Genomic DNA, 72,089 nt, shown 5'->3' on the forward strand with positions numbered 1-72,089 from the left:
ATGAATATTTCTATAAATATTTATATTTAAATAATAAATTCTTTATTTTACAATTATGTATAATGATTAAGAAAAAAATGTAAAGGATAAAAAATATTAGTCTTGTAAGATATTCTACATTTAATTTTATTATGTTTCAAAATATATGTAATAAGCGGATAAACGTACGTTTCTAGGATTGTACTATCGGCAAATCATCTAAACTTAAAAATGTCTACTATTTAATCTTTTAATATATCACGTATGCCAATATGCGATCAGCCAAAACAAATTAATGAATTATATAAACATAACTTATTTTTATATCAACTCACCTGCAAGTAATGATAAATCGCTTATTTAATTATTGCACACAGTATTTCTGAGGTACTTAATACATATGAAAATACCCCAATATATTTGTATTATATGATTAATTCAATAATGCTTCAAGAAAAAGAAAATGTATATTGCAATCGTTGATTTGAACAAAGTTATGTAGATAAAATAAATAAAAATTCTTAATTACCTATGTTTGTGATTATAATTTTATCTTTAATAATATAAGAATTTCAAAGCTAATTGAACTAGAGCTTTAGTAATTAAAATACAGATATAGAATGTACTAAAATAATTTAAATAAATATTTAACAGTAAATATTTAATATTCAATGTTCACGTTAAATTTGAATCAATGTTTGCCAAAAAGAAAAAGAAGATAATAAATTTAAATGAAATGTTGGGAAACAAATTATTATTAAAGACTGTGAAAAAAATTAATAAGCGTCATCTAAATACTTAAATATTAACCTAGTACGATTAATTAACCTATCGCTATAAATAGATAGAATTAAAACTGTTCGTGTTACTATCGAGTTAACTTATACTATATATATATATATATATATATATATATATATATATATATATATGTATTGGTAATAAAATGTCGAAGATCTATTTAGATATATATATATATATATATATATATATATATGTATTGGTAATAAAATGTCGAAGATCTAATTAGTAATGTTTAGTCAATATTAAATAATCAAGGGAAGAGTGATGGAGCTTTAACGCGTTTAAAATGAACGGCAATGTTTATCATTCATTCCAAACAACGCGGTTGAATGTATTGTGTTGTATTGTGGAAGGAAGACAAACGATCTACAATATCGACCAAACGAGCTGCAGATTCTTTCGTTATCGACCTACATAACAAAAACGTTGTCGTGTCGAATAGTCTCGAAGTTTGTTGTATTTTCTACTTTGTCTTTTGCCCTGTCCCACAGAGAGCTCCCAAAGCATGTTTCGAAACATTGAAAGTAACACCAGACGTAAAGATTAATAAAAAAAGCTACTGTTGCTATCCCCTGTAATTGTACCTTGTAGACGTAGAAGGTAAAGTCCTCGTGTGCATATACCCAAGCGCCACCAACAGCAATAAAACATTGATGCGGTGTATTATTACACACACATAACAGAAGAGAGACCAGTAGAAGGGAACACAGTGTACGAGGGTGTTTGTACTTTGAAATGGGTTATTCGACGTAGTCCCTAAATGCATTGAACTAAAATGCAGTAAGGAAAACCATGCTAGCAAACGTCTGGCTTCATCATTAGATGATTAGTGTGCGATAGTGAAAGAATAAGAGAGTGAGAGAGAGAGAGAGAGAGAGAGAGAGAGAGACAGAACGTGGTGTGTAACATCGTGGTCGATTACAACGTCGTGATGATCGAACAATTCGGAGCACTAGGGAACTGCATCCTGATTGCGTGACGATTAACAACGGAGTCATTTATAACCTTACAATTGCTTTTTTTTTTATCGTCCCACAGAGCTTTAAGCTTATGTCCCTTCACAGTATGTCAAAGTTCGATTCATCTAAAATGTACGCATTCAAGCCCTTTGTTTTCATAAAGCACCATGTAGTAGGTCCAGAAAAACCAAAAGCTCGCAGTGGACACAGAGTTGTCTGCGATGAGAGAAATCTATATTCTTATGGAGGTTTTAATCCCAGTATTACGGCTAATGATCCGGATATGAGGAATGATCAAAATTGGAGCATCAGTAGGCCTCTGTTTAAAGAAATTTGGAAATTCAACTTTGTCACCAAGACGTGGAAACGTTTACCTTGCCAAAAAATAATGCCCAATGAACTAGCTTCCAATGCCATTGTATTAAAAGGTGTTACATTAATAATTCATGGCGGCACTGGAGTTCCTTTTGGCGATAATTGCAATAATAATGTATATTTGTATAATGTTAACGGTGGAGAAATGAAAATTATACCTGCAGAAGGTGAATTACCAAGCCCACAGTATGGGCAAGCTGTAATATGTCACGGACCCTATCTATATACTGTCGGTGGGACAACTGGTGTTGAATATACGTGCGATATTCATAGACTCAATATGCAAACTCAAGTGTGGGAGTCCGTTTATATTTGTGGTGGAAGAGATCAGTGCGAACCGAAAGGCAGATATAGACATGAAATTGCATTTGATGGAAGAATTATTTATGTATTGGGTGGTGGTACTGCCTCCGAAGCTTTCAATCTTGAAGTATGACACTATACAAAAAATAAATTTTTTTCTTAAGTTTTAATAAATTCTCTTAAAGCTAGCACCCTAAAAATTAATTTTTTTAATATCAAGTAATGTAAATTATAATTTAAAATTCAAAAATATACAAAACTTTTAACAAATATTATTTTATAATTGTATAATTTGTATGTACTTATTATAACATTAATAAGTGATATTTTAAGATATTGTATTTCTTTACACGTTTTTTAGAATAATTAATTTGAAGATAATAAGCTGTTCCTTCAAGTAACTTAGATAATTTAATAACAATTTTATAGCGATACTACTTTTTCAAATTTTAGGATATCCCAGCTTTTGATACTTTAGCAAAAAAATGGAAAACGTTATGTACCCAAGGTGATTCAGAAAATTATCCAGCCCCAAGGCGATGCCATGGCTTAGTTCAGTATGTAGATGAAATAACAGGTTCAACCTTGGCTGTTATATCCGGAGGATACAATGGTTCGCAAGTTTTCAATGATGTTTGGAGGCTGGATTTAAATAACTTAAAATGGACCTGTTTGAGAACATGTTTGTTACCGCAACCTGCTTATTTTCATTCTATTGCACTTACTCCAGTAGGTCAAATGTTTACATTTGGTGGAATAGTAAAAGAAGAAAATGAGGTGAAAAATATTCTACTTATAATATTTCTGTTTCATAATTCTACATATAATAAATTTCATAAGGTTGATTCACAGTACAGTTTGTATAATTTCATATACAATGCAATTATATTTTATGATATTGTGAATAATAAAAATGTAATTATTTTTTAGTATTGAAAAATTTAAAAACTATAAATAACTATTTTGTAATATGAATCTTAACAAAAAATTAATAATACAATATATTTTTGCAGGTGGCAAGAACAGATAAGGTTCATTCGGTTTGGTTGACCATACCAAAACTTTCAGAGATTTGTTGGGAAGCCCTAAATTTTTATTATCCTCATATAAAAGTAAAACCGCAATCCTATCTGTTACGAATTGGTATACCTTCAAAATTTGTGCAAAGGTTGGAAGATACACACTGATAACAGTAGCTTCAATTTAGTATAATTAAATTTTTTATTTGCTATAAATTTAATTATTTTTACTAGTTAATAATTAAAAAAATATCATTGTTACATGTGAATAAGAAATTTTACTTATATTTTTGTAATGCCTTAATATATACATTGTGATTAAAAGCCAAGATTGTTAGTAATATTGATTAATATTAATGCCGTTCTCAAAAAATAAAAAAAAGAGAACAAAAATCGGCTGTAAGTATTTTTAAAGGTATATCTGAAAAAAATGAAAATGCTAAATATCATCATATTTATTTGTATATACAAAGTTTTCGTAAAAAATTATATTTCAAATGTTATAAAAGTATGAATAACATTTAAACATTTTTATTTATTTTTACATATTTCATATATTATTTACACCTATTTTACAACTATATTACAACTATTTTATAAATAATTTGAAATTAATAATTTAAATATTTCATTTTGTATATAAAAATAGTTTTAATAAATTCATATTATAATTATTTATTATAATTATAAATAATATAAAGTTCTTGTTTTCAATAATTTCGTATAATTTATTACAACTTTATTATCTGTTAAAAATGAAATTACAAATATCTTTTTTTAATTAATATTAACACATTTTTATTTTATATATACTTTAAAATGAACTTATCTTGAACCAAATTAAAACCAATCAAAAAGATTATTCGATAAATTTTTTGCTAAAATACTCTTAAAAAAACATAATGATGTATTTTCAAAAAAATAATAATTGAAAAATATCCATAATATAAATTAATATAATTTAATAATTTTACATGTATATTGACAATAGAATTTTAGGCATTTTAAATTTCAATAAATAAATTATATAAAAAATTAAATATTCTAATGATTAATTAAAATAATAAAAAAAAATTTTAAAAACATAATATGAATAACTTGTGTCTATATTTCCGTTACACATATTGTAATATGAGTTTTAGTTTATATTTTATTATTGTAACATATTCATATTTCATTATATCGTCATACTTTTGTAAAATTTTAACGTTTATTTAAAACAGACAAAATGGCATTTCGAACTAATCCATTCAAAAGTATTTGTCACTCAATAAAAACAAATGGCTTATGAAATATTTATGAATTTCTAATCTCAAACTGATAAATATAATAAATTAAAAATATACTATCATAATTGAAAAAATTAAAGTAATTTATTATATATGTAATAAATTGTATTCGCGATTAAAAAAAAAATACATGAAAACTTTTTATTAGTTAAATGTTAAAGATAAGTGAATTTTAATAATTATTTAAATCTTTGAAAATTTAATATTTAGAATATGTATGATATAAAAAAAATGAATGAAAAACCATTATCAAATTATTATTTATTTATTGATTTGGAAATGTTATATAAATATAATTTGAAAAACTTACGATATAGCATGTAAATTAAGTTTTTTGTTTTATTTTATGCTTATAAGTATAAGTAATTAAAATGTACGTATTAATGAAATAAGATGTATAATTTACTTTCAACAAATTAAAAAATTCACAAAATTGACGGAAGATGTAAGAATAATATTATTTTATAAATGAATCGAATTCTATCAAAATATCAAACTTCTAATTAAAAATTAATTTTAATATTTAATAACATTAAAAATAATTTAAAAAACATATTTTAAACAATATTTTGAAATATTTTATTTTTCAAATAAAATAAATATACATTTAAAGAGAATTTACTACAAATTTCTGTAAATTATATAGCTAAAAAATAGAAAATTATCTAATTTTTATTGAACAAAAGTTTTTCATAAAGGATCTTGATTATAAATACAATACAAACCAATTATATTCATTTTATTTTAATTTTTTCTATGAGAAATAAAATTTAAATTGAAAACTTTTATATTTACTACTTTATTATATTGTTTATTTTTATATCAATATTTCGTATTAATAATCTTTAATTAATAATTTAAATAATTTAAATAATAAATAAACATTTTTACAAGTACACAGAATTTGTAAGTAATCTCTTAATTACATATTTAAAATGAAAATAAAAATATTGTTTTTCTAGATATGTATTTTTTAAAATAAAATATTAATATTTAATTTGTTGAGTCAACCACGTGTACACTGTATTACATAGTTCATAAAAACAAGTTCAAACCTTCATTACTGCTTGGCTTTGATGAAAGTTTCATATAAAAACTAACATGATTTTTATATGTAGATAATTCATAAAAATTTTATTTAATACTTAGAGTGTTATCAAAGTAAAATAATAATTAACAAATTTCTTATAATAAAATACGTAGTTTTTTTGTTAATGAAATGTTCTATACTTAATTTAAAGTAAAAGTTTCAATCTGACATAGTCTCATTAAAATTTTAAATATAAAACAAGATTAAAATTTAACAGATAATATATCAATTACATAATAAAAACGTTAAATATTTACATTTTATTTTTTATAAAAAAATTGAAGTTGGAGGGATTTTAAATAATCAAGTTTGATTAAATTGCATAATCTTAATGTCGATATCATTTCACTGATGCAAATATGTGTATTCAAATTATTATATAGTACATAATATAAAAAGCGATCTTTATTTATTAAAATAATGATATTGAACTTGCTTTAAAAAAGTAAAAATTACTCAAAAAAAAAAATATATATATATATATATATTAAACTATTTATATAATAGACACACTTGTTGCAGAAGTACATAAATATGTATGGAAAAATATAAATTTTTATTAAAGTTAATTAAAATTACTATTTCATATCTAATATCAGCAAATATTGCGATGCACGCATAATGAGAATTACTTGTCAAAATATATTTATTCTACTAACAAAACTATTATACTATGCCTTTTATATTTTTGTTTAATGTAATTTCATCTGTTGTATAAGCAATTGAAAGTAAAAAAACTCTCGGTTTTTATATTAAATATTTTCAGATAAATTGAAAATTTTGTAAAATTATATTTGTTATATTTTTTAAAACAATTATAAATATGAAATTCATAGTATAATTTTTACACATTGTAATTATATGAAATGTTTTTATTAAATTAGTATTTTTTTGAATATAAGAAATTTAAAAAGGCATAATAATGTAATGATTTATATTTTTATTATATTTTATGGATCATTGTTCATTATTTCAATTTTATAATAATGGTTTATTATTACCAAATTCTTTTTTAATTTTAATATTCGATTCTAATATGATAAAAAATAATGCATTAAAAATGCTTAATTGTGTAAAATTAAATGAAAAATTCTAACGATGGTTAAATAATAATTTATCTTGCCTTAAAATTAAAATTTGAATAAAACTCAAATTTTATAATCGATAATAAAATTAATCATTTTTATTATATGCATATTAGATTAGAATTACTGAGCAATGTAAAGATTTCAAATACTTAAGTTTATCTTATGTACACCATTGTATAATACGATTCAAAAACATGAAATAAATATAATGAATTTTAGATAATATTTAGAGAATTATTAAATTGTAAATAATTATTCTACTTGCAATCGATGAAATAATGCTAAAAATAAAATTTTAAATACTTAATAGTAATTGTTATGTTAATATATGGAACATGTGTTTTATTTTTCTTCCTCGTCATAAGCAAGAAATAGTAAGAGTTTACTATTAAAACACAAACAACCAAAAAATAATAAGTTTATACAATACTTAAGATGTTATTTTATATAACTTTATTATAACTGAAAAATAATAAACTATTAAATGATCGTATTATATTAAAAAAAAATTTTCATTAAGTGAAATGTATTCTTCGAAATATGCAATAAATTCGAATATTTACCGTTAAAATATATATATATATATATATATATATATATATATATTAAAAAATAAAAATTGTATTTAATAGAAATTTATTTAGAGTTATAAAATATAAAAGAGTAAAATTGTTGACTTGTTTGTCAAATGGTATTTATGGGTTCATTAAAGCCCATAAGATCTGACAATCAATTAAATATATGTAAAGAATATTTTATATATTTATAAATTGTATTTCTTATATTATTTTGTCAACAACTTTCGTATTAATGATAGAACTTCAATTTTTTTTTTATTAAAAAGATTGAAAAGTGGAAAAAGCAAGAAATTAATTTTGAAATATGTTCAGTATATTTTTTCATATAGGAACTGAATGTTATAATAGTCTTTTTTAAATTATCCTTTTCTCCGGACTCACACCGTCAATCTTGTGTGCTACGGACTTCTGTTCTTAGGTATTTATTTATGTTCCCTCCCTTGTTAACACATATTTTCTCCATTTCTCTACAAGTACAAATTTGTGGCAGTGGAATGAGATAAATCCAATAACAATAGATTATTAGTAGAAAAAAATATAAGTATAGTAGTCTATATATTATAAGTTATAATGAATTTAGAATGTTACATAATATTATGTCAAACTTAGTTTAAAATTCTTATTAATTGTTACTACATCAATATTTCAACGTGTTGCTAAATTACAAATACAGATATATATTTTGTGCGAAAAACGATTAAATCTATCTTTGGAATGAACGTTGCAAAAATTATGCTTATATAAATGTTCATCTATACAACGTAAAATATGTATTTGAACATTTTGAATAATAATATTCAAATTTAAGATGTTAAAAGACAAAATTATAGCCAGATTCAAGCCAGTCAGTTCGCTTGTTGCCACAAGTACTTAAAGTCATTTTTGTAATCTATTTTTATTAAAAATGTTTTAATAACTAACCACATAATTAAAAATTAAAACAATAATTCACGCATTAAATCACTTTGTATATTAAAGAGCTCTTTAAACGAAATTCTGAAAAAAATTATAAATTAATTTGTAGATAAAACATGTAAAATGATTAGAACTACTATATCAATATTTTCATTATAAATTATATAATCATCTCATTTATTTATTACATTATTTTAAATAAAATTTAAATAAAACCGTATAACAAAAATTTAATAAAAATTTACATTTAAATCGATAAAATGCAATCATTAAGATACTTTCTTTATAAAATAACATTAACGAACATTTTAATCTGTAAAATTAGTAAATAGTAATTACGGTATATTATTATCAAATTTTTTTATTGTGATTTTTTATAATTTATTGCTACAATAGTTCACTATTTTTTCAAATCTCATTTTTTATCGATATTGTTGATATACAATTTTTCATATCTTGCCTTTTTTCGAATAATAACTTTTTTATAATTAATTTTTTTAATTTATCATAATATAAATACATGTGTATATGTATTTATACATTCTTTTTAACGTTTTTTAATCATAAGTAGATATTTGCAAAAAAGTTTAATTAAAATCACTTCTCATATAAACAATTAGATAAACTATATAAAATTTATATTATAAATAAATTAGTATTAATTTTTCTTTTGTACCGTTCTAAAATAAAATTATATATAATTGATTAAATAAGATTGAAATATAGATGATAATCTATCGTTAACTAATTAAGGATAACTAAAGCAATTTCAAATGTTAATACCTTTAGAAAATATACAAATTAAAAGACTCACCTTTTAATTGTGCTTTTATTTTATTTATAAATAAATATACAATATAAGTAGATAATGAAAAGTAGTATTTTTGTATAATATAAATTTAAGGAGCTAATCTTAATAGACGTGTATATATACATGCAGAAAGTGATTATTTGTACATTTACAACCGTAGTAATTATATTTTTTTTTCATGCTATAATAAATGAAATAAAATTATAATCAAGCCTTTTCATTGTACTATTGTAACGATTTCTTGCATTTCTTTATTTATTGATAGAGACGGACTTTTGTAGAGAAAAGACAAGAACTACGAAAAGACCATAAATTTTCAGTTGAAATGTCATAATTATTTATTTATTGAATATAATGAAATAATGTAAAAATTTAATGTTATATAAATATAAATAATGTACTGTAAAATACTAATATAATATAATGAAAAATATATGCTTTATATCTGTTAATATTGAATGAATGATTATAAAATTAAAAAAAAAGAAAAACTGTAAATACGATAGTCTAAATTTTATTAAAATTACAATCACAATTGAGTATTTAATATTGTTTGTTTATTACAACAATTAACTAATTAGAAATTATTATGAATTAAAGAAATTAAGCTCAAAGCCCTTTATTTATATAAAAAAAAAACACATGGAAACTAAATATTTTGCTAAAAAAGTAAAAATTATTTCGTACTCTAAAAATATAGGTTTTAAATTAATAGAATAATGGACCATCTACTTAGCAATATAGGATACTAGTATTTAAAAAAATAGTAAATGTTCTATAAATCAATGAGTTAAAAATATCTTACTAAATAATCTCTTTCAATTTTATATAGCATTACGTTTATGTAGCAAAACACAAACAAAATGACAAAATGTAGTAAATTCTTTATAACAATATTTATATTAAAGTCAATTTAATTTAATATAATGGCTTAAAACACCTAGACATATGATCATCCAAAATTAGAAAGCATTGCACTTTCACTTTAAAAATTTTGTTCAAATATATAATTATTAAACATGAACAATTTTTTATATTTTAACCATTAGTCTAGTTTCAATCTTAACAGTTTGTATATTAAAATTTATATTATAGGTAACTTAATTACTATTTTTTATTAATATTAGTGATTATTTCCAAAAGACGATGCTTGAAGTAAATTTATGTAAACTAATTGATCATGAAGCAATAGTTAATCAAATTTCATATGACTATGAACAAAAATTGTATTTTTTTATATATCGCAATGGTTAGAATATCGAAGTTAGAAATCGAATTTTTAGAATAATATATGTCACATTCACAGTGCTAGTTTCTATTTGATATTTTAAAAATAGATCTAAATTTTCAAATTTCAATTGTTTTTAATTATTTTTATTTGAAAAAATAAAGCGCCGTATTTTTTTTCTTTGCTAAGCCCATTTTAAACTTGTAATCTTAATTATAATATACATTTTTAGTTATATAATTTAATTTGGCTTTGAGTCAGATTAAATGTAAAAATAGAATAGCGTTTGAATATTTTAAACACACAATAAATATAAATTTTTCTTATTTGAATCAACAAAGCACTTTCAGATCTGAATGTAAAATTTTCTATTTATGGAAATTACAGTATTTCTCTGGTATATCTAAATCTCAAATTTTTCGTTTCACCTCATAGTCATACATGCCATCAAATACATAACAGCACATTCGACGCGAAAAACATTAAAAATATGTGTAATATACTATATAAATAACCCTCACAAGAAAACAAAACGTAAGTTATTAAGTTTGAAATTGTCATTTCCAGGTTTTTGAGATCCAATAGTTATAGCAATAAAGGCGAATTGTCCATTGTCATCCGGGTCATTTAAAAATAGAACTAAGAAATAATAAATTTTAGTAATCAATTTTAGCAATTATCCATGAATTGATTTGATACAAAAATATCCCAATTTTCGAACCTAATGACGTAAGATATGTTTAGGCGTGCTTATTTACAATGTAGCAGTATTACAAGTTTTTTTATTATGTACGCAGAAAAATATTGCATTAGTTAAACTAAATTAATTTAAATACCATTAACTATAAATTAATTTTTCAAAATTATTTTTAAATATTTCAATAACAATGTATTCTGATAATTTGAAAATAAAAACTGTAAGTTAAAACTGTGGAACTTAAAATATGGGATTGCGTTCACTTTCTTAAAACATTAATTTAATTTTTTTAAATATATTTGATATTTTAATTAATAATATTAGGCTTGTTTATTATATTTTTTGAAAACCTTAACACGTATTCTTAAAAAAAAAGGATTAGAAAAGGTTTGATTATTAATAATAAATTATAGTATTTTAGTATTTTAATCTATATTAACAAGATCGTAGTATTTTAATCTATAAAACTTTTCATATTTAAAATTAATGCATCGAATTTGTATAAAATTTCATTATTAGAAATGATATAAGATTGGTTATGAAAATGTTTATTATTAAGTAATGCTAGCAACATTTGATAATCAGAACTTAAATGATATATAAAACGCTGTATGGCTTAAAATCAATATAAGCTAAAAAAAAATAAAAAATATTCTAATTTGTCTAAAACTATTGAAATTACTTTAAAATGTTTCATAGAAAAAAAGAATAGAGAATGACAAAAAAATTTCTCTGTCGTATATAAATAAAAATTGTTATATAAATACAACTAATGTTTATCTGTATAACAAATGATCAATAATTTATGCACTTATTAAATTGAAAAAAAAAACCGTATAAAAAAATTATTAGAAGATCTGCGTATTTTCAGTTACAGGTTGAGAAATGCGCAGTTGATAACGTTTGTATGTCTATTGCGTCCGTCGCAAGAATCTCGTTATACAATTTTGCGTCTTCCTTTTGCAATTGATTTTCTTAAACGGGCCACGTGCTTTGTATTTAATACGATTCCATAAAGCGTACTGAGCAATAAATGAAATTTAATGGTTACAATAAGTAAATTAATTGACTACGTTTCACGTCGTTTAAATGAAATATTTTACTGCAGTATGATGCACTGATCCATACACAAACATGAGTCAATGCAATCATAGAAAATGCAGGAATGTAGTCAAATAAAATTACAATTATGTGCTTGGAATTATTTTAGATGAAGTTTTTGCTTAAAAAATTCAAGGTGAAACTAATTGGACTTGTTATTCTACGTAAAATGCTTAATAAAAGGAGTATCTTAGTTTAAGAAGTATTATGATATATCAGTATTTAAACATCCGTTTATTATTAATGTTTCCTGTTATGCAAATAAAATATAATTCATTATATACTTTTTCGAACCGAACATTATGATAGAACGTATAGTAGAATGCTGTTACTATTGCTGAAGAAACAAGTATAAACATATATTTGTATCTCTAGGGCCAATTTCATATAAAAAGTACATTACCTATCATTATAAAAATTTTTATAATACAATATTTTATTATTATAAAATATATAAATAATATTAAAATAAATGTTTAATTTCATAATAAAAATTGTAATGATTAGTATACGTAAGTACGTATATTGATATTAAAAATTTGATACAAACGGTTATATCAAATATCTTTAATTTTGCTATTTAATTTCAAAGGAAATTTAGAAAAGCTTCAATTTGCATTTCTTATTATTTAGAATAAGATTGGTTTGCAGGCCTCAAGTTTATTTACTGTTTCTAAGTCTGTAACTTGTAACTCATCAGAAACACAAAGCAAACTTATATGTCATTCAAGTTTAGTCACATTAAATAATACGTTTTGAATTCTAATAAAACATTATGTTTCTCTTTTTTATTTTTATTTTTAAGTAAATTACATAAGTTACTTTAACATAAAGTTATATATATATATATATTTCATTATAAAATTAAGATTTTACAATAATTTACATGTAATGTGTAAATAATAAATGCATATATGCGTAGGAAAAAAACTTTACAACGTTGGAAAGTTGAAAGTTAAATTAAAATAATAATTGCTCTTAAATTTTTATATTCACGCTTAAAAAATTTATCAAAAATCACTCGATTCATATTCTGATAAAATATAAGAAAATTGTTATTACCACAAAAAATCACCCGTTAATATTAGGGATAGTTTAAATATTTTATTGAACATTTGAAATAAAGTAATAGAATATAATATCCTGTTTTTAAACTTTTTTATATAAAAAATATACCTGATTAAGATTGTAAATATTACATAATGATTAAATTAAAAAGATAAATAGCCTCCAATGAAATACAAATGAAAGAGATAATGGAACGTTTTTATTTATAAGCTCAGAATCGCAAGTACATACATGTTTACGCTTGTATTGGCGCGTACTTCTGATTCCTAGACTTAATCCTCCTAGTGACAAGGAGATTAGAAAATCAGAGGTTAGCCTATAGTAATGCAGTATATAGTAAGGCTTTCAATAAAAAGGGTAAATGTCGGGCATTTTAAATCTTTATAAGATCATTTTGAAGGTCGTGTGCTTACGACAGTAATGCTAGTCAATCTCATATTTAACTATTACATGACTGTTCTACCTTCCTAATATAATAAGTACAGTAGTAGCCGAAACCTGAAACTTTCTGGTAAAATGTAATAATCATATTTTATTTTATTATTTCATATTTAAAGAACGGTATGCATAAATCTTTCCTATATACATATTTACATAAGTTCACTCATACTCAAATTTCTTTATCCTGCAGTTTACTATATTTTGAATAACGTGCCTCATAATGTCTTACTCTACTTCGTAATTTCCTTATGTTCGGACACCCCCCCCCCCCCAATCCATCCCATCCAACAAATCGATCTATTTATCTCTTATATACATGTTTTTTTTTTTTTTTTTTTTTTTTTTTTTTTTTTTTGTACAAAATATAAACATTGTTGTATGACTTCATTGCGATAATCTATTATGTGTTTTTAATGTAAGTATTTACTTTATCATACACCAAAGCACTATTCATATATAGCTCATTATATTTTTTAATATTTTACCTGTACATAGGACATTCGACCAAATTTCAATGAGGTTTGCAACATTTACCTTAAACAAATATTATAATTAATAGTCCTTAGCGACTATCATGCAGTAACCGAAATAATCTATAATAGATAAAACGCGATTATCAGGAAGACAAAATGTAGTTTGATATAATTCCTCAATATGAGAACTTAGGAATATTATACGATTCATACTTTTTAAAAGAAAAATTTCAAATTGCATTAAAAATATTTTATTCTATTTATTTTGCTTGCGAAAATTATTTTTAGTGAAATTGTTAATTAAGAATTTTAAAATTCTATAATTTAAAAGAAATCATTTTACAAAATAATGATAATATTCTTTAAATATTTTTTAATAATTCTTAGGAACGTTTTTTCAATTACTTAAGTTGAATTTTATGTATATAACATACAGAATATTTATTATAAAATTTTCTGAGCTAAATGAATATATAAAACAATATTCATTCATGACTTTATTGTAATTAATTGTAGTATAAAAATTGAAAATATTCAAATTATTTATAATAGAGAAGAGAAATAATAATATGTTTATTGAAAATTATATTCAACATGGATCTCGTATATTATAACTTAATTATAACATTACATTTGTAGTTTTATTTATAAATCGATTTTTAATTATGAATGCAGGAAGTGTATAGGCAAAATTACAAGCCACAAGCTTCATAGACTATAAAAATTGAAATAATAAATATCACACGATTTAATAAGTTTATAACGTTTCTTATCTCAATCAATACATATTATCTAATTCTTGTGTTTTATTTTTCAAAGTGATTATTTTTGTTTATTATTTATTTTAAATATTAAAAAGTATCTGATTCTATTTTCCATTTAATAATATAAAAATGCCAATTTTATATATATAAAACGAAATTTTATATTTTATACAAAGAAATATTGTAATTTCAAACAATTTTAAGCGTAATTTCAAGAAATTTTTGCGTATATGTATAAGTCAAGTATAGTCGTCGTTACAAAAAAATTATTATACATTCAGCTAAAATATATATAAGTAAATGTAATTTATACTAAATATATAAAAATTTATTTAGAAAAATAGATATATTTAAGTGTGATTTTCGGTGTAACAAAATCGTATACTTTAAAAATATTCATACATTATCGTTTAAAAGACTTTTATGTTATGTAAATTTGAAATAGAAAAGAAATTTAATTAAACTTGATAAAAACAAGCCACATATATTAATAAGTAAGTTAGTCCCACTGTTAAGTCAAATCAAATATGTACTTTTACTTTACAGATATATTATAAGCTCTAACAAGGTTTAAAGGCGATGAAAAAATATTATATTGACAATAATCGTATTTTTTCTAAAATGTTACAGTTCTTTTTACAATTTATCGAATAAGACAAATTTAAATGAAATATTTATTAGTAAATATTACTCTAAAATATAAAAAATGAACAAAAATGAATAAAGAATTTTGCAATCACTTTATTATTTTTGAATTGAGTTAATACATTTTTTTGTTTTGGATTGGATATACATTTTCAAAATTTTTAAGAATTTTAACGATTAGTCAGTCAATGGATTAATTTCGCTAATGTAACAATTATTCAGTCAATGTAATGTCTTATAAACGAACATTTTTGTAAAAGTCTTAATAATTTTATAGGTACTTAACTAACAATGTTGATACTGCAACTGAGATTTAATTGTTTGAAAATTAATTTCTGTGATAGTAATTAAAAGTAAAGCAAAATGTTACACATAGATACTTAATAAACAATATCAGTATCGCATTCAGATTCAATTATTCGAAAATTAATTTTTGTAATTGGAATGAAAAAATAGAGACACATAGACACGACAAAAGGGTAAGTACATGATTAACAAAAGAAAAAATTTTACAGTCGCGGATGAAAAACGCGGAGAAAAAAAAGAGCTTAAAAAGAAGCGATGGTATTTAAAAAAAATGTTTCAATACATAATGTACTTATGAATGCATGCATTGACATATATTATTTATATATGACATATATATATATATATATTTATATGTAATATACTTTGGTGGCCCGGAAATGCAAAATCGTGAAAATGATAGTATGCGGGTGCGCTGTGATGGCGATTGCGCGCTGGGGGCAGGGGAGGGGGTCGACCGGCGAGAGATAATACGGTGCGCTTGCGCGTGACTTCGTGTTGGTTCGTGGGCAATCGGAGCTATTCGGAGATTATAAGAAGTCTCTCGCGTTATAAGGCTGATCAGTCATCATCGGACAACGTTTGCTTAGTTGTCGTTAACAGCTGAGTGAGTTGCCGGCCATTAGCACGCAACAACGGCAAACGAGAGACTCGCAATAACTTACAGATTGACGAATAGTAAAATAATAATAGTTACTGCTGGGCTAGCAACAGCGTTGAGCCCTTGACTTTGTAATACGAGGACCAGGATCTCGATCGAGGACACGACGCGACGGGCCCGTTTCAAATGCTGCCGTATCGTCAACGCTGCGGTAGTAGAGTCGAAGACGACGACGAGGTCGAGCATCAACAGCAGCAGCAACAGCGCTTTGCAGATCGCAGCGTCCTGAGCGACGAGATCAAGTACCGTCATCGCGTTCCCGCTGCCTCTTAGGGGAAGGATTTTGATGCGATATTGTCCGCCGGGAATACCTGATCCTCGAAGTCATTGGAACGTCGCCGCGGAGGAGCCCGGTGCTTAACTCGCCAAGAAGCAGTGGTGGTCTGTCGTTTGCGAAGAGGGAGAAAAGGCTACCGAGCACACGCGCAGAGGGAAGCGCGAAGGAGGGGCAGAGAGGGATAATACAGGGTGAAGACCGAGACGGAGGAAAGTAGGGTGGGCGAGGGTGAAGCAGGAGAGTGCGGGGGGGGGGCCCAGTTAAAAGGAGATTGAGAAGAAGTTGACGGATCGTGCAAAGATAGTTTTTTTCCAGAGCGGGTTTTACCCCCGGCCGTGGAGAAAATGGAACAGAAAAGGCTTTACAAGCTCGTGCTCACGGGAGGTAAGCCGTTTACATTTACGTTTCAATTTTTGCGCAACGTCGCTTTAACCTCAAATGTGCATTCTGGCCCCAGGCTTGCATGCGCGCGCGCGCTCTCGCCACTGAAGGTAGATAACGAAAGAAAACGAGACGGGAAGGGCAAATAATACAGAGTGTATGGCACATTGTATTGTTAGTTGATATTTGACGAGTAGTGGCGTCGGTATATCCGCGGTCCGACCATCCGGTATCTCGAAATTTAGCTGCATTGTTGCTCCTCGACTTGGCTAAGCCGACCACGTGCTTCTCTTAACAAGAGGCCACGGTCGCGCAGTCGCTCCCCGATTGCACTCTCATCCGCCAATTCCCCCGCCTTCCGTCGCCATTGTATCTTAATTGCCATGAGTCGTCACCGCTAGAGCAATTGTTATCGGTGAGCTCGTGCTTCGGAGGAAAAGCTCTTCGTGGCCGTGAAAAAGCGAGGAGGCGCGTGGGCGTTCGGAGTATTGATTTTCGTCATTCGCGAGTCGTTTCAAGGACGCGAGTGCAGAAGAAAAGTGTCGGGAACGCGCGGCATGTATATCGTCGTTGCGCGGGCCAAACATTTCGTTGTATTACGCGGCTGGTAATAATTGCAAAAATACTGACTGCAAAAATCCGACGTGTCCGACCTTCCTTATCTCGTTATCCGTAATGTCATTACTTTCCCGTCATTTTGAAATCTTATTTTGCGCGCACTATAAGCGTTCGTCCGAGTATTAGAATTAAATGGTAATGTATCTTTGGAATGGTTCTCTCGACGATATAAATTTTAAATTTTAAATTAAACGAACTGGTCAGTTGGATCGCGACATGTTATTTGTCATTTTGGTTTTATATAAGGAAGGTACTTTGTGCCGCGCGCCCGCCAAGCTGGTCAAACTTATAAAATAAAATTATTAAAATAATGCCTTGCGAAAGCATCGGAGTCTCGCTGGCTCATAATAAATTTTTAAAAGATTTGGTTGTGGAATGTTACGTGACCCTTCCCCCCCCCCCTTACCCATTCCCCATGCCCTTCCAACCCTTCTATATTTATCTTTTACGGTAGTATTTTAAACCCATTCTGTAGTCTGGATATAACGATAGTGGTGATGTTTACCAGATATCTCAATAATGGCCAGGATAATGCTTTATCGACACGAACCTTTATGAAGACCGTTCTTGAAAAGCTCAATTCCACAAAGTAATATGAGCCACGAGGCGCTTTCCTCGTATTTTTTGATATTAGAGTTCGTGGATGGTCGTCGTAACAGCCGCGACGTGGCGCTTTATTTTGTCTACTCGTCTAGTTTGTCTTATATCTTCTTGGGTATGGCGTATATAAAAGCAGTGTTATACAATTTCAATCTACGTCCTTTCACATTTCGTTCATCCTTTTACTTAAGTTTATTCTTAATTGACGTTACTATTGACAAATTATTGTTAGTCATTATTAAGACTTTTAATTATCAAATACTTATCATCTTTGATTTCGTAAAAACTGGTCTGAGATATAATTTATCTACCTTTAGTACGTATTATTACGTATTATTTATTTGAATGTCAATCAATAAGAAAAATTCCACGATGCATAATACTCTACTAACAATAATGTAGACAGTACTTGAAACGTCAAATTTATACATTCTAGCTGTTTTCAAACTTAAAAACTCTATGTATTTGTAATCTGCATTACCGTATTAAGCTCGCTTAATAATCGAAATAATTTTTTTTTTTAATTTCACCTATGCTCCTTATTGCACGAGAACTTTCATAATAAATTTTTATTATTTATAAAGTTTGTATTATTAATTTTTTATTAAAATTGATTTTAGCAATTGATTTCGCATTTTGCGGCTCGATCACAATCAATGTTTTAGCAGTGATATGATTACAAAGATAAAGTTAAAGATAAAGATAAAGATTTATTTAATAAAATACCACTATTTAGACAATAATAATAATAATTGCTACGGATAATGCCCGGACGTAAACAGTAGAAAATCTTTAACAATAATTATTAAAATGCAAGATTATGCAATTATCTGAAAAGCTATATTATAAAGTTATTCGGAGTATATTTTAAGCGCATATTCAATAGCGTTAAAAAATCTCACAATGGGCTAAAATTTTAATTAATTGCGTAAACAGTGAGGTTGTTGTTTGGCACAGACAGTGCTCATTTCATGTATCTCAGAAATAAATTTTTCAATAAATTTATTTCCTGAACGATATACAAAGCTGCATTCATATGCAACAATGCTTGGACGCACAGCCGAATTTCCTGTCAATCACTAGATGCATATGCATTAGTTTAAGTAATGGGCGTAGAAAAAGAAAAGGATTAATTAATATCGATAGATGTAAAATCACGTACTCATAGAAAGTACAATTATTTCCAGTAATAAGTACTCAATCCGGATAAATTATTTTTTTTATTACAGATAATTAATGACATTTGTAACGAACGACATTCTACTGCCAGTAGACGATCTAAAGATGAATATTATAAGCATTTTTCGCTTTTATAAGAGGATCATCTCTATTAGTTAAACATACAATTTTTTGTGATACAATAAATAGTGCGTACATTATAAATATCACTTAATAAATCAATATTACATAGTACTCATTTTCATGATATTACAATCATTTTACATTAAATTTCTATCATTGACATTAACATTAATTCTATTTATATTAACAGAAAAAATATACAAGTGTGAACATTAGGAAAAATTGATTATATTGTAATTATCTTTTGTATTTGATACTTACGTTTTGTTATTATAAACATAAATTATTTTATTTGTCACGTGAATATAACGCCTTAATATGTGATAAATTGTGATGTAGTTTTTATATCCATAGCTATTGCATTTGACATATTCTATTATAATCTTGTTCAAGGACATTGGAGCTAGTCTATTATCTTTACACATAAGAAACAGAACTTTTTAATACTATAAGAAAATTAAAAATATATAAATATTATAATATGCGAATGAAAATATGCATTTAAAAATTTTGCCAAAAATTTAAGATACTTCGGTACTTTTATGAATTTCAATATATGGTATATGGGTAATAAGATAAATTAATAATAAGAAATTAGTTTATTAATTGTAGTAAATTACAATCCATTATTAATATGTTGAAGTATATATTGCTATAAACAAATTGTAAATTATATAGTTATATATTTATTAAATTAAAAAAAAAAATTTATCATAGCAATCAAGAAGTATTTATACATTTATAAATATTTCTGGTAAACTTCTATTATAATATATATATAGAAAAATTAAAAATTTTCAATCAATCATATCCCACCAGCAAGATAATTTTTAAATTGTTAAACGACGCACTTGGTAGCACATTTTCATTTTCTATTCATCATAACATAGCATTATATTTATTAATTTTATTTATGTTTAAGTAATAATCATATTCATAATAATATTGAAATTTACGAAAATATACGAAGTACATTTTTATGTTGGAGAATAATGGAAAACTTGGATAAAGATTAGTTAATTTAATGTCATATTAAAAAATCTTTAGATGTAGACTTAAAACGAAGCAGGATGCATACCAATTAAAAATATATTAATTAATAACTGTAGGATAATTAACAAGTCTGTCAAAGCTATTTAATCGGTGTTAGAAGAGAAGTAGTAAATCGATTTATTGATATATGTAACTAAAAATGTAAATAACTAACTGAATAGTAAATGTAGTGTATATACAATATGTAGTAGTCCAATTAATAAATCCCAAATAATTAAAATATTATGTACTTATAAAAATTACAAAATTATCCATAAATTTGTAATAAAAAATTGGCGAATAGAAGATGCTGTGATATGTTAAGATACAAATATCTCAACATAGCTATATTTAAACTCAACGCTAATTTATTAAATTAAATTTATACGAACAACTATATAAAATACACAATAGATTTTATCAATTTCATATTGAAGAATAAATAAAGATGTATATTTAATTATTATACTTTTTTGTTTCGCGTAATAAAATAAATCTATTTTTTCAAGTATATTATTGTTGATCTATTTCCTATTCTCCGTGTATTCAACCTTTTCTGTATTATTATTTTTTGCTTTTCAGGACCATGCGGAGGCAAAACCACCGGGCAAACTAGATTGTGCACCTTTTTTGAAAACCTAGGATGGAAGGTGTGTAGATAATTGTATTTCATAGTTTTTCACATTCCATGGAGACTGTTAATAGCAAAATTTTATATTTTTTAAATTAACAAAAAATGGTCGGTTAAACCATTCAATATAGATTTTTATATTAATTCTCTCTTATATGTGTATGTATGTGTGTGTGTATATATATACATGCATACGTGCACATGTATATACACGAAAAAGAATAATATAAAAAGTGTCATCCTCTTTATTTTAAATGTTGCATTTTCTTCTATCTTCTACGACCCATTTTATTAACGATAAGCCCTTTGGATTTTGCTCAAAATTTCATCTCCCTTAACTTTTCTTGAAATACTTAATTTATTTCACTGATTAGATAGCTCATTTCATTTCGTAAACAAATACGGAACAGGCCGCATAAACCAATAAGACATGTAAACGTATAACGACATGTAAACATTGACATGTAAATAATAATATACAAATTATATGAAAATTAAAATTTAAGTATTTGTTGTTAATAATATAGTCAAAGCATTTAATATGCTATATATATTATAAATACGCAAGAAAAAAGAATGAATGATTCATTATCATTTCTTTTATTCGGTATATACAAAATTGACCAATTTTAATAATAAAAGCTTTTAATTAAATATACTTTATCTTAAGAATAATTTAGATGGAAAAATCATGTTTATTTTCTTCTTACTTAATCGATAAAACATTTCGAAATATATACCTAAAAGTTCTAAAGCAAAAGTCTAAAGCAACTATCAAAATTTTAAGATACTAACTACGAACAACAATATGTTAAATTAGATGATACAAAGAACAAAAATTTTTGCTTTATCTCAGCAGTTCAACAATTCAATTAATATAATATTGTTCACATTATTAAAAATATGACTTTATTTGTATCTTTTAACATAAATATGAAAGAAGATCTCCATTCTATTATAAATCGTTTTAATTCATCATCGATAAAAAAAAAGTGAGTATTTATATTTTTTTTAATTTTATATTGGATGGGTATAATACATTACCAATTTTTAAATCTCTCTGTAATTATTAATTTAAAATCTTAGTTTTATTAAGATTAAATTTTTTTTTAATATGTGACCAATTACGGATATATAAAAACAAATACAAAAAATTACAATGATACTTAATACATTTAATACACTTAATACATTACAATTACATCATATGTAATTAATTAATTGTAAATTTAAAATGTATTGATTTGCTTGACATTATTCTTTCTGGTCTTAAAATTTATTAAACCTGAAAGTAACATTACCTTTTGTATCTTTCACATCTTCAGAGAAGTAGTTACACGGTATGTAATTATAAGAAAGAAATATTTTATCTTTCAAAAAAAGAGAAAAAAATTAAGTTTCACAAAATGATATAAAGAATTTTAAGAATTTTTTTATGTATATTTAAAGTATGTTTATTACAATACTTTTTTGTTAGTTTTATTTTATTAAAATCTTATTCTTAAAAAATATATAATTATTATATTTTATGCGTATTAAATTATATGTTGATAAATAAAATTGGTTACGTACTAAGATATAAAACAAATTTTAAAAATTTTTACTGATCATTAAAGAAAACATGTTAGCTAAACAATTGTAATTTATTAATCTGAATCATTACATTTTGAAAATATGATGTTGTGTTTATAAATATTGTAAATTATGAATTGATACCAATAATCTTCTTTTATGTTAAGTCGTCGAGTATTTCATGGTATTAAAAATTGCTTAAAATTTTATAAAAAATATAAAACTCGTATACTTCCATGTTGCAATTTTTACCGTATTTCTTGCATCTAATATTATTAATCCATAATTTTTTATATTTAGATCGTTTAATATTCCTTAATAGTTAATAATATTAATTAATTGTATTGATGAAAAAATTTTTAATCATGCGGGTTTCGGATAAGAGCCTAATAATATCTAAAAGGAAGAATATATTATATATTATATATTCTAATACAGTTTTATTATAAATTCTAATAGATTCTAATTCTAATACATTTTATTATAAAGTAGCTATTTTTACATTCGCATATTACATACCATTTAGCTTGTTTCATTTAATATGAAACCTAAAATATATTTTCAATGAATAATTAAACTGATAATTATAAAAGTTTAACGTAAAACTTAAAATTTTAATTTTTATATTTTATATTTTAAATAAAATATTGGTTGAATAATTTGATTAATTTTTCTGTTATTTTGAAAAATGAAATAAAATCTCTTCAGTTTGTCATTTTAGAAAATTCAAAATTATTTAGACATAATTTACAGTAATAATAAGTGTGAAGTCACATTATATATTAATGTCAATTTAAGAAATTTAAAAGCGATAATGATATTTACAGAGATTAATGTGATTTATTATTTGCAAGTATTAAATACAAGCAATAGATTTATATAAATTTTTTACAGAAATATAATAAATATATAAGCCTACAGTATTTACTTTGAAAAAACAGTTACCACTATTATGAATAATATTTCAAATCAGTTTTTCAAATATCCATTTTCGTAGTAAAACTGTACAAATTACTCTGAAAGAATAATAACTGGTACTAATGGTAATACATATAGAAATAATGTAGCATTAAAGCTACAAATTACTACTGTACGAAGTCGATGATTTTAAATCTATATAACGAGAAAGTAGCAAAATCGAATTCTTTATTCAAAACTGGTTTAAGATATTGATACTCTGTTTAAATTCAAATTTTCTACATGTATATTACCTACGCATATATTCTATATCTATATATCGAAAGAGGAAGTATTTAATATCTTTAAATAAGCGATAATAATAAATGATATTTACAGTTGACAAAAATGAAAACCGACTAAGAGAATATGCTCTCAGAAAAAGTTTATTTTGTTGTATTGCATCAAGTGTTTTTTAAATTTTCACCGAGGATAAGCATTAGCGATAGGTCAATTCAATCTCATTAATAATTAAAGCTAAAATAATGTAAAATTTTAGTATATAATTGCTTAACAAAGTAGAGATTATTGAAATATACAACTTTCTTTACTTTCATGGTATAAATTTCCAATTCATCTTAGATTCTATTTTATAAGATTATCAATTTCAAATGTTAAATCATATTTAACCCAATAAAGTTTATTACAATTTTTGACAAATGTGTATCATAGTTTTGAAGATTTTTTTTTAAAAAGTAGCTATAAATGGAGATACTAAAATTTTGTATAATACATAAACATAATAGATAAAACCATTTAATATGTTTTATATAGCAAATGTCAATTAGTATTAGGTTAGAAATTTTCTATTGTAATTTCGTCGTTTTAAAAATATCTATATAAATGATATTGAACTTTATAAAGTCTATTGATGTATCTATTGAACAATAGAGTATTGTGGAGGTAACAATTATCATAATGGATCATTTGACATGTATTATATCATATTATGATATAATACAAATATGATCAATTTTTAGTAACTTTACTTCGGTTAACATATATTCAACTTTGTTTCGAAATGATTAGTTTTATAACGAATAAATACTAATTAATATGTAGAAACTGTTGTGATCTACGGTTATAATAGTAATTAGTTGATACGTATTAAATAAGTAATTTACAACTGCATCGTACATTATTAAGTTTAATATGTTTGGACAACCATCATATACCCATTAAATATAGATTCAATTAATTCAATTTCAATTAATTTAATTCACTTGAATTATTCTGAAAGCGACTTAAGACTACAAGAATATAAAAATATTGTGGACTTTTCCATAAATTAATCAAATCGTATACTTTTGCATATTGTGTCACAGTATTAATTTTTTTACTATAACAATTTTAAGTTATAATAGTTTAAAGAATGTTTCTTGTTTATTTTTAATATTCGTTATAAATAAGAAAAAGGACAATTTGTAGAGAATGTGAGAATTCAAAGTTATGAATAATTAAGGTTTGTATAAATACAGCGTATTAAAAAAAAAGTGTTATTCTTAAAGTACTTTTTTTTTTTTTTTAAAGAAAAATAAAATGTTTAATTGCTCGATTTTTCCTTTAGACGTGTATACTTTGAGCATTCTAAAATGTTTCTAATTGAAAAAATCTATCCCGTGTATTTATTATTATTATTATTCACGATAATATTGAATTAAATTCAAAGTTAAATAATTATTCTGGATAAAGTTTATAAAATTTAAACTGCTTAACCATATATCAAAATTATATAATACCACTTGCAAAATCTGTTACATACAAGTTGCTCGTAAGTGAAAATAGATTATTAATATTTATAATATATTTATATATAATTATTTATTTTATAGGAATTCAATTATATTTTAATTATTGTTTATTAGATATGATTAATAGTTTTTTCATTATCAATCTATAATATAGAAAAAATATTGCTGCGTAATGGATTGTTTTTTAATCAAATACAAATTACAATGTAAATAGTTCTTAAAATATGCATATTGTAACAATAACAATAAAATTTATGAAAAATCTTTATTTAACTTATTAAATACTGTTATGTTTTATACATTATTAGCTCATTGTATCATTATAATTATTAGTAGTTGTTCCATTTGTCCAATTATAACAATTTTTTTCTTCTTCAAATAAATGTTTAACAGATCGTGTAAATCAATATTAAGAGAGAAAAAAATTGTGATAGATAATAATATATGAAGATAAAAAATTTATATCTACGAAAATCTTATTGGTTTATGCGTTTTGAATGTTCGACACTATTTCGATGTCATAAAAAGTGTCGGCAACTATGATTTTCTTGTTTTTCTGGGTACAAAAACTATCAAAATAAAATGAAAAAAGTATACTGGTTTTGGAATTGTCACCTTCGTTGTGGATTCGATAGAGTGGTGGTTGTCTTCTTTTTCAGGTGTTCCGTGTTCCCGAGACAGCGACCGTGCTGCTCAGGTATGCCATAATTACACGCTAACAAACTTCGCATTTTCAATAAATAAAAAACTGCAATGAGTATTATCTCCATAAAGCAAATACTAAATTAAACGACGTATTTTTATTATAAATTAAATTTCATTATAAATTATATGACCTAATCTATTTTAATTAATATTTATAAATTTAAATTTAACGTTACTATTTAAATTTCCGATAAACTATTAATGTTGATTAATAATTATTAAAGGATTAAACTCCAACATAATTTAAACTATAATAAATTCAATAGAGCTTCATTAATAATTTGTGGTTTTATGAATTAGGGACTGTAAGCTTATTAATTTATTATCCTAACGCATATTGTTTTCTTGACAAGACAAATTTTTCTCAGATTATACGACTACTCACACTTATTTATCTTCTGATATTTTAATAATATGCAATATTAAGCAATGTTTATTATATCGATAGTTATTAATATTCTATTTATTAAAGACAATTTGCAATATATTCATTTTATAATCTAATTAAAAATTAATGTAACTCAAATATAATTAATACGAGTCTTAAATAAAAAGTAATGAGTAATAATAATATTAATTTCTAATTAATTTTCTTATGTATTTTAATTCAAATATTTTGAAAAATGTTTTAACAAAATTAATAAACAAATAAAGACTTATATTTGAATCCTCGCGTTTTCAAAAAATATTAATTTATTCAATTAATTTTATAAAGGTTGAATATCATAATTAGGGAAGCAGGTTTATAAGGCTACAGTTTCACCCTCGGTCTGCTTTTTTCAATTTCAGCGGCGGCATCAAATTTACAGACCTGAATGCAGAACAGGGTAAGTTGTTTTTAAATATTATTTAAAATGAGCATAAGCCAACAACTTATGATACTATTAAAATAATTTTTAATCATTATCAAATAAAACGTAATTTATCTTAATTATTAGTTTTTGCAAATTATTGAAATTTTTAGATAGTACGATATCGTCAGGTAATCGCTAATGACTATCTAAAATTATTTAAAGTAAATAATCGTAGCATACTTAAATTATGCCAGTTTTTCGTAAAAATCGACAAACTCTGCAATTCTAACAGGCACTTATTTAATTTAACGTTTATCGGTATTTAGATTAATTTTTATTATCATTAATATTATATAAATTAAAAAACGTAAGGGTAGATATATAACAATCAAACGATTATTTTTAATACAAAAGTTTTTCAGTACATTTAAATTCTTTTTACTTTTATTCTTTTATTATTATTATCATTACCATTCATCTACTTATTAAATTATAAACAAAATAATATTTGTTTTAAACAATATATTATAACGCTTATATATTTGTAATTCGTATTTACTCTAACATGATTATTAAAAATTTAAATAACATAATATACTTCTATTATATAAATATGTATTTAATGAAAAAATAATTACTAAGTTTACGATCGCGATTAATCGTTTAAGATTCAAGAGCAAGTAAATATATTTATTTATATCCAAGTATTCTTTTTTTTTTTAACAATTTTTTCTACTATAAAGGGATTATTTCTCTTTAAATTATCTTAATATATAAGAACATAATAATAAATTTTTCAAAGAAATTATTTTTTAACTATATCAAACATCAGTAGAACATGTGTCTTGTATTTAAAATTATTTGAATGTTAATTGAATGGACAATGGCTCCACGCTGGTATAAAAACATAAAATAATGAATGTATATATGAATTATTTTCAAAACCTTTTTGAACAATATTTTTAACAACAGAATTAAAATATCGTTTTAACAAATTGATAATTGTTACATGGATTATATAAAACATTTTACAAAGCACAAGACATATGCTTAATATATTAAAAATAACGGATAATTAAATATATTTAACAAATTCAAGTGCTTCTTGCATTCTCACAATTCAGAAAATATATAATAAAATTTTTTTTTGGATTTATTGTTTTATAAAAAAAAAAGAGAAAATGAAATTTCGTTATTATATATTATATATTATAAATACGGGTGCAGAATATTACTGTTAATTCATGCGTAGGTATTTAAAAAAATAATTTTTAATTTTTTTTTTATTTATAAAATTTATAAAATTCTTTATAATTGTATAATTCATACAAACATGAAGATTTTTTTCACGAATATGTTTATTACTAATATTTTATGTGAAATAGCTTAATACATACTAATTTTCTTATATCTATGTTTTATTTAGAAGTCATAAAGATCTATTGATAATGGATCTATCGAATTATATTAGAAAATCTTCATATTAATTATTTCTTATATTTTATAAAATTGATGTAAAATTCATAATTGAGAATTATTTCAATTATTTATAATTGAAATATAAATAATCACATTATATAAAATTATTATTGAAGGTGCGTTAAATTTTTAAAATATATTAATCTTATAGAGAAAGAGAGTTTCCTTAGAATAGCCTTGTTTATAAGCCTGTTTTCTTTGAGAATAATACTCCAGTCAGAAAAATTGGTGCTTTATAAGCTAAATTATAGTCAACATAAATGTATGTATGTATAAAAACTTATTTATTTTTCTTTATTCGTTCTTTTTTTAAGTAAAAATAAGTTTAATATTCTATTTTGAACCATTGAATATTCTATTTAAAATAAATTAACAGTGGTTCACATTGGTGAATCAATTTAAGTATTCCAAATTCAGAAAGTCAAATTTCATTAAAAACGAACATGCTGAATCATTAAGCAGATTTTGTTTTTTATACATTAACAATGCAAAATTTTATTATGTAGTCGGTGAACTCTTACACGATTTTAATATTACGACTTTCTAATGTAGTATGGTCGACTTCTTAATATTCTATTCAATTAAATGTTATAATCTAAATTGTATATTATTGCTAAACTAAAATTAATTTTATAAATAAATCTAATTAGTTGGAATTAATGAATATTATATGGCGTCTAATTTGATTTATAATTAAAAAAACTACTATATAATAGAACATCATATATACTTCAAATTTGTGTAAATACTTCAATAATAAACTATATCTGTGTAAAATCGTAATTTGTATAACTGAAGTATTAAAACGTATTTTTATCAATTTTTCCTAATAACTATAAATTAAATTCATTTTTAAAGAACAAAATTAAAAATATTTAAAATTTGCAGATTCTTTAATAAAATGTTATAGAGTTGATAAAATAAAAAAATCACAGAAACATTCAATCAAAAAAGTTTCGTTATCTTACAGTTATGAATATTTAATTTATTGTAAACCCTTTCGACCGAAATGTGCATGAATTATATTTTATAAAATTAAAAAATATTTATTTACATATTTGTTTCACTTTTTTAGTTTTCACTCTAGCATAAATAATTTCTTGATAAGTTTTGTGACAGTAAATAAAATTGGAGTTGAAAATTCTTTTTAAAACAATGACGCAAGAAATATAAATTTACGTAACAGATTATTGGATCTCTTCCAATAGGATGGCTAATTACTGAAAGGATTGTTATTTACATTATAATATGAAAATCATCGACTTTATAATTAATGCGATAATAATTGTTCTGACATATTATTGATTACCTGAATTTATTCGATGCATTTATGAATATTAATATCTAATTATAAATGGTTGATTTTTCTACTTATACACTTATTCATTTATTGCTTTTTTTTGTGCATAACTAAATTGAAAAACAAAAATCATTAAAGAACAAATTCAATATATTAGATTTAATAAATAAGTGTTTAATTTTTTTTTTTCGAATTGTAAAATTATGAATTGCAATTTATATTAAGCTATTAAATAGTTCAAATAATTGTGCATAAAATTATAAAAATAATGTGTTCAGATAGTTATGACAAATTATGATAAATTTTTTTAAAATTCTGTTTTAATATATTCAATTTTTTGATTGAAGAAATTTACTTTCTATGTTATTTTTTATTCGATTACCTTATTTTAAAATTTCCCTTAAACAAGTGTAGAAGAGTTATTTTAGAGTCATAAAATTTTTTAAATTAAAGAATTCGATTTAATATTTAAGTAGTTTATATTATATTGTTTCAGTTATGAAAGAAAAATTCTATGTTATTAATTAAATAAATACAAGCACGTTAGACCTTATTACTTATTAGTAACTTTTAAATACTATAAAAAAAGTAAATAAAATTGCATAATTATATACACTTATTTAATTTTACTTTAAAATAAATTTATTTCTATTAAAAATCTGTAGCTATGAAAAATTATACATACTAAAATGCACCACTTTACATTATGTTTATACTAATGAAAAACAATTTTATTTTCATTTTTCTTTTTTCATGTTACAGAAAAAAAAGAAATATACAATTGCATATAAAATATGCCAATATTAAAAAAATATATCTATGAAAATATTAATTTTACTACGTAAAATAATATTTAATTATGCATACAATACAATTTTTATATCACCTTCAATATGTCATTGGTGAATGAAATGTAACATAAATAAAACTGTTCCCGAGTCACGTATTTTCTTAATTTACAAATTATTTGCGTATAATTATGTGGAATTAGTTAACGTGAGGTCAATTTTAATGTAGATGTATCATTAGGTTGGTGTCATTTTATGAAATGCACAACGAAAGAAAAGGCAAATTAGTCTCTTTAAATCGCTTAAGGATTAATCGAAATCTCATGATTCCCTTATTACAATTAATGTCGGGAATCCGAGAATTTCACGACATTGAAGGCAATTTTTTCAGTTTTCTTTTTTTGCATATAAAAAATCTTTTAATTTGTAGAAAAATGTTCACGTTATAGTTTAATTATAGAGGACGAATGAATAACTACTATCAATACTAGAATAAACATGTAAGCTTTCAGAACATTTTCAGATTTTATAATTAATTACAATTTAATACAAATGTTATTTAACATTTTAACAGTTTAATAATAATAGGAATAATGCAATGTAATTAAATGGATCATGTTTGTGAATGTTGATATTCATATTTCAAAAACATATAAAGTAAAATATTATATTAATGAAAGTTTGATTATTCAATGTATAAATAACGTTTTAAGAAATAAATTTTATATTATTAAATTTAATATAGATGTTACAAAACCACAATGAAGTATATTAAAAATTTTCAAATAAAAATTATAATAAAAAACACAAATTCAAAAAGTAAAAGCTGTCGATAAAAAAAAAACATTAATTATTATAATCTATAAAAACATAGATGTGTATATTTTGCTTTGTTGATGAAAAAAATATATGAATTCATAAGAAATATTGGTATTGCATAAGCATAGACATTTTCGTCTTTAATTACTTATAAATAAATATTACAGCGTAATAACAAAAATACTTGATGCCAAGTGTTTCATTTTTGTCGCACAATAGATACAATATTTAAATAAAAAAATATTTAGAAAATATTTTCAATAATCGTGTTCACGTATTATTTGAAAATTGATTAAAAATAATATTTTTGAAAAATATTTTTAAACTCGAATAATTATTGTACTAAATAAGAATTTAATTAATATCACTAAAATAAAATAAGGATTACTGTGAATTGTTATTCTCCGTTTTGTAAACAAATTAAATAATCATATGGATATTAATAGTTGTGTAAAAATTTGAAAGTACAACCAATGTTTGTTTTTTTTTTTTAAATTCTTTAAAAAGAAAATGAGTAAATTCAAAAATATATTCGATATAATTGATTTCACACATACATGAACAGCAATTCTACATTGCTTTATTTATTGATATTATTTTATATTAAATTCGAATATTAATTATGATCTTTCAAGAATTATAATGTTTAAACAAGATGTAGTATCGCATAATATAGTGTTTTTTAGTTTTCAATTTGAAGTTTAAAAATGAATTGTATCTTTCTATTTTATTTTTGCGTGCCTGTACATATATAATTACGTTTATTGTAGTTTGACCGTGATGTGTGCGAGGTTAACTTAGTTTTAAAAAACACCAAATAAAAGTGTTGATACCATTTGAATGGTAAAAGACTAGGGTAAGAATGGGAAGAAGTAACATAAAATTCGCGAGTCTATTGTTCACACTGTGTAGTAAAAAAAAAATGTAAGTGCTTCAATATTTGCACGTGCGTTAATTTATACGTAGAAAAGCGTTTACGCGATCAAGGTTGTACGGCTATTCCCTTTTCCATTCTCTTGCTCCGTTGGTTCATCTTTGATGTATCTGTCACAGCTAGTCAATCAATATTCACACGAAAGCAATCGCTGGCCGATTGTAATTATATTTGACATGTTTGATGGGTTTGCGTTACGTACAAGGTTCACGAGTGTGTAAAAAACTTACTTTAACGTTCTCGTTGATTATTTACTTACATTACTTTTTCCACTTGTCTGGATGTTCAGTAGCAGTCAAGTTCTGTACCCCCCCCCCCACCTCATACATCATCATATATTATTAAACGAAATTATTTTAATTTGTTTTATAGAATCAATATTATATTTGACAAGGTTTTTATTCTCATTTTTTTGTTATATTTATTTTATGTCTTTTACTTGGTAAATGTTGATATTTGTACACAATAAAATGTTATATATTTACATAAGAATCGATTTTTAATATTTGATACTGTAGCGCATGCTTTCATCTTCCCGAAACCCAGCATTTATAGTACATGAAATTTAATTTTAAATGTAATACAGGTATTTTTAGAAACATTTATTACCAACCTTTTAAGAATAAAAAGCATCAACAGATTTATTGTTATTTTATCATAAATATGTTGTAATTCTTTAAAATCTTTACATTTAAAGTTTTTTCCTTTTAATTAAAAGATTTCACAAATGTATTGGAGCCTTTAAGAAATACAGTGCTGTCTATTTGAGAATTTCAAAATTTCTTTAAGAAGCACCAAAATTTTAATTCTTAATTATTAATTATTAATAATATCATTAATTGTGATAAATATTAATGTAGTCTATATAGTAAAGTATTAGATATATCATCAAATATATAAATTTAATGATTTAATTTGAATTTCAAAAAGATACATTAGAGAAGATTCTTATATAAGATTATATCAAATCAGTATTATTACCTTTGAAGGTATGATGGCTATGATTATGCCAAATAAAATTTTGTGATAGTTAAACCTTTGGCCCAAGATTGGAAAACTTCTATAAAGGATCAAATAAAGTGGTCTGTATTTCTTTCAATCAGCTCTTATGAGAGTGAGTTTGCACGTGTCCTAATGTAGCATTATAGTTTTGTTGTTGCTTATCGTAAATGTTGAAATAATGGTCCTCTAAAACTTTACTGAAGCTTCATGAAATTAGTTATAATTTTGTTTATCAATTATGAATAAATAATAATTCATAAATATTAAATTCATAGAAGGATCATGAATTAAACAGCTATTTAATGTAAATTATAAAAACTATAAATAACTACTTGATATAAGAAGAAAAAAAATTGAAAATGTTCACATAAAAGCACAGGCTCATTGTGTATACTTTTGATACACTCTTCTATTGTATATTTAACATAGAAAACCGATTTAAAGTATACAGTGTATTATTAACAGAAATAATTTTCATCGCAAAAACGAAATAAAAAATACTGCCATATAATTAATTAATTAATTAATAACAAATTTCGTATTATGTGGGTTATATATTTTATAATCTATATCTTATTGTAGTACGCGTATACACGAATAATTATAATACAGAATACATCAACATAATTTTTTTTATAATACTAATATTTATTAAATGATAAATAATTAGATTTAGTAGTATTATATAAAAATACAACAATTGGTGCTTATTATAAAGATGCTACATTTTTCACAATATTAGCTCAACGGAAAAACAGGTGAAAACAGACAATTCTCGAAAATGAATTTTTGTATCATTTTTTTAAATTCTTCATTAATATTTAGATATATTAATAATATAATTAAATTCAAATGCTATAAATCATTTTACATTGATTAATTTTGTATAATTATATAATTCTCACAATAATTGTTTAAATATAATTTATAATACAGTATATACAATGTAATTTATATACAATTTATAATAAAAAAATTAGTCTATGTAGTTTTATATCGATTTTTGCTATATTTTTAGATTATTTTCGTTTGATTTCTTTTACAAACTATTTCATGTCATTAGGCCTAACATCTGGTTCTATTGTATCGTACAATTATTACTGTATTCTATAATTTCCTAGAACGTAGTTTTTCTTTCGTTAGTTTCAATTTATTCTAATTGTATTTTAATTTGTAGACGAGGCCTGACAGTTTATTAAGATTTATCATTAATTTAAATATTTATTAGACATGTAGATATATGATGGTAATATTTTTGTCGAATACGTTCCAACAGATCAAGTTTATCGCAAATTTAATTTTATTCACACAATCTGATTATATTAGATTATAAAGCCAATCAATTAATTGCACCAAATTTACATAATTATATTGATTACTCATTTATTTATTTACTTTTATTTATTTATTTATTTATTTATTTATTTTAATATAACTATTCTTTAATTTGTCATTTTTAGATATAATTATTTATAGAGATAATTAAAAATTTTATGTACATATGATATAAATATATATTAGAAATAGTTAATGATTAATTATTAAAGGAAAGAAGCATTGTCTGCGTTAATTAAAATAAATTCGACAATTTATTTATCTTTAAACGAATAGTTATTAAAATACAGAACACTAATTATTCATGCATTTATTTAATACATTTATTTAATACATATTAAATCACTAATCGTTTACTTATTACCAATATTTAGACATTTATAAAGTAATAAAATTCATTATCAAGAAGTAAACCTTTTTTATATTATGGGCACTATTTTGTATTAATAATAATTATTTTGTTTATAGAAAAAATTGTTTTAAATATAAAAAATTTGAGATATTTAAAAAATAAACTTGTAACTGAAAGCTTTTTGATTATATCGACTTTTCTTACAACTTATCGCTTTCATTTTTTATTAATAAGTCTATTAAGTTTGAAAATTTATCAGAAAATATAGTCTTTTAACATAAATTAAAATTTTTGCTGTCAAGGTATAATTATTCAAGTTATATATTCAAACGGAATATTTTACGTATCTAAAGAAAAGCGTTATTCAAAAAGCGAATTTCATTTATTAAATTAATTTGTATTATGAAACACATGAAGAAATAAAATGCAGAATGTTATATTTGGTTTACGTTTATATAAGGTTTACAATTAGTGAATCGTTTAAAAATTCATAGCCAAATGTAATTAAATACTTATTGTTAGAAATTGATTAATATGTTGTTTGTGGTATATTTGTCATAAATAAATAAAACTGCTATATATCTAATTCTTTCATTTAAATATAACAAATTAATTATTCTTTTCATGAATTGTTAATAAATAATGTATTTACAAAAAAGGGGAGATTTATAATTCTTGATTTATGGATGGATACATACTTTAAAATAATAATATTTTTAAAAATACCTTAATTTTTTTTTGTAAATTTTAATGAAACATCCTAATTAATAAATAAGATAAAAAAACGTTTAGACAGGTAATATTGTAGAGTTATATAGACTATTTTAAATTATCAACAATGCATGAGTTCACTAATTAACAGAAAACTTGTATTTTTTGTTTAAGCATTCAAGTTTCAAGAAAATTTGCTGAAAACTATGCTTCAGATTGAAAACACTTTTTTCCAGTTGGGTGAAAGCCTTTCCAGAAATTGCCTTATTATTTGTGATCGCGGTGCAATGGATGCATCTGCATGTAAGTTTTTTATTTAAATAATTTTCATATTTAAATGACAAAATACTGATATATGAATATTTATCAGAAGTGAAAAATAAAATAAATATGATGGAAATCTTTAATATTTTTTTTTTTAAATTAACTTAACTATAGTAATTGTATTGTCAATAACTGCAACGAAAATAACAATAATATTGATTAGTATTTCGAATCATAAATTCTTGATTAAATCGTGTTACAATAGCAACTAGAATAAATATATTTCATTTTATAGTCAGAAAATTTGTTTATTTTTTATATTATCGAGTGAGTATATAAAATGCTTTCAACATTAGCCATTTGAATATATCAACGTTAAGATTTTAATTAAAACTAATCAAGTTTTAAAAAGACAGATGAAGCGATTGAACGATAATACCGCTTACACTCGCAGTTATTTCAAAGGACAAATGGGAACTGATGATGGCATCCAATGGTTGGAACAACGTCGAGCTTCGAGATACACGATACAACCAAATTATCCATATGGTCTCGGCGGCCAACGGCGCCGAGGACTTCTACTCAACTGAAGATCATACTTGCCGTTCCGAGGGTATTGAGCTTGCCCGCGAACTAGACTACAAAGCTGCTTCAGCTTGGGTGGGTCACCCCTACTTTGATGTCATCGATAACTCTCAGGATTTTGAAAGTAAAATCTGTCGAATGATTGAGTGCGTGTGTCAGAAGCTCGGCATTGATACCGGAGATCGTTTGCGTGCTAGTAGTAGGAAGGTCAAGTTTCTGGTCAAGGGGCCGCTGCCTCTTGACATCGACTTCCCACCTTTTCAGGATTTCGATGTCGTCCACAACTACTTACAAAGTAATAATCCAAAGACCCAAGCGCGGCTTAGGAAGCGTGGACAAAATGGTACGATATTTCAAGATTTTGAGGCTACTTGTAAACTATTAAAACTAAAAAATAAGAATATTATGTAATTAATTATGCTTTTTTTATACTAGTATTACGTTCATATATTTTATTTCGTAATATATAAAAATTTTTACAAATATTATTTTTTTAAAAATATCTTAAAATTATAATACAAAAATTGAAATAATTTCTTGCACAATTGTGACGTGAAACGGTATTGAATTATTATATTACTATTGCACATTAAACATAAGCTAACAAAATCAAACGAGAAGCTACTCAAAATGATTTTTTTAATATTTTTGGCAATATCAAGCGATAAATTCCTTTTCGTCGTAATTAAAAAAATATTTGAATAATATTATTACAAGCTTTCACATAATATTAATGCGCCTATTTCTTATAGTAACATAATCACAAATAAATCATCCAAACGTAATATTTATTCAGGTCATTGGTCATACATTCATACTATAAGACGACCAAAGATGTGCGGACAGGTTGTTGAAGTTAAAACGCAATTAACGCACAGAGATTATTTAAATATGTTAGCTCAACGAGATGACTCGCACTTTACAATCTTCAAACGTCGTCGCTGCTTTCTTATTAATAATCAGTACTTTCAATTAGATATCTATAGAGAACCGGCGCATCCAAGGTAAATAGTAAAGTTCAATGATAACATTATATAAACGTAAATAAATGTTACTTTTATTTATTTATAACAGATGTAAAGGTTTGATGCTGCTGGAAACTTATACAGCATTACCAAGTGATAAGTTACAAAATATACTGCCTCAGTTTTTAACAATTGAAAAAGAAGTTACTGGAAATCCTGACTATAGCATGTTTAACTTAAGCTTGTGCGAGGAATGGGATAGTACAAACAAGTACTGTCATAACTTAAATAGTAGGTATTTTTTATTTATACAGTATTGTTTATTACAAATTACTTCATAATTAAGTAAAATTTAGTAATGCAGTTATTATATACATTATATAGACAATCGAATTATTTTATATAATTTTTATTCCCTTAATTACATTTAATATAGTAACAATTTTTTTTCTTTAACATTTTAATTATATTAAAAAGAATTAAATTAATTGTACTTATCTACATAAATCAATTTACATGCATACAAATTGAAAACTTATTTTGACTAATAGATTAATTTTTTTAACATAATAATGGCTAAAGCTTGAAAGCAATGATAACAGTTTATAGAAATGTTACATCTTACAGGCTCCATAGGAAATTCCAAAAATAGTAATCACAGTGAAACTAGACATCCTTTTTCAAAAAACGGAACTGACATCATAAGTCAAAACTTAACGACAAAACAAAATTGCACGAATAACTGCGTTCAAGAAATATCAAATTGTCAAAACGGAGTTGATATATCTCACAATTCGTATTTGATAAATTGTCAAACAAACACTTCAGACGCAAATTGCTACTTAAGCAGTAATCCCGTACCAGAAAATATAAAAAATGGAAAAATTAACGAAGTCAGTCATACTAAAGATCTCGTAAATGGCGTAAAATAGTAGCAGGGTAATACTATCGAGATACCACATAAACAAAGCAAATTATATATACAATTAGAATAAATTATTAAAGAATTATATTTGAATTGATTTAAACACTCAATTTTAGGGATTTTAGAATAAAAAATTTTTTGTATGTAATTAAAATTTTATTTTCTGAACTACTCTGCATGTGTAGCGATATTCCGCCAATTTTACTGCAGTATTAGCATGAATGTAAAATGAAAAATTGTTTAAATCATATTTTTTATTTTTATTATAACAAGTGATACAGTCTTTCATATTTTTATCGATATCAATTATTATCAATTATAAATAAATAAAAAAAATGTACCAATGATTTACAAATTTTAATTCACATGTGCAAATCAATGTTTTTAAGTGGATATATACATTTTGAATAGTAATATAATTGTGATTGATTTTCAAATGTTTAGATGATAAAAAATTCATTATTGTAAATAACTCCAACAAAAATTAAAGTTATCAATAAAGTATTTTATAATACTTGATTAATTATATAAATATATATTTATGAATCACGAAAAATATGTTTTAAAAATGCGAACATTTTATTGAATTATTCATAATTTATAAGAAATAAATTTTTTACAGAAGAAATCTTTGTGTCAATTAGTATGTACAAATAAAAAATTTTTGCGACAATTTGCGAAGGTACTTTATTAAAAATACGTTAACTATTGTAACAAAAAATTGTCATATCTTTGCTCTATTTAAACAAAAAAATACATAAAAGGTAAAATTGAAAGTTACTAAAACATAAAATATTAAAATCAATAAAACAATTATTAAATAAAAAATTATTATTAATGTTACTAAATAATTATAATAGTACTATATAATTTTAAAATATCTATTGATGATAGTTCCATGTGATTTAATTTATTTTGCTTACAATTGCAAGGGATAAATAATTGTTATCAAAATTATAAATCCACGTACAAATATATAAAAATATGAAATGTTCATGCAATTTTATCTATAAAAAGTATTTTAATATTTTATGAAACATGATTTTGGATAAAAAGCTGTATAAATATAAGATATATAATTTTATTTAAATATTAATTAAAATTATTCCAAAAATGATTATTAATTGTATATTTAAATATTACTGATCATTAATTATTACAATTATTGTATCTTTAAATTTAAAAATTTAAAATTTTACGTAGATTTACTGTAATTTTTAACTCGCATTAACAAAACATTTTATTTTAAATAATTGTATAAAAATTTACATAGACTTACATTAAGTGTGAAGTGATTTTAACGGAATTAATATTAAATGTATAAAATAAATTCATAAAATATTTATGTATATCACCGTGTTTTTGTTAGATTCATATTACAGCTGATGTACTTAATAATTTTGTAAGTATTTTAATATATTGATATTGATGAATTTTTAAAAGGCAAAAATATACTTAAATAGGATTACAAATTATTTAGCCAATGTTATATCTTATTTTTTAACTATGTTTAGACAAATGGTCATATACAAGTGAATATTTAGATATTTCATATCTAGTTACATTAATTTGAATTGACATTTAAATTTTATTTAAAATTTTTGGCGTATGTAAATATAATATACTTATAAGTGGAAATGCAATAAAATTATTTATAATCTAAGATCAATATGGTGGCAACTAAATGTATCGTTTGAATAACAAAATCAAGTAAAAAATATAAGGTTTGTATAAAATTGGAAAAAATTTTGTACATTTATGTAAAAAGTACACTATTGAGATTGTACATTAAATGCTAGATATTTGTATAAATGAAATATTACAAAACAATAGGAATTACTGAGTAAATATTTTGAATTTATGTTACCCAACGTTAAACTAATAAATATATAGTTTTTTTTATTACCATGTAAAATAAGTTCCTGAAAAATCAGTATCTTTTAAAACATGACTGTTTTAAAAATTTAATAATGTTTGTATAAAACAAGTATGCCACTTGATAATGGCCATTTGAATGAAAAATACTATAATTAATTTCATAATTATAAGATTTTTAAATGAAAGAATCATTAGCAAAAAAATATTTCATTTATAGTCTACTGTACTGTGATTATTAAACGTGTATATTAAGAAAATTCTTATCTCGTTTACTTCCAACAGTGACAACTAATCAAGTGCCTGTGACAAAAATGGAAAATAATGGTAGAATCATATTTTCAACGAATGTTACAGTGAAAATTTTGTCAGTATGTATGTATATATTTTATAGGGCATAAAACCCTACATTATATTCTACTTATATTAATGAATAAAATGTCATCTGCTGAAATACCTTTTGATTGTTTTCCAGTAATATACTTGTAGGGGTTAAATCAATAAAATATTTATGAAATTTCAATTATAGAAAAAATCGAGGAATTTGAAGAAATGTAATAAAATGTATTTAAAATATTGGTAAGTTTATTTTTAATAGGAATTAAAAATTAATCTTGTATAAAATATAATGAGTACTAAAAAATGAATCTTCCCTATTATTGTACATTTTACTATGTTACGGAAGTAAAAACTTTTCCTTGGTTTTATATAAATTTTATTTTTCATGAAAACGTAAATTCAAATGATATTCTTATATTATAACTAGAAAACTGGAAATTGACAGTTTTAAGAATATATGGATTGTTTTTTTCATTTTCTTGTATATAATACCAGATTTTTTATGCATTGAAAGACAGTCATATGATTGTTTAACTTCTAGTATTCGGTTTATTATAAAGTTTTTTAACACTTTGTTATCAAAGTAAAAATAGTAAAATACTATTGCCAGTTATTTCTGTAGAGTAAAAATAAATAATATTTATAATAAACAATAACATTATAAGTGACAAGTACCGAAATGGATTGGTTTGAAGAATTTTTATAAAGGAAAACTAGTCTAAACCAAATATTAATTATTTTGAGTAAAAATCGTAAACAATTACTACACAATCAAAAAATTTAACCAAAATTTAGAATTTCAAATCATGTGATAAAAATATTTCTTGTTGTTCATTAACAATTTTTTATAAATATTATGTAAATAATATAGATATGGAAGTATAACTTGTAAATTACATGAGTGTTTGATCATAAAAGATCTCAACATTATATTAATATATTAAGATATTTTTCTATCTAAATTTTAACCCTACAATGACGGAAGCTTTAATTAACATGGCAAAATAGTAACAGGAAACTTTTCATAATATATGAAAAAAAATAATATACTTATTTTTACCAATAGTATATATGTGTAATTATTTTTATTAATCTATAGATAATATTCAATTTATAGATTAAAATAGCAATCTATTAAAATGTATTAAAAACTACTTGGACCCAAATTTTAACTATACACTTCACTCTCCGTCATAGGAAGGTTAAGAATATTTAACATTTTATAATTTACCTTTATATTTTAAAAGCCAGTTCTATGCAATCTTTTTGCTCAAGTAATTACACACTTCAAATTACATAAAGTATACGGAAGAGTATTTTAAGAATAAACTTTCATACTGATTACAAATAAATCACTTCAATATGTGTGTGTGTGTGTGTGTACGCGCATGTGGAAATAATTACAAATTAGAAACTACACTTGAATTTTTCAAAAAATATAAATATTGTTATTTTAGAATTAAAATATAAAATTATATGAAATTGTTTCCAATTAATATAGTAAAGAATGTAAAACTGGCTTAAAACTATCAAAGCATTTTTGGTAAATTGCTTATCTTTAAATTTGATTTTAACTACTTACGCTATTAATTTTTGAAGTGAATAGCACTATTGACAATTAATATTGACAATTCAAACAAAAATTTTTTTCTTTTCAAATTAAAATTTTCAAAAACATTTGTAATAATAGCCATTGCTTTATAAATTTTATAAAAGCACATAAAACTTTTTAAAAAATTTTGAATAAAATTTTAAGTTTTAATAGCGATAAATCGTCAATTTAATGTAAAAGTAATATCTATGTTTTTAAAAAACATTTTTTATGAGGTAAACGATAATTAAGAAACTAAAAATTTATCTTAAAATTTATCTGCTAATTGTCTTGGCTTGTTGTGCTTTATACAATTTTAAAACTTTTTTACCAGGTACTAGATTTTGGCTTAGACCTGGTCTCTTCTTACGCTTATACATTTGATTGTTTTCTTGATCTACTTCTTCATCATCATTTACTCCTACTTGTTTATGATACTGTGTCTGACATATGACAGTTTCCTGTGGTGTACGAATAGCTTCTAATTCTGCAGCTGAACGATGTAAATCAGAATCGTGTGCAAAAGTACAGTTGTGACCAAAACGACACCGACCCTTACGATAATTCCAACAGATTTTTCTACCATTGATCATTTTTGTATCATCTAAAGTAGGAGTCATTTTAACGTGCTTTTCAAGAATAGCACTTTTAGCTTTTTCAGCTTCTACAAAGGGATTGGTGAAGACTGAAGTTTTCATGGTGGGTGTACCATTGAAGTCTGGCGTGGGTAATGGAAGCTTTTTATTGGAAGCAGTATCTTTCTGGTTATCATCGTCTTCATTTTCAATATTTTCTTCCTCTTCTGCTTCATCCTTGGAACTAACATTTAGGCAATATCAAATTACAAAGAACCAGTTTGATTTTACATGTTGTTTATGTAACATTTAATAGATTAAGAAAATCTAGGCTTGTTATACGCATTGATAGCATAACTTATTTGGGTTCTGTTTTACAAAACAAAAGAGATAATAAAAAAAAAATTTTATCAATTATTTTAACTTATTTTAAAATGGCATTTGTGAAATATATTTTAAGATTTTTGTATTTTTCTACCAATATGAGAGCATGAAAATGAGATCTTACAGAGATATATAAGTATTAAAAATTTTCTTTATTAATGTAAGGGCTATTGTCATTTCAATATATAATTTTTATTCTGATATAAACGTGCTATCATAAATAATTATAAGAATTCTAATCAAATTTGGATTCAAACATGATAATCAAGAACGTTATATCGAAGTTCATATAGAAGAAATTCATTTGGATTTACAATCAAATTTTGTTATAGAATCAAATGAAGAACAGAAACAGCATAAAATTATTGTTAATCGTATTATGTCAATTAATTTATGAATTCAATTAAATCAATTAATATCTTTAAAATGATCTTTAAAATCAATCAATATATTTTAACGTTTAGCATGTATAACATAATAGCTTTAAAAAATTAATCATCAATATTTATGTTATTAATTAATTGTACCTTTGGTCTCATTATTAATACTATTATCCCTTGTTTAGCGCTAACAAAATTAGTTTGGCATTAATAAATTTTCAAATACTGTAATGCATTCTACATCGACTGTTAATTAGAATCGTTCATTGTAACGGTTAGTATTTTTATATTATAACTTTCACCAAACGTATGGAAATACGTTTTAAAAACAACTTTTTACTCGCACAAATTAATCGCGAGTTATATAATTTATAATGATGAATGTTTTTAGCAAGTTTCTACTTAATCCACCAATTTATAAAAGTATTATCAATGCACGCTTTTACAATATAAATCTCGTCATTGAGTCTAATATTAAAAATTAACGAGCTAAACAGCTAAAAATAATAGCATTAATGATCGTGTAGAGCAGATACGTGTATTGTTAATTAGTTAAACGTACATAATCTAGCATCAAATATAAAAACAAACGCATGATACTAGAGGTTAGGAAATAAATGTAAACTCAAGGAGAAAGGAAACTTGCGATTGTCCTAGACATATGAAGGCTTGCGTAGCCAAGCACTCGTCTAAATACTTACGATCCGGAATCCGATGGTTCGTCCCTGTCGCTTTCAGAGCCCGAGGAAGTGCCATAATCCGCCACCAAGGAAGCCATCTCTTGTTTTCCTCGTCAATAGTAAATAAAATAACACTCGCCAACGAAATATTAAATCTAATAAAATGGGAGCCCTAAGTGGTATACACGGAAGTCAGATGGCTGTTGTGCGCCTCGCCGCGGCTTATACACTACTTATTAGTATTCGTTATTCGTATTTCGGTGCTGCACTCGCAGACGGTTCTGCCAGTGAGCTTGACAATGCCGTAGATAGTTGGTGGTTGGTTGGCCGATGGCAATAGCCATATGCGTGCTCTTCTACGTCGCCTATCTCGAATACTCGCGTTTATCGTTAAAAGGTATTAAGAATATGGTAGTGGGGAAGGACGGAGGGCACCGATAGTGTGACGCCGCTACTGCGAGACGGCTATTTAATTTTTAGATGCTTAGATGCATGTTTAGATAGATAGATAGATAGATACCCATTCTTTTTCACATTTATTTTTTTAACAGCGACATATATATATATATTCACTAGTGCTATACAGGAAGCTAAATGCCGTACGAGGGAACTTGGCAACATTGCCGTCTCGTCGAATTTATCAACATAAAATAAACACACTTGCCAATAAATAACCTCAGCTACTTTTTTTAATGTTAACTTTTTCTTGCAGTTATTACTATTTTCGCTCGCTTTAATTAATATTCTAGATCTTTAAGCCATTCATTTAAACGTTCGTATTGGCTTTTAACTTGAAATGCAATATACATCTCTCTTCTGTTCCTCTCGATAAAACTAGAAAATGTTTTTAAAAAACGGTCTCAAAATTATGTCGAAAAATTTAATCGATGGTCAACCAATAAACTAAATAATTTCCATATATTATAGTAGAAGTGATCAAATCGTTTCATATAACCTGCGGTATACATTAAAAGCATGTATCAAAATAATAAATTATTAAATATAAAGTATGGTTTATTAAAAATAATTATTGATGGATCGACAAATTTTTCATAAATATCGATTAATACTTTTAATGCATTGCTAACTCCTTAATATCCTTCTTAAAATGCTTGGAATCGTGAGGTTGTGTGAGCTTCCAAATAACTCGAATAAAAATTATTTTAACGGTGGTATTATATAAAATTTCAAAACACCATATTGTTTAAAAATTACGTTACAAATGTTAATTTGCTCGTTTCAATAAACTTTTATGATTTATTAACAAATTTATGATATTCTATCTACTACCTTAGAACTACCGATATTCTGAATCTATATATCTTTAATATAGATTTTATACGTAAAAATTCTTCATAAAATTATTATAATATAAAACGACACAATTTCTTTCCGTATACTTCATTTTCCGTATTTTCATTCATATTATATTATCGGTACTTAGTTATTCAATGTAATTGCCTATAATAACTCATAGTTTATTAAGTTTACATATTCTTTTAAAAATAAGTTTATATTCAAAAGAATTTTAATTATAAGTAATTTTAATAAAGTTAATTATGGTTAAACATACTTGACTTAAAATTTATATAACTAAATTTATACATCATATGCTATATGTCATAATTAAATATATTCGATGTGAACACAAATTTATAAGTATAACCTGCTGTAACACAGTTCAATCTCATTTACACACGTTTAATCATCAATATTTTCAATGTTAATTTATTTTCAAGCTTTTTAAATTTAAAATTTTTAATCCATCGAACCAATTTTTTAATATAACTCATTCACAAAATTATTATTGGATTCTATTAATTATTATTATAAACAAAATTAATAACTAATTGCTAAAATGACAAAAATATTTATTATATATTAAACATCTATTACAATATTAATACATAAATTCCAAAATAAATTATACTTAAAGATACCATAAATAATAATAATTGTTTAAGAACTTGCAAGAACATGCATAATTGTATAAAATTTGACACATGTTATACGTGCATATGAATGTAGATATATTTTATACAGTAATCAAAGTTTTTCTTACATTAATGCTAACACAAAAAATAATATTTTAAATAAAATGAAAGAATATCAGTCGTTATTTAAATTTTTATTAAATTACATTAATCATTAAACTGATTTTATTTTATTTTGTTTAAACTATTTATATTAAATTTATATTAATTTTTTTATTAAATTTAAATTATATAATGATGGTGTAAATTATTAAATATTAAGATATTACAAAAAATAAAACAAAGGCAACAAATGTGTCGAGCAGCGTTACATGACCCTGGCAATGGAAACTAAAATAGGAATAAATGAATATAGAATATGGAGAAAAGTTTTATGCAAAAGATATGTGGTTGTAGAATTATGGATGCCGTGGAGAAGGATGCTTTCATCGAAGAAACCCTTACATCATATAAAACTGCAATTGTATCGTATAGAATGTTATTTTTAGATATTATAAAATATAATAATAATGAAATTATGAATAAAAAATTAAAATGCAATAGAAATTGAATTTCAATATGGCAGTCATTATGGAGAGATATTATACACCCTGATGAGGGTATACCAATAAAGTAAAAGAGGCCAATAGGTAAGATTAGAGAAAATAGAGTATTAAAAATATTATAAAATTTATAAATTAAATAATATTAATTATTATTATTATAGGAAAAGTAATAAACCGATGAAATAAAACAAAAAATTTTCAAAAAATAAAGGGTTGCTTTATCTGCAATGAGAAAGTAATTTTTTCATGTTAGGTAATGATAGATCTAGTAGATAATTAATTATATTCATAAATGATTTTATTTTTTATCTCCTTATACGCTAGATTTCGTAAATTTATTTACTAAAAAGTTAAGTTCCTATAACATCTAAAAATCTGTGTTTCCTAAAATTATATAATTAATAAATCATTGTCGAATCTTGAATAAAAATTTTAAATTATAAATAAGCTCTCTTGAACTAATTGTGCAACTGTAGTAAAAAAATCCAATTATATTATAAATAATTATTAAAAATAGAGCTTTTTATAAAAACAAATGACCGGTTAAATTACATCTTAAATCATAATTACATAAGTAAAGACAACATCCTATGAAGTAAATATGCTTATAAAGACATGATTAATTCATTTTAAAAATTATAAGAAAAATTACAAAAATTGTTCTTATTTAAAGCTTTTATACATAAATACTTAATGAATCAATTAATACCTTTGATTAAACATAGTAAATGTAAATACCAAAAGTAAATAAGTAAGCGAAAATTATTTTAAGATTATATTTAATGGATTTGAATACATTATTTATGGTAATCTATTCATTAATAATATTTTTAATTATATAACAAAGTAGTTAAAATATTATCTTCGATTATAAGTAATTCAAAATTTAATTTTATTCGAATGTAAGATTTAAATATAATGTTTACAATCATGATAAATAAAATACGTCTTTATATAAATTGTACATAAGCCAACATAGCGAATTGTTATTTAATAAAATTTAATTTTTTCATCGTGACTTGAAATTTGTCTATTAATTCTCAAATATGTTCCATAAATTTTTTCCTTTCTTGTATTTGAATTTCCAACTAAAATGCAGTCTTCAACTAAAGATAATATTTGCTTGATCTAACCTATTTCATCTTCGACCTTTCCTCTTCTGACTGACAATTTGCTTATCTTGTCATAATAGACAATTTAACCATCATCCAGTCCACTCTTCTAGTCTGAAACTAAGGCTATTCTTCCTTTTGATTCCTTTAGTTTCATTTAAATTATAAATATCTCTACGTTGAACCTGTTACGAAAACAGTAAAAACATTTCCGCACTTTTTAGAAACTGAATTTATTTATTTAACTTTTGAATTGTTCTATTTTAAAGTAACATATTCAAATGTTTTATTCTATCATTTGTTGTAAATATACATTCATATATATAAACTAAAAAATGTTCTATAAATTTACCAATGTTTAATTTTACGTAGTACTTTCTGTATGCACACTGCATTTTCTGCTATTGTATATATTATGTTTATATATATTTATATATTTATATATTTATATATATTCTGTTATTATGATATACCATTATATCATATCTAAGTAATTTTTATTTGGATAATTATAATTATATATATATATATCTTTTATAATCTTTTATTTATTAAATCTATTTTTATAATTCGAAAAAAAATTTAAATATGTTATTCCCACTTATAATATTCAATTAAATAATTTTCTTGTGTTTATGTTTATTGCATAGTATAAATTAATATTGTTGCCTAGGTGTATACTGATAGAAACGTTAAAATTAATAAAACTAAGCTGATACATTCAATTTTCTATTTTTTGCATTATAACGCATTATATTGAATTAAATAAAATCAAATAGAATAAAGACATAAAATTATCATAATATTCTTATAAAAATCTAGTATTTTATTGATGCTACTTAAATAGTCAGCAAATTCTTATTTTTTTTTTATAAATTTATAATATTATGTATAAAAACGTAGCATGTATTACACAGAATTCAATGGAATTTCAATATTCAATTGAATATATTAAATTGAAAATGTTATTTAGTTAAGATATACAAAATCACACATTGTCTCATAAGTTAAATTCTAATTCAAAATCGATTTGAACTTAGTTTAATCTTCCTCTATATCGGTGTTTCTTCCACTCTTCAACCATTCTTTTTAATTTGTTGTTACTTTGTTTCTCATGTTAGTTTTCTCCATATCATTGAGAATACAATTTTTTGTTTAATTGTACTCACAATTAATACAAAGTTTTATTTTTGTTAATAACAGTTGAATATAAAAGTCATATGACAATAATTAATCACGAAATATTTATTTTCCAACACCTTAATTACGAATTTACAAAACATTGAAAACACATGCAGCCAAAAAACTAATTTAAACTAAAAATTATTTATTTTGTAATTCACAAATTTAATATTTATATAACTTCGGAGTTACTTATTTCATTACTGAAAATTTATTTATTACTTCATTTATTTATTATATAACATTAAAAATTTACAGTATTTAAAATTTAAAAAAGGTGTAAGGATAACGCTTAGACACACACGCGCGCGCGCGCATATTAAATAAGTTAAGTTCTTTTTAATTAAAGAATAGTATGCTATTATTATAATATAAATGACTTTGTCAAGGGTATTATGAAAGGATAATGTTAAATGATCAAAAAACGTATAAAGTTCATGATATAAAAAAGCTACGAAGAAAAAAGAGATCTTTTTAGAGATATTTGTGACCAATAAATTTAACCAATAAATTAACCAATAATAAATTTGAATATTAGAGGAAGTAGCGACAAACGGACAGACTCTTATTAACGCAACCGAGCAATATAATCAAATTCTCCCTCAGAAGTACATGACATAGTAATTGATATTCAATCATTATTTTAAGAATAGATAACAAATCAATAAATAAAAATAACTTGAATAAATTCAATATTCATTATAATCATAATACAAAATGTCATAAAACTTTAGAATTTGAATATTGTCAAATTTATGAATTTATTGTAATCTATTGAAATTGATGAGGTAAGGCAATGTCATTTTAAATTCATGATATTCGGAACATTTACTTTTATGAGTTTAATTAATTTTGCTATTATAACAAATTACTTAATAAAAGAAGACGAAGGTATGCACGAAAGAGGCTGCAATAAATATAGAACACTTTAAGTTATCATTATGATCGTACTTTCACTAAATATAATTAAACAGCAATAGAATAATAATTTTTAAAATAATATAGCTCGTGCAATTAAAAATGATTAATAAACCTTAAGTACTTATGCAAATGTAAATATTTCTAATACTTTATTGCTAACTAGATACAATGAAATATTAAGAATTTAAACATAATAATATTAATAAAATGATTATTATATGAACAATTAAGAATTATTAGTTAATACATTCTATAAGTTATTGTAAATAAAAAATAACAAATTTTTTACAGAAATAAAATTTTATTATAAAAATATAAGTATTAGTTTAAATAGTAAGTGAAATTTATTTAACATTAAGTAAACCAATAATTAAACATTTTAAATCTACCTAACTACATAAATATGTTTTTTATAATGTTAAAACTTTATTTCGATAGAACGCAGTTATTACATATTGTAATCGAATAATTTGATCAAAAGTATGTATTGCAATTTCATATAAACCTTAAAAATGTTTAACTATTAAACTATGAAATTTTCGATACCAAAGTTAATAAGTAAAATAATAAGAAAAATTTTGATCGATACAATATGGATTTTTACTCATATATCCAAATTCATATATAAAAAGCAGGATTGTGAAAATGTCTAATACTATTTAACAATTGAAAATAAATTAAACTAAAGCATATTTCAACAATAAAACAATTAAAATAGCTAAAAAAAAAAAAATAGATCACTAAAACGTTTTTTATACAATTCAATCCAGTAAAGATTGAATAAATATTTATTAAAGCATAATTATTGAAATTAAAGTTTTTGATAAATAAATTTAAATAAACGATCGTATCTTCTTAATAAATTACATAGATATAATATATTGCTTTTTCAAATATATTATGAAAAAGGCAAAGATTGAAATGTACACATTGGTAATTCTAAATGGAATGCATTACAAATTAGAGGTTGTAAAAATTAATCTAAAAATTAGGTAATATATTAGGACTAATGAACATTTATTTAAAAAAATTAAAATATAAAATGCAAAATTCAGAACATTGAAGAGGTAATAGTATGTACAGTAAAAATAGAGATATATGCACAAGAATGAGTACAAGAGAGAGACTCGGCAGTGTACCGTATGAAAGAATTTGACCTCGGCATGACAAGAACCTCGGAGCAAAGAACTTGAGATATTGATAGGTATGTAAGCCTTCACAAGCCGTCAAAGATTTGTAAGTAAATGCTAAAAGCACAAGGTTGATGAGATTAAACCCTCAGATATGTTCATTTTACAGAAAAAAAGGTTTCTGATTTATATGAGTTATGAATATATTATATTTATATTTTTAATACAAATAAAAAATGTTTATATTAATCGGAAAATGCAAAGCTGTAAGAATTGCTTATATATTATAGGTATTTTTTATATAACATAACATTAGTTTAAATAATATTAATAATAATGCTAATACCCAAGAAAACACTGGAATTCGAATATCATTGAAGATAACTTGTTTAATAATTCCTAAAGTTATTGTCAATAATTTGAAATATTTGAAATTCCATTAAGTTTTAAGATAATTCAAATATATCTTCTATTGACAACAACAATTTCGTCAATTGCTTTATATTTAAAGATAATATTAAACAAAAATATTTAATATTTAGCGTTGAATCATTTAAAATAAACTACTGTAATGAATTTTTGAGAAAAAAAATGAATAGACGTTGTTTTTATTTTTAGCGTTCAAATATGTGCATAGAAAGAACATTTTAATGTTTCATACATTATTTTAGTTAGCTAGATACTATAATGTGTTACGTTTTTTTTTTCAATTAAATAAAACAGTTTCGACTAGTAATTTTCAATAGCTAGGTGATTTTTGTCAACACGGATAATCGTCAATTAATTAAAAAAATGAAATTTGATTCTGGTCGAAGTTGTTGGTGTTTTAAGTATACTGTTGAAACCTCCACAGATAAACGTCTTATTTATACCAAGTCAACAAAGCGATTAAATATTAAATGTAGAATGATTTGTACACTGACTCTCTATTTTCATAATATCAATTACTTTTAATTTCATAAAAATACAGTATTCTTCAAATATTCTAGAATACTTATAATAATTACTGCAAAAAGTAGATGCGGTGGTTAATATAATGAATAAGTCAATATAATAAACATATATTTGAAATTATTTAATTTACTAAAATCCATGTGGTATGTATTTGCGTTGTTGTGAGATTTACGACTGAAATTATGATATAAAATAGAAATATTTTTTAATTTCATCGACAAATTATACTTCTAATTACGTTTTATGATGCAGATACTTCGTATTTTCAACTTAACACCAATGAGTTGTATCTTCAGTTTAATGTCTATGTTTTGTCGTTCGACTCTTATATAATCATTTTGCACTCGTATAACTGTTTGAATGTTATCAAACAGCTACTATTATGATTATTTTTATTATTCCTATTACAAACGGTGAATATTATTGGACTCAGACTTGTTCGTAATAATTATTCATATTTGAATATAAATTGTACAATACTTACGAATTCTAATTTAATAATAGTAATTACGCAGCATTTTCATTGATATAATAGTATTCCTAGAATATTACATCATGGTAAAAATATCCTTGGAAACAATAATGATTGTTTTAAAATATTCATTATCCTAAATTATTAGAATTTAATAAATTTAATAAAACCCTAATACATGTTTCCAGATTAAACATATTCGTTTTCATAACCGTAAGTTACCCGATTAAACTGTCACTTGTTTTCAATAAGAAATTTCGAATATTTAAAATTTTCTTTTATAATGCAATACAGCCAACTTTTTTAATACCATTTTATATTGTGAAATGTTCTATTATATAATAAAAACATAGGAAGATCGGCGTAATAAAAAATAGGAAAAACCTGGATTATTTACAGAGAGAAACTTTATTCATATATTTGACTATATTTAAGTATATAAAAATTTTTGAATCCACTTATTTATTTAAGAAGTTGTCGAATGCTCCATTAAAACAATAAAAAAATCAATATATTCATTATTTAACTTAAGAGTGAATTTGCAGATATATTATATCAAATTTAAGTTATACCATCATCTCTTATATCTACTAAACATTTTTTGCCATTCGCCAATTGATAACTATTCCATATAGATATTTCTCTTTGAGTATTTTCGATAGCAATTATTAATAATCTAATATTTGGAATACTAAGCCAATAATTTCCTAACGAAGGTTTCATATCAGCTCTTAAATGTTTATCTTTATCACAAAATAAGTCTCCTTTATGTACAATTTTTATCGTATTCACATTTATAATAATAGCATTAAAATAATTAATAAAAAACCTCGAAACAGATGCAAAATTGCTTAAAATAGGATTTAGTTCGTTATTCGCGACTGTTGTACATAATACAGATAAAGAGTCTACGATTACGAGTTTTTTATTTAATTCGTTTTCACCAGTATTTGTCATTTTTGATAAATTGTGAAAAATTGTAAATAAGTCGTTGATTGTAGAAATTTGATGGACTATTATATTACTCATAACTTTACCTATAATCTGAAATATTTATCAAAACCATAGAAAGAATGTATTTAAATAAAGTAATAATTATTATAATACAAAGCAAAGTAATAAGAAAAATGTGTAACTTACAATATCACTGCATTGTTTTGACTCCAATATCATTTGAATTCTAGAAGTACTAAAATTTCTACTACAATCTATGTAATAAACTCTTAATGCATTTATAGTAGCATGTAAAGAAATCCAATGACATAATTGTGATTTTCCTGACGACGAAGATCCACAAATTTCGTAAATTCTTTTATAACGAAGACCCCCTTCTAACAAATCATCCAACCTGATACACATGAAATTTTAATATCAATTGAATCGATTAAGAAAAAATAAACAGTTGAAAACATTACTTTTCTATTCCAGTTGGTATTACATCTTCTTTTTCTTGATGATAGATATCAATTGAATTCATTATTTTACTTCCAAATGTTTTTAAAAACGATTCCTTTATATTTTCTATCTCCTAAGCATAAATTAAAAATTACAATTATATATTTAAATTATACAAACAAATCAATGGAGAATTATACGATGCACGAATAGCGGAAATAATTATAAATGTATTATTTAAATAAAAACATACATTCACAACAAATAAAAATATTTTTAAAAGAATGATATAAATAGTTTCATAATTTCATTATAATTTTATTATCATCTACATATATATTATATGTACATTATATATTATCATACGTTATATTAAAACAATCAAATTTAAATTTTTTATTTAAATTTATGAAATTTTCAAACAAAATTATTTAATATGAATTGCTCATATCGATCATATTCAATATGTAATAATAATTATGAAAAAAACTTTTTTTTATAAGAGTCAATCAAATTGGAATAATACAAGGTTTTCATGATATTAAAAACAAAAAATTCATTACATTATTACTGAAAGTATTACATTTCCAATTGTTCATGAAATAATTTTACGAATGTAAAACAAACATTGAATACTTTTCACGCAATTTTAATTATTCAGCGAAAATTTTTTATGATTTAATACAATTGAATAATTATTTATGGAATGCAAAATGTTTTTGACATAATAAATATAAATAAACAAACCTTAAAGCACAGTCCAGTGTGTTTCATCAAATCATCGGTGGAATATAATATAAAATCATAGACAGTATAAATGTTTCGAGAATGTAATTTTGCCAATACGTTTTCATTGAGTACTGGAAAGATATTTGATTCTAATCTTGCCATAATATATTAGTTTTTTTTATATTATATTTAAAATTTATCATAAATGTTTGTCATTCAGTAATATGACAATATTTTTTAAATCTGAAATCAAACAACAATATAAATAATTTATAATTTAATGTTATTATTTAAATTTATAATTTATTTATCGGTTCGATTAGATACAAATTTACAGTTTATATAAAATCTTGTACAATATCTGATATATAAGCCGTTTGTTTAATTAAAATTCTATATTGAGTGTAAATATAACTAATTTAAACATTGATATGTATGTAAATATACAGAATTAATTTTTAATGAGGAAATTATCTTTTCATATAAAATTTGAATGAAATATTTTTATTCATATTGATTTTAATAGATATATGATATTTAAATTAATTGAAAGAATCAAGTACCACATAAATTCAATATATTATTAATTTTTTAAAAATAAATATATAAATACTATAAATGAATAAAATATAGGCAAAATTGAATTTCTGTGTAAAAGTCAATATTCGTCTTGTAGTTAAAAAATTTATAATTTAATGTTATTATTTAAATTTATAATTTATTTATCGGTTCGATTAGATACAAATTTACAGTTTATATAAAATCTTGTACAATATCTGATATATAAGCCGTTTGTTTAATTAAAATTCTATATTGAGTGTAAATATAACTAATTTAAACATTGATATGTATGTAAATATACAGAATTAATTTTTAATGAGGAAATTATCTTTTCATATAAAATTTGAATGAAATATTTTTATTCATATTTTTTATTAATTGTAATGAATCTTGAATGATTTTTAGCACTTTTATATAATTTTAATAGATATATGATATTTAAATTAATTGACAGAATCAAGTACCACATAAATTCAATATATTATTAATTTTTTAAAAATAAATATATAAATACTATAAATGAATAAAATATAGGCAAAATTGAATTTCTGTGTAAAAGTCAATATTCGTCTTGTAGTTAAAAAAGTTCGTTATAAGATAGTAAAATTATAAAATACTGTTAATGTAAAGTCAAAGGTTCTGCCTATGATATAATCCTTTTTTTTATAAAGTAAATAAATTTAATATATATATTAAAGGAGTCTGATATTTGTGGCGCATGCAATATCATATTTCACGTGCTATTTATTAACACAAGCCTATTGAAAATTACTTTTTAATGAAATTTGATGGAGGTGCTTTTGCACCTAATCAACACATTATCATCGAGCAAACGGTAACAATAGCGCTAAAGTGTAAATAGAAATAAAATTATTGGATTGGCATCGCCGCCGGCAAAGTCGCGATCACAACGCATACGACGCGTACGCGACCATCAGGCAGCGGTGACATTGATAAGGTGTGGAGGCGGCACATGTAATTGTAAAATGAAAATCCTTATCAAGGGAGAAAAGAGTTGGGCATTTGTGACTCGAGACGGCGCAGCGACCGCCCCCCGGCACTATTATACCGTGGACGTAGAAATCGGCGCCGCACATGCAGTGGCACAAGTCATTACCACGTGTGCGAGGCAGAGAGGTACCAACATCCGGCCGTCGGAGCTTCGAGGATCCGAATACCGCCGCGAGGATGGACCGAGCTGGCCGACGGAGAAGAGGGCGCCGTCAAGGACCCTCCTGGCGGCTGCGGCATGGCGGCCCGAGCGCCGACGGGGGATCGCACGGGAACCGCCAGCCAGAGAAAATCCATATTGCGTCCCGGCAGTGCGCGCGGTCGCGCCGGCCACGCTTCGCTCTCGCCTATCTATAATATGGTGAGTATTTGCTTCAACACGTCCCTCACCCTTCTTCTGTCGACAATTACACCTTTTTCTTAGCATAGCCGAGTATCCCTCTTTGCCTATCTGTCTGTGTCTGTCTCTTTTCGTCTCTCATTTCTTCGCAAATTTCTTTTTTTGAATTTTTTTCTCTTTCATATACCTATTTCGTGATGTCAACTTCTTTGATACTTGTCGCTTGGCTGCCCACACACTACTCTCCTCTTCTCTTGGGGAATCGGAAACCGGCTATATAAGTGTTGTTTATTTTGCACGTTTTTGCGTTGAAATCCAATTTCCGTCTGTACACCTTTTGCGTGCTTACGCACGCATATCCCGACTATGCACGCGTGGTACTGGATTTTTATTTCAATCGCTAACTCGTTTACGTACAGGCTAATATTATATCTCTTCCTCTTCATATGCACGTGCCTTATACGGAGATAATGTACTTTTGAACGAAAAACTATGGCTTTTTATGTAGTTTTGCTTATTTTTAATAATTTCCATTTTTATTTCTTAGTAGCTTGTTAATTTTAACAAAAAAGTAAGTTGTTGCAAAAAGTACTGTAATTATCATAAAATAAAGTAATGCTTATAATAAAATTTTACGGTCCACATTTCTAATATGTGAAAAAGTTTTAAGGAATAATTAAAGTTATTAGAAGAACAAGTATTGGAATTTCTAATTAAATAAATGAATTTTAAGTCGTAACGATGCTCAAGTTATATATATATATATATATATATATATATATATATATGCATTGTAGCCTATTATCATGTTCATCGTTATTATTGAGATAAAAGATAAAAGTGATAATTTAAATTTCTTAGGACCACGTGGCATAGCTAGTCAAAGAGCGCGAGAAAGTGTAAAAAAAATGACCGGATGTTCGCCATTTTTGATATGTGCGAGACAGTATGGTTTCGGTCGATTAAATCGAATAAAGAGCTAACGTCAGCAGCGTTGGTAGTTTGACCGGATAATAGAAACTTGCCGTTATTGTAATAACTGTAAGGAGTTATAGCGATAAGAAATCAGATGTTAACAATAATAGTGAAATTGTTAAAAATGACAGAAAATAAAAAGAAAAAAAGATAGCAATTTCAGTGAGTAGCTCGCTTGACTAACCGGAAAAGAGAAGTCGCTGCGAGGAGCTGTAGCATTACCGAGACCGGAAACCGCGCCCCACCATCGCGTTGCGAATTGTTTGGCCCTGATAAATCCGCCAATAGCATGGCCCTCGGAAAATTGACGAATTTTTAGCCAATCTCGTACCGTCAATACTCGTAACGCGAGACGTTAAGTGACGATTTCGCTAGATAAGCTGCTCGTCGTTCAGTTGGTTTGATACCGTCAGTTACGCTTTCCCCTGTCCCCACTTCCGCGGGGCAAAGACCTCATCGTTCTAGATACAGCGCCATCTTCCGGCTCACCTCGTGCGCGTCTTTTCCGTCTCTCTCGGCAAAGCTTGCCGAGCCGTACGACGATTCGGATATACACGGAGAGTGGACCCGAGCGTGCGGGGCGACCGCCCCTTTGGTCGCGCGTGTGAGTGCGCGCGTGCTGTGTTCTGTTGTGCGCGTGTGCGAGACGCGTGCGCGCGCCATCCCCTGCTGGTCCTCTTCTCTCCTCCTGCTCACATATTACTGTCCTCCCCTCTTTCTGCCCCTCCCTTGCCGACGCTGTCATTACCGCCGCCGCCGCCGCTGCCGCTGCTGCTGTTGCTGCTGCTGCCACTGCCACTCGAGGAGAAAGGAGGCCGAAGAGTTGCGCGTTGTGTGCATGCGCGCTGCTTTGCTTGTGTCGTGTTCGTGTATTGCGTGCGCGCGCGTACGAGAGCGAACTCGGTCGCCATGTTTAGAGGTGCTGCGTGTCCTTGAAGAGGAGCGAGCTCGAGGAAGGCCGCTGGTGGCGCCGCCAGCGTTCCCGCACGGGCGCATCGCCGTCCCGGTCGGATTAAACGCGCGCTCTCCTCCCTCGTTCGAGCATCCTCCAGTACCCCCGCGGCTGCTTGGCCCACTCTCGCGGTAGAGCGAAGGCGCGCGCGCGCGCGCGCGCAACGCAACGCAACGCAACGCAACGCAACTCTTAAAGGAGAGCTGCAAAATGCCGTTTCGTTAGAGAGAGAAAAATACCGAACGGGTGCGGCTCGTGCGTAGCTCTTGTGCGCGGTGCGTGTGCGAAACGTTTTTTACTTCAACCCCATATACGATAATATTGTCGCGCGTAGTGCGGCATTTGTACGCACACCCACGAACGAAACAGAGACCGACAACAAGGCTGAAACAATAAAAGAATAACGAAACTAGTATATCGTACGGGAGCGGCGTCCATTGTGCCTCTTTTTCTTTTGCTCTCTTGCTCTCTCTCTCTCTCTCTCTCTCTCTCTCTCCTTCTCTCTTTTTTTCGTTTTCGGTTAAGGCGAAAGGGAAGCAACGGGACGCGCGCGCCTCTGCCTTTTCTCAGATCTGGGGATTGGTGAATTAAGTCGCGGATTTTGGTATTCCGGTGTGTGCGCGCACACACGGAAGTCTGCGGATGGCTCGTCATCGCGGAATTTCACTGATTACATTATGGTAAGTCGCCACTTATTGCGCACCCAGAAGCGACATCGTTTTCTCTCTTTTCTTCCTTCTCACTCTTATATGCATGCTTCGTCTCTGTCTCGTTTGGGCGCGAGCTATAGACATGCAACGGTCGCCAACATGGCCGACGGGAAATTTCCTTTGTGTGGCCACAGAGGCCGAGCGGCGAAGAATTGTTGCGAGAGGCGTTTATATCGCTGAGATATTATAGTCTTTTATTCATTGTTATTGTTTGAATTGTAATTTAAGAAAAAGTCAACCTATTGTTCGTACACCAGTGCACCTTCATTAAGTGGAGACACCGATCGTATGAATTTCCTAACCGATAATTTTACATTCATTGAATACGCGATCCTCTTTCTTCGTTAGCTTTTGTCATTCTCCCCTTTCCTTTTCTCAAAAATTATTTTTTATTTTTTATTTGTCTCTTCATTCACGCAACTGGCGCTGTCGCATACTTTTCCTTCTTCTTTTAACATCTTGTGTATTGTACTTCTTTCTCTCTCGATCTCACTCTCACTCTCATTCTCTATCGTTCGATACACGTCTGCTCTCGTCACTCTTCTTTTTCTTTTCTTATTCTTTACAATGCGCCAAGTCAAGATGGTGTATTTTTTTTGTTTTTAATAAATAATGAGTGTCTATTAGTTTATGAAATTTAATTAAATCTACTTATTCTTTTGAAAGTAACAGATCCTGCATGTAGTCAATTGAACGCACCTGGAATTTAAAGTGTAAAACTGCTAAATGTCGTAGATTGGAGCGTTTGGCATAATTTTATTAACTTTTATTCACTTGTAGTAATAACCGAATAGCATTTAATTTTTTTTTACTGTATAATATCGTTGTATACAATTGTGAAATAAAAAAGATTCGTACATTATCCGCTTTTTCCAGTTACATTTTTTTGTTTGTTTTTTGTTTTTATTAATTTTCTTAGTCTGTTTTTTGTTTTACTTAACCGTGCTAATTTCATTATATTAAAATATTTTTTATTTTCTGTAAATTTGTAATTATAAGCTAATTACAATGAGCTTATATATTTTATATAAATAATTTCTAATTACGTGATTGCAATTACTTTTAATTCTTGCGTCAATAAAATATATTTTTTTTGTCAATAAAAAATAATCATAACCAAACATCGGATGCACCCTAAACTTGTACCTAAAAAATTTTTTTACTAACTTAATTTTATGATGCAGTTTAAATAATTCGTGTTAAATTTTGTATTATCTTGTAATATAAATGAGTTAAATAAAGGAGTATTATTTAAAAAATTATCCATCTTATATTGTAATTATTTTATATTAAATAGTATGTTTATAACCTTATATTTTGTAACTAAACCATTTGTTTGAATTTTGGGCTTATGTCAATAACTCTGTGCTGGAAAATTATTTTACAGTTATGAATATGTTGGAAAATTTGAAAATAATTGATTCTTATAATTTTTACATTCTTTATATAATTTTTTCAATGCAAAGGTATATGCTGAAATATAAAATAATAAAAATGAATTTTTAATTACTTTTATTATTTTAAGTATATCATTTTTCATACAATTCTTGTTATTTAAGCTTGAAAAGACATTTCATTTCCAGGTCATATGAAAATATTTTGCTTAAAAAATTTTTTTTTCATTTATAATTTAATTTGTTTTTTAAGCGATATTCATATTTATAAATTCACAAAATCAAATGAAGTCGATAAAAAAAAATTAATTAATTAAGTTAACAATATCAATTTTTCATTTTCAGTATCATGTGTAATGAGTGATAAACAAGGTGCGCCTACTTTGCCGCCCCTTACTGGGGGTGGAGGAAATAATGGGGGAAGCAATGGAGGTGCACCACAGCAAACTGTCAGTTTGCAACAGGTTTTTGCCAATGTTCTTACATCAGCTAATGTACAACAGTTTGTCCTTGCATCCCAGGTTCCTGGCCTCGCACAGGTACATGGTTGTATTAAATATGTTAATGCTTATGTTATACTTTTTTTTAAAAGTTCAGTTCTACTCTAAATATAACAATCTTTGTAAGAGATTCAGCAAGTAATATTATAAATTGATAATTATTTAATATGATTGCCTGTCGATTATAATTTAGGTTTTTTTAGAGATATATTAATGTTGTTTGTTATTAGACATGGCTTTTGTATTTATAAATATGCGAATTATAAACCTGGGTAGATAATTAATTCAGTATATTATTTATATATCCAATTGGAATGAATTGAGATTGTAAATATGTTAAATAATTATTTTTTAACATTTTTAAGTGCTATATTGAAATAATTATTGAATCATCGCTGCGAGTAAAATTATAGTTTTAATATTTTTAAATAAAAACATTTAGAGGTAATGAGCCATAATATATCTCAAAAATTATATTTTTTTTTTATATATAAAAGTTAAAACATTTTTTTATTTAAAGTTGAATTTTTTTTTTAATATGACATTTTTATGATATGGTTTACTGTCCAACTGGCTCTTTAGTTTTATAATATGTAACAGAATTATTGTAAAAGAAATGTGATTTCATAAATTAGACAGTTATAGATACATTAATTAATTTGAAAGTTAATAATAATATAATTCAATAGATATTAAATTTTTCAAAATTTAATTTAAGAAAGTAATTATGTTATGTGTATATAATTCTAGCTGTTGAAAATCTAAGAATTTATTCATGGTAGCAAATAATTGTCTTTTATTTACCCGTTTCATAACTAATATTTCCTTTATTTTGTGATGTCATCTATACCGAAATTGAAAGATTAAATGAATGTACCATTCACGACGATCTTTTTGATAAGAACCGAGGCATTTGTCTGAAAATAATTTGGGGGAAAATATAATACTCGTGTATCATAAAATATTGATAAATCAAAGTGTATTTATCTGTGTCAGCAGGTTTTACCTAGCGGTAGTGCGGCAAATCAGTCCATTGGCGTTACACGTATTGTTAATCTTTCGAACACGACACCGCGCGTTAGTGTGGTTAACGTCACTGGAGCTAGCGGCACTGTTACCGGAACGACGCTCACATCACCCAGCCGTCAGAATCCGAAGCTCGTGTTGACGACATCACCCAAGCTGGTACGCACCTCCATAGCCAACATGTTTGTGACGCCTACGTCCCAAGTGTCTGTACAGTCGCCACCCGCAAAAAAAAAGTCGCGACTAACTGAGAACACGGAAAAAGCCACCTTAGTCGAGTTGGACTCGATGGGCTACCGACGTCGTATAATGGAGCACAAGCTCAAGCGTATGCGTTCAATACGAGAAAAATTGAATGATAACGCTTCAGAACTCTTTTTTCTTCACAATGGTGGCAATCTCATGGATTATCATACATGGAAGAAAAGGCCATCGACAGCCCAGTATCTCCATTTTATGAAGCAGCAAAGTCTGGAAGCAGACGAGGATGAGAAAGAACTTCTTCAGAGTTTGGAAATGATTGCTCCGGCTACAGCGACGATTGCAGTGGCAACGGTAGCAGCAAATATGACGTCTATGTCAACGACTACAACTACTACTGTTACGACAACCAACAGCCCGACACCCATAACCTCGGCAACATCTCAAAGTACAGAGGTCATAGTTACAGGCGTAGGTGGTACACCCGTTGCAGTCTCTACGACATTGCCCCCAGCTGTTGCGCAACTTAGTCAACAAGGTAAAATTATTTACTAATATATATTTATAAGTATATATGTGCGTTAATGTACATTTGTAGATATATGTTTATTTTTGGAAAAAAGGTGTTTTGCTTGAATTCCAGAAGTTGTGTTAATTAAAATATGACAAAAATCTCAGCTTTATGGTTTAGCAAATACTTATAATTTTTTTAATTAGATAATTCAATATATAGTTTTGGTCATTTTACTTTTTATTTAATAGAAGTTGATAAAATTTTTGAAGCTGTGTGCTATATCAATATCTTACCATGTATACTTTAAAACATTAATTGAAAACCTTTTATTGGTATGAATCCTATTATAAACTCAAGATAAAGAGAATTCTTTCAGGATATTATATTGATTGAATATAGCTATTTTTAATTGAATTTATTTAATTTCGTTCAATCAAATATCAAATCCATTTAATATATTATTATGTTATTAACTTTAAGTTTATATTAAGTTTTGGAAAAAAGGTCATGAAAATTATACTTAAGTAATATTTGTACTTAAATCCTTTTATTTTGTGATATTCATGAAGTAATAATAATTAATTCAAACAATAAATAAAGTATATATTTAGATTGTGACTTAAATTTTCATCAATAGAATAAATATAAAATAAATATAACAAATTTATTACTTTTCCTGTCTCCATATTGTAAATCACATGATTAACAAATATGGATATTAATTTTTTAGATGAATTGTTATTTTTATAACTTTTAATGAGTAAACAATACTTGTTTGCATAATATGCAATATAAAATTTGTTAAGGGAGATTAAGATTAAATTATTTTACTATTGTAAAAAAGAATAACTACTTATGAAAAATATCCAGAGATATATTAATAAATCTAAAAAATTACCAAAAAAAATATAGAATTTATTTTTTAATAAAATAATTAGCAACAAATACCTAAGTATACAGGTTTAATGATTTTTCAATAATATTGTATCATTGTAACGAAAAACTTGATATAACGGAAAATAGCTTATAATAAATACAATGATAATAATGTAGCGGTGTCAACACAATGTGTCGGTTTTTATCTTTTCATAATTGACAATTCTTGTCAATGGTATAAGTATAAATTTTCGACTTTTGAATCTACTGAACCAATGATTTGCGCAATAGGACAAGTACCTGGTCGGCCTCAAGGAGGCCGACATGGCATGGTCTTTACCTTCCGAGCAGCAATTCAGGCTTCACCAGTCGCCATTCACCCTTCACCCACTACTATAGCACCCGCTCTCTTTATAGGTGATTATTATAGGACTGTTGTCGATGTTTGTTTCTTATTAATTCATAAATTTATAAATATTTTTTATCGATCCAGCCACTTGATAATCAACTGAAACACTTATTTTTGCACGAAATATTAGTATTTGCTTCTATTAGCTTATTTCATTAATAATACCTACTTATACATTTTGATAGAAATTATATTTGGAACTAGTTGAGAAATAAACTAATAAACTAGTAAATTAATTAAAATTTTTTTATTCGATAATTATAATGAGTCTAGAAGATGAAAAAAATTCAGTTTCATTAATTTGATAAATATTTTTTCCTTACAAATGCTTCATATATAGAAATACATTTTTTATGCACATATGTTTGTTCAAACATGCATTCACATAAATAATGGAACGTATATTATTGGCATGTTTAGAATTTTTAAAAGTATAAGCATCGCTTCATAAATTCTACATAAGTTTTAAACATATATTATAGTAATGATAAAATTATGCATGTTATTTATGTTATTGTTTGAATGTGAGGAGTTTATTGTTTATTTTAATGAAAAATTTATTTTATTTTATTGATTTTAAACATTAATTAAAGTATCATTATACATTAAAACTATTTCTAGAGCTTTATGGATTTAAATTATACTCATTATACACAACTGAATAAATATTGTAAAGAAATTAAACAATTACAGATATGATAATACATATATTTTATTCTTATACTTTATTGACATATAATTCTCTTTTTGAAAATTTGACACATGCTGTACATATTTATAGATAAAACCCATATTATATATTTTACCAATTCCAGAAGTTGCGAGAAAGTACATATGTCATGAGAAAACAAAACTAAGCATATGTGAGTTAAGTTATTTATATTTAGAGCAAAAGTATTATATATCAGAGCTGAGTAAAATAATTGTAATAAAATTAAAAATAATCATATAATAATCATTTAATTTATATATATTATAAAAGTTTAAGTTGTGTAAGCTTTCTATGTAGTATTTCAGTCGTGTAATTGTTTTTCATATGATAGTTAAAACAGTTATATGCATTAGTAAAAATGTATGAAAATACATTTTGTTACAGGTGGAACACCAATTGTAATAGATTCCTCAAAACCTAATTCAACACCATTGGAAAATCCTGTAACAGATAAAATGACAGCAACTATTCCAATTGAAAAACCTGTTACACCTCCAATTACATCAGCTCAACCTGTAGTTAAACTTGTAAAATTACCTACTTCTTCAATATCTCCGTGTGATACTGTTAGTAATCAAGAACAAATTGTAGAAAAAGCGAAACAGGTATGGTTAAACAATCTTATTTAATATTATTTTTATTTGTAATCTTTTGCAAAAATAATTTTAAATTTTCATTTATAATTATTATTTATAATACTTGAATGAAATTTAACAATATAACATTTATAAAAATGACAGATTTATATTTTTATGTATACTAGGAAGCTTATGTAATGCAAAGGATTGCAGAATTACAACGAGAAGGTTTATGGTCAGAACGAAGATTACCTAAAGTTCAAGAACCTCCAAGGCCAAAAGCTCACTGGGATTACTTATTAGAAGAAATGGTTTGGCTTTCTACAGATTTTGCACAAGAAAGAAAATGGAAAAAATCAGCAGCAAAAAAATGTGCACGGATGGTTCAAAAGTACTTCCAAGAGAAAGCTATACAAGCTCAAAAAGCGGAAAAATTAGAAGAGCTTCGATTAAAGAAAATTGCTGGTTTTATTGCAAAAGAAATAAAAACATTTTGGGCCAATGTTGAAAAGGTTTTTAAAATTATTAATTAAAAAAATCTTATTTCAAAATATTTTTATATTTACCCCATATAATAAGCCGGCAATTTAAACTTGTATATGCTTTAATTGTGTGCTCAACGTGGGAACAATAATTTGAATAAATATATAAATATATATATATATATAACTGATTCAATCAAGTGTTTTAGTTAGATATTATTTATGTACATTACATAAAAAGTACCTAATAGTTTCCTAATTCTAAATATAGTTACATTACTTATAGAAAATTTTAAATTTTAGCTGGTAGAGTATAAACAACAAACTCGATTAGAAGAAAAGCGAAAGAAAGCATTAGATCAACATTTAAATTTTATTGTTGATCAAACAGAAAAATATTCATCTTGGTTAACAGAAGGATTGAATAAAGGGGAAGGTAATCATAGTACACCAGCTTCAATACACAGTTCTCGAATATCTTCACCTACTAGCGCTGAAAAACATTCGGATGGTATGTATATATATATAACTTTTTTTTTATTTTCTCAGTAATTTATATTTATAAAGATAATTATAAATATAATATAAATATATTATTTAGATGATTTCAAGCCAAATCAGTGCTCTGATGATGATGAAGAAACAATAGCTAAAGCAGAAGAGGAAATGAAATCAAATCATAAAGAAGAAGTGGAATTATTAAAAAAAGAATCAGAGCTTCCATTAGAAGATCTACTGAAAGAATTACCACCAAATTATCTGGAAGAAAGAGATAAAAGTTTGTCCCCTTTGCCTAGGGAAATTGTAGAAGAGGTTTGTTTAATTGACAGTAATTTTTAAATGTAAATTTAAAGAATTTAAATGTAATTCCTTATATTTTTATAGGAAAGTGATAATGTTGAAGGTAAAGATGCTGAATTCACTGTAGCATCAGATGAATCTTCAGATGATGAGGAAGATACAATTCAAGAACAAGAGAAGTTAGAAAAGAATGTAGATCATAAACAGGAACTCGATGATCTAAAGGTAAATTTGATCTTTCTAGATTTACAAATCAAGTAATTATTAAATTAAATTATTAAAAATGTCTATTAAATTTCGTTTTAAGGCTGAAAACGAAATGTCGATAGATGAACTCATGGCAAAATATAGAAATACACCAGAAACTCCTATGGATATTGATAGTGATGATGGTATGAATATATTTTATTTAATGAATGAATGTTTAAAATTAATTTTATTCTAATTATTTTAACAATCTACGTTCATAGATTCTGATAAAGATGAAGATGATGAACAGGAATCAGACTCTGAAAATGAAACTGAAAGTGAAGATGAAACACAGGATGATTCTCAAACACAAAGTGATGAAGAGACTACAGTTGGATTGAAATCTTTACTTGAGGATTTATCTGATGAAAATAAGGTAAATAATTATTTGATTATTTTATTTAAAATAAATACTGTATTGCACTTGCTTAATATATATTTTTTTAGAGCATGAAAGAAGTAACAGAAAAACAAAATGAAATGGATTCTGTCGCAGCTCTAGCAGAAAGTATACAACCAAAAGGGAATACGTTACTTACTACAAGTGTAAGTTAAAATAAATTTAATATTTGTGAACGAAATTGTCATTATTACTATTAATATTTTCAAAACCTTCTTATCCAAAGAGATTGTGATATATTCATGACAAGCTACTATTTCAGGAAGGTAGAATAAAAGCATGTACGATTGTGTAAAAATTTCTTTTCAAGTTTTTTTTATATATTTGTAATTGCTACATTATAACTCAATAAAATGACAATTTTATTTAATGGATTTTTAAAATCGGAAATTTTATTAAATGATTAATATTACTGTAGGTTGTTACAAAAATTCCATTTTTACTGAAACATTGTTTACGTGAATATCAACACATTGGATTAGATTGGCTAGTCACAATGTACGAGAGAAAATTAAACGGTATTCTTGCGGATGAAATGGGTTTGGGTAAAACCATTCAAACGATTGCGCTTCTGGCACATTTAGCGTGTGAAAAAGGAAACTGGGGTCCTCATTTAATTATAGTACCAACGTCTGTGATGCTTAACTGGGAAATGGAGTGTAAAAAGTGGTGTCCTGGTTTTAAAATTTTAACTTATTATGGTACACAAAAGGAAAGAAAGCAAAAAAGAACAGGATGGACTAAACCTAATGCATTTCATATATGTGTTACGTCGTATAAACTCGTTATTCAAGATCATCAAAGCTTTAGGAGGAAAAAATGGAAATATCTTATTTTAGATGAGGCACAAAATATTAAAAATTTTAAATCTCAAAGATGGCAACTATTATTAAATTTTCAAACACAAAGGCGATTATTATTGACAGGAACCCCACTACAAAATAATTTAATGGAATTATGGTCTCTTATGCACTTCCTTATGCCAAATGTATTTCAATCTCATCGAGAATTTAAAGAATGGTTTAGTAATCCTGTAACTGGAATGATTGAAGGAAATAACGAATACAACGAAAATATCATTCGACGTCTTCATAAGGTTAGTATTTTATATATAATTATACATTATTTTAAATAATTTTTTTACAATTAAAAGATTATATTAAACAAAAAATGCTTATTTAATTTAAATTCAAATTAATTAAACTTACAATTGCAATTTAACTTTATATATTAATAAATATTAATTTACAGGTTTTGCGTCCATTCCTTTTAAGAAGACTAAAATGCGAAGTTGAAAAACAGCTACCAAAGAAATATGAACATGTTATCATGTGTAGATTATCAAAACGTCAAAGGTATCTTTATGATGATTTTATGTCAAGGGCAAAGTAAGTAATATTATCGAGAATAAAAAACTAATTACTTTAATAAAAATAAAGAATTAATATATATTATATGTATATTTTAGGACAAAGGAGACTTTAGCTAGTGGCAACTTGTTAAGTGTTATTAATGTTCTCATGCAATTGCGTAAAGTTTGTAATCATCCAAATTTATTTGAAGTGAGACCGACAGTTTCACCATTTCAAATGGAAGGAATTGATTATCATACCGCTTCTTTAGCATGGAGTGCTTTAGATTATGATCCTTTTAAGGTAAGCAAATTCTTTTTACACAAAAGTTACATAAGTGTTTAAATTTTTTATAATCAAAACTATTAACATATTTTCATCAATAAATCTGAATCAATTCTATTAATAGTGCTTAATACACATAAAATCATATTTATAAAAATTAAGAATACATTAAATTGATTATATATATCCATGTTATAATATTTGCTGTTTTCAAATATTCATTATGGAATAACAGTATACATTACATGGAGAGAATAAATTCAAGCTTTGTAAGGCTGAGTGATACTATTTGCTTAACCTAAGGGCGCTTTGAATACAATTTGATTTCAAAATTATTCTACTTATTATAAAGCTATAAATAAGATTTAAAAAGCGTTATAGATCTAGAATAATGTATAATTTATTTAAAAGTAATTTTTTTCGACTATAAAATTATGTTAAGAAAATTATGTATTTTTCAGCACATCGATTTATCTTGTTTGAATCTTCTTTTGGTTGATTTGGAATGTCTTCTTACTGCGTTTGTAGCTCACAGAATTAGACGGTTAAAAACACAGCGAAAACTAATTGAGGAAATTGATAGTCAATTAGAACTTCCTCGATGTCCATCAGGCAAAATAAAAATTAACGTTAGGTTATCTAATCAGGTATCCAAAGCAACTACAGCAACACAACAAAGTCCACAGCAAATTAAAATCAAAAGCTTTCCTGGTATTCTGCCAACGCCAAGAGTAGGAACTTCACCATTGGTTAAAAATATGAATAGTCAAGCTCCAACAGGGCAAGGTACATTTAATTTATTTTAATAATTACATTATAATATAATTTAAAATTAAATTCAATTTTACTTCAGGTGTTACTTTGAAAGTTGCTGGAGGACAACAGTTACAAGGATTTTCTGTTCAATTAGTACCGCATCAAGGAGGTGTTAAAGGTAACACGTGTTTTTTGTTTAATCCTTGACTTAAGAGAGCGCCATCGATCAGTGGTTGTACAATTACAATCATTTTTGCAGTGGTGCGAAAAAAATTATTCTTGAGCCAGCTTGTTCGTTTTTATTTCTTAAACGTTCATTCTAGAATCGAGCTAACAATTTAAAAAAATATTTTTAATAGATCTTTTTATAAATTGGATTTTTTGAAATACTATACAACAAATAATATAATAAATAATGTGAGTTCATATTTATTTATTTTTACAGCTATTCCAGTTGGAACAGTTGCTCAGAATATTCAAAGTACAGCGACAGTTTCTCCAACCACAACAGGTATAAATGCTCAAAGAATAATTGTTGGTAATTCAAATATTAAAGATGGACCTCAAAGATTAACAACACATACTTATACAGTAAAGCATGGCGATTCCGTCCAAAAATATCAAGTTCCTAGTTTTGCTCAGTTAGTACAGACATCAACCGGCAGACATATCATTTTGACTAATCCCAATCAACAAACAACTAATGCACGTAAGATAAATTTTTATTTATAAATGAATTGATAAAACTTTAGAATGGAACTCCAGTTTATTAATAATTTATTTTATTTTTTAGTTTCTTTCCCGGTAATGACTTCTAGTGGTCAAAGACTAACAGTTCTTTCTAAACAAATTATGGGTTTGTCAACACCCGTATCCGTAAACAAAGTAATAAGTGGAGTTGTTACTTCAACAACAGGGGGAATAAGTGGTAGACCAGTTATGCGAGTACCTCCTCTTAATGTGAGTACATCACAATCTGCTGGACAAGTACAATCGCAAACGCAAATTCGCTGTGTTGCAAGAAATACTCAAAAAGATAATGAAAAGAATCAAGAAAAAGAAACACCAAAATCTGAATTTTATCTGGTAAATAATTTTATAAGATTTTCGTTAATTTTGATATTTCATAGGTATTTTATTTATTTTTATATTTGATACATAGATTGTTTTATTTTTAAACTCTAAAACATATTACAGTAATATATACTACAATAGTATATATTATAGTATAATATATAGTTGTGAATTTGGTTGAAAATCAAGAAACAATAAAAACTTGAAAGCTTAATTTAAACGCATATATGTAATTATAAATAATTTAAATATAAATCTATAACTACATTAAGCTGATAAATATTAGTTAATAATGATAATATAATGTTATATATATATATTTTTTTTTTTAAATTATTAATGAAATAATACATATTTAAGCCACAATTAGAAGAGACTAGACGACAGAAACGACAGGCCAAACTTATTTCCTTAGCCGACATAAATGAGCGACGATGTGCAGCATGTCCTTTATACGGTGAGGACCTGTTTCTGGCACTGAGAATAGGTAAACCAGCAACAGCATGTCAGTGGCATAGTGGTTGGGTTCATTGTGCTTCTAAAAATGAGCCTATGCGTACGAAAAGACAATTTTTCTCACGTACAGAAGCTTTAGCCGAGGCCATTAAAACCACTGAACAAATTGTTGAAGAACTGAAAGAGATTTTTGATAGATTTGTCATTTATGTTCCCGCGGTGCGGGCATCCTTGCCTCGATTTAATATCTCACATCCACCTCCTCATAAATTATGGAAAGATCAACGCTTAAAGATAGAGCTTAAACGAAATTTGTCTTCGAAATTAGCCTTGTTTCATCCCATTATAAGATCGATGTTGACACAATTTCCGGATCCTCGATTAATACAGTACGATTGCGGTAAATTGCAGTCACTCGATACATTATTGAGACAGTTAAAGTCGGAAAATCATAGAGTTCTCATTTTTACGCAAATGACTAGAATGCTCGACGTTCTTGAAGCCTTCCTAAATTATCATGGATATATATATTTGAGACTTGATG

The 72,089-nt window shown here is 25.5% G+C and overlaps 5 protein-coding genes across 5 annotated transcripts in view; 3 read left to right on the forward strand and 2 right to left on the reverse strand.

The window, feature by feature from the left end:
• Nucleotides 1-1,203: 1,203 nt before the first annotated feature.
• slim (scruin like at the midline) lies at nt 1,204-3,660 on the forward strand. The gene is made up of 3 exons (XM_011496518.1): nt 1,204-2,547; nt 2,874-3,197; nt 3,434-3,660. Exons 1-3 carry the CDS (start codon nt 1,834-1,836, stop codon nt 3,605-3,607), a joined length of 1,212 nt encoding a protein of 403 aa, XP_011494820.1. The 5' UTR covers nt 1,204-1,833; the 3' UTR covers nt 3,608-3,660.
• Nucleotides 3,661-17,125: 13,465 nt separating this feature from the next.
• Ttd14 (TRPL translocation defect 14) lies at nt 17,126-38,601 on the forward strand. Its single transcript, XM_011496806.1, has 9 exons — nt 17,126-17,255; nt 21,387-21,454; nt 26,375-26,412; nt 27,210-27,247; nt 36,109-36,237; nt 36,653-37,126; nt 37,580-37,787; nt 37,858-38,061; nt 38,577-38,601. The coding sequence occupies exons 1-9, from the start codon at nt 17,216-17,218 to the stop codon at nt 38,599-38,601; spliced, it is 1,224 nt and encodes a 407-aa protein (XP_011495108.1). The 5' UTR covers nt 17,126-17,215.
• A 4,115-nt stretch (nt 38,602-42,716) lies between these two features.
• On the reverse strand, nt 42,717-44,905 carry LOC105359814 (uncharacterized). Its single transcript, XM_011496519.1, has 2 exons — nt 44,519-44,905; nt 42,717-43,297 (listed from the first exon to the last, which is right to left on the reverse strand). Exons 1-2 carry the CDS (start codon nt 44,593-44,595, stop codon nt 42,754-42,756), a joined length of 621 nt encoding a protein of 206 aa, XP_011494821.1. The 5' UTR covers nt 44,596-44,905; the 3' UTR covers nt 42,717-42,753.
• An 8,430-nt stretch (nt 44,906-53,335) lies between these two features.
• Rad51D (Rad51 recombinase D) lies at nt 53,336-54,327 on the reverse strand. Its single transcript, XM_011496520.1, has 3 exons — nt 54,223-54,327; nt 53,948-54,155; nt 53,336-53,851 (listed from the first exon to the last, which is right to left on the reverse strand). The coding sequence occupies exons 1-3, from the start codon at nt 54,282-54,284 to the stop codon at nt 53,369-53,371; spliced, it is 753 nt and encodes a 250-aa protein (XP_011494822.1). The 5' UTR covers nt 54,285-54,327; the 3' UTR covers nt 53,336-53,368.
• Nucleotides 54,328-59,277: 4,950 nt separating this feature from the next.
• Nucleotides 59,278-72,089, forward strand: part of dom (domino helicase) — a 27,029-nt gene continuing 14,217 nt past the window's right edge. Inside the window, exons 1-19 of the mRNA XM_011496521.1 lie at nt 59,278-59,450; nt 61,220-61,413; nt 62,374-63,139; nt 65,497-65,717; nt 65,876-66,202; nt 66,476-66,683; nt 66,774-66,985; nt 67,058-67,198; nt 67,281-67,365; nt 67,444-67,598; nt 67,670-67,768; nt 68,041-68,718; nt 68,874-69,010; nt 69,091-69,277; nt 69,721-70,045; nt 70,113-70,193; nt 70,461-70,724; nt 70,809-71,101; nt 71,450-72,089. The exon at nt 71,450-72,089 is cut by the window's right edge and continues 26 nt beyond it. Of these exons, the coding sequence (XP_011494823.1) occupies nt 61,231-61,413; nt 62,374-63,139; nt 65,497-65,717; nt 65,876-66,202; nt 66,476-66,683; nt 66,774-66,985; nt 67,058-67,198; nt 67,281-67,365; nt 67,444-67,598; nt 67,670-67,768; nt 68,041-68,718; nt 68,874-69,010; nt 69,091-69,277; nt 69,721-70,045; nt 70,113-70,193; nt 70,461-70,724; nt 70,809-71,101; nt 71,450-72,089 (5,002 nt within the window). The 5' untranslated portion in view covers nt 59,278-59,450; nt 61,220-61,230. The remainder of the gene's footprint in view (nt 59,451-61,219; nt 61,414-62,373; nt 63,140-65,496; nt 65,718-65,875; nt 66,203-66,475; nt 66,684-66,773; nt 66,986-67,057; nt 67,199-67,280; nt 67,366-67,443; nt 67,599-67,669; nt 67,769-68,040; nt 68,719-68,873; nt 69,011-69,090; nt 69,278-69,720; nt 70,046-70,112; nt 70,194-70,460; nt 70,725-70,808; nt 71,102-71,449) is intronic.

Source organism: Ceratosolen solmsi, unplaced genomic scaffold, assembly GCF_000503995.2.
Source record: "Ceratosolen solmsi marchali unplaced genomic scaffold, CerSol_1.0 scaffold29, whole genome shotgun sequence".
In the NCBI taxonomy this organism is placed as follows: Eukaryota; Metazoa; Arthropoda; class Insecta; order Hymenoptera; family Agaonidae; genus Ceratosolen; species Ceratosolen solmsi.

What these genes read in the sequence shown, in the direction of transcription:
- Rad51D (XM_011496520.1), bottom strand. Translation starts at nt 54,284, where the DNA reads ATGAATTCAATTGATATCTATCATCAAGAAAAAGAAGATGTAATACCA. An exon ending in ATACCAACTGGAATAGAAAA is followed by an intron (nt 54,156 to 54,222) that starts GTAATGTTTTCA and finishes CATGTGTATCAG; the next exon opens with GTTGGATGATTTGTTAGAAG. An exon ending in CAAAACAATGCAGTGATATT is followed by an intron (nt 53,852 to 53,947) that starts GTAAGTTACACA and finishes TAAATATTTCAG; the next exon opens with ATTATAGGTAAAGTTATGAG.
- slim (XM_011496518.1), top strand. Translation starts at nt 1,834, where the DNA reads ATGTCCCTTCACAGTATGTCAAAGTTCGATTCATCTAAAATGTACGCA. An exon ending in CCGAAGCTTTCAATCTTGAA is followed by an intron (nt 2,548 to 2,873) that starts GTATGACACTAT and finishes TTCAAATTTTAG; the next exon opens with GATATCCCAGCTTTTGATAC. An exon ending in TAGTAAAAGAAGAAAATGAG is followed by an intron (nt 3,198 to 3,433) that starts GTGAAAAATATT and finishes ATATTTTTGCAG; the next exon opens with GTGGCAAGAACAGATAAGGT.
- Ttd14 (XM_011496806.1), top strand. Translation starts at nt 17,216, where the DNA reads ATGGAACAGAAAAGGCTTTACAAGCTCGTGCTCACGGGAG. An exon ending in CAAGCTCGTGCTCACGGGAG is followed by an intron (nt 17,256 to 21,386) that starts GTAAGCCGTTTA and finishes TTTGCTTTTCAG; the next exon opens with GACCATGCGGAGGCAAAACC. An exon ending in AGGTATTTTTTATTTATACA is followed by an intron (nt 38,062 to 38,576) that starts GTATTGTTTATT and finishes CAAACACTTCAG; the next exon opens with ACGCAAATTGCTACTTAAGC.
- LOC105359814 (XM_011496519.1), bottom strand. Translation starts at nt 44,595, where the DNA reads ATGGCTTCCTTGGTGGCGGATTATGGCACTTCCTCGGGCTCTGAAAGC. An exon ending in GAACCATCGGATTCCGGATC is followed by an intron (nt 43,298 to 44,518) that starts GTAAGTATTTAG and finishes CCTAAATGTTAG; the next exon opens with TTCCAAGGATGAAGCAGAAG.